At 37.5% G+C, this 72,089-nt stretch overlaps 4 protein-coding genes and 2 pseudogenes across 26 annotated transcripts; 2 read left to right on the top strand and 4 right to left on the bottom strand.

Annotated features, from left to right (window-relative positions):
- Positions 1 to 10,611: 10,611 nt before the first annotated feature.
- On the bottom strand, positions 10,612 to 11,304 carry LOC147516044 (uncharacterized). Its single transcript, XM_086593149.1, has one exon. The coding sequence runs from the start codon at positions 11,302 to 11,304 to the stop codon at positions 10,612 to 10,614; it is 693 nt and encodes a 230-aa protein (XP_086449275.1).
- Positions 11,305 to 12,850: 1,546 nt separating this feature from the next.
- Positions 12,851 to 22,187, bottom strand: LOC147516043 (uncharacterized; annotated as a pseudogene). The gene is made up of 12 exons (XR_015213002.1): positions 22,089 to 22,187; positions 21,908 to 21,979; positions 19,760 to 19,872; positions 18,933 to 19,065; positions 17,913 to 17,981; positions 17,359 to 17,446; positions 17,209 to 17,279; positions 16,970 to 17,070; positions 14,933 to 15,050; positions 14,511 to 14,570; positions 14,292 to 14,402; positions 12,851 to 13,368 (listed from the first exon to the last, which is right to left on the bottom strand). The product of XR_015213002.1 is annotated as an uncharacterized LOC147516043 (transcript).
- Positions 22,188 to 28,238: 6,051 nt separating this feature from the next.
- LOC147516042 (LRR receptor-like serine/threonine-protein kinase ERL1) lies at positions 28,239 to 29,786 on the bottom strand. Its single transcript, XM_086588745.1, has 5 exons — positions 29,301 to 29,786; positions 29,119 to 29,190; positions 28,967 to 29,038; positions 28,762 to 28,833; positions 28,239 to 28,593 (listed from the first exon to the last, which is right to left on the bottom strand). Exons 1-5 carry the CDS (start codon positions 29,426 to 29,428, stop codon positions 28,590 to 28,592), a joined length of 348 nt encoding a protein of 115 aa, XP_086444871.1. The 5' UTR covers positions 29,429 to 29,786; the 3' UTR covers positions 28,239 to 28,589.
- An 11,326-nt stretch (positions 29,787 to 41,112) lies between these two features.
- On the top strand, positions 41,113 to 49,201 carry LOC147516041 (kinesin-like protein KIN-14S). Of its 22 annotated transcripts, none has more exons than XR_015210905.1 (9): positions 41,119 to 41,480; positions 43,772 to 43,942; positions 44,827 to 44,976; positions 45,310 to 46,110; positions 46,406 to 46,470; positions 47,579 to 47,719; positions 47,838 to 47,951; positions 48,043 to 48,845; positions 48,985 to 49,201. XR_015210905.1 is itself a non-coding variant. In XM_086588729.1 (6 exons), exons 3-6 carry the CDS (start codon positions 44,920 to 44,922, stop codon positions 48,052 to 48,054), a joined length of 324 nt encoding a protein of 107 aa, XP_086444855.1. In that variant the 5' UTR covers positions 41,133 to 41,480; positions 43,772 to 43,942; positions 44,827 to 44,919; the 3' UTR covers positions 48,055 to 48,957. The 22 variants fall into 22 exon arrangements, 1 of the variants encoding a protein (XP_086444855.1); XR_015210904.1 differs by having other exon boundaries at positions 41,120 to 41,480; positions 46,406 to 46,459; XR_015210906.1 differs by having other exon boundaries at positions 41,130 to 41,480; positions 45,310 to 45,409; positions 46,406 to 46,459.
- Positions 49,202 to 57,209: 8,008 nt separating this feature from the next.
- Positions 57,210 to 57,902, top strand: LOC147516040 (Gag-Pol polyprotein/retrotransposon). The gene has a single exon (XM_086593148.1). It carries the CDS (start codon positions 57,210 to 57,212, stop codon positions 57,900 to 57,902), a length of 693 nt encoding a protein of 230 aa, XP_086449274.1.
- A 6,660-nt stretch (positions 57,903 to 64,562) lies between these two features.
- Positions 64,563 to 65,021, bottom strand: LOC147516039 (protein NRT1/ PTR FAMILY 6.1 pseudogene; annotated as a pseudogene).
- Positions 65,022 to 72,089: the final 7,068 nt, after the last annotated feature.

Here is a 72,089-nt window from a genome sequence, read left to right as displayed (position 1 = left end):
ACCGATATAGTGATGAGAATCAACAGCTGAAGAAGGACAAAGACCTTCTTTAACAATCTCTTGAGAAAGTTAAGAAGGACTATGCTGCCGAGATGCAGAAATATTTTACTGAACATACGACACTGCATCAGAAACTGAACAACTCTTTTCAGGCTATGGAGAAAGAACTTGCTCAAACCAAAATCTCCCTCGCTACTGAAAAAATTGAACGGACAGCTGAAAAAATTAACTTCGAAGCTGAATTGGAGAAAGCCCATGCCCAAGTGGTTTCCTATGCTGCAAACATGGAGTACTGTGTAGACACCATGAAAAGCTTCAAGCGATTTCTGCCTGCTGATGTCATTAAAGAAAAAGGGCTTGATTCTGATAATGAGAGTGAAATGCCCTCCGACATTGGTGTGCAAGATGCTGATAATGATGCTGTGGATTCTACCCCACTTGCAAATGAGGTTATCGATATGGAAATGTCTACCCCACCTTTCAATCCTAACTCCCTCCTTAGTACTCCTAACATTTTGGATGATCCAGAGATTCGAGCTGGTCTCAATACCCTTCTCGAGACAAAAAAGCTTGATACAAACCCTAACTAGATCTTCATCCAACTCTAGTTTCCTTACTTCAAAGTTTTGTGATTGTAATATTGATACAATGATCTGGCTCTTTTTGAAATGATCTTGATGTTTAACATTGAATATTGATGCTGGTTAAACTGCTCTTGTAACTGTTTAACACTCCTTTTGTATTATAAAAAATATATTATTTTGCTTTTTATAATCTCAAATTAGATGCACCACATATAATATTTATCATACTTAACCAAAAATCAATATCAATTTCGACACCATTTCAAATAACAATCAATATTGAGACTAGAGATATATCTGAATTTTTTAAAAACGAGTTTCGATACCACTCAAACTAAAAGCAATATCGATACTCAACATATATTTTGATTTTAAAAACGAGTTTCGATACCACTCCAACTAAAAGCAGTATCGATACTCATTATATATTTTGATTTTTAAAAACGAGTTTCGATACCACTCCAACTAAAAACAGTATCGATACTCATCATATATTTTGATTTTAAAAACGAGTTTCGGTACCACTCCAACTAAAAGCAGTATCGATACTCAACATATATTTTGATTTTAAAAATGAGTTTCGATACCACTCCAACTAAAAGCAGTATCGATACTCAACATATATTTTGATTTTAAAAACGAGTTTCGATACCACTCCAACTAAAAGTAGTATCGATACTCAACATATATTTTGATTTTAAAACCGAGTTTCGATACCCCTCCAACTAAAAGCAGTATCGATACTCAACATATATTTTGATTTTAAAAACGAGTTTTGATACCACTCCAACTAAAAGCAGTATCGATACTCAACATATATTTTGATTTTAAAAACGAGTTTTGATACCACTCCAACTAAAAGCAGTATCGATACTCATCATATATTACTTTATTATCCTCTACCACGCATTTAATATAGCAAATAAATATTCTTTTGACCAACAAAGTACTATCTAACAGGTTCAAAAACCAATACTGATTGAACTAAACCATGTTATTAAAGCTTATCTAATTATCATTCAAACTTCTGACTGTCCCGCGCACAAACAACGAAGAAAACAACTTTTTCGTACCACCTCCTTGTTTTCATGCTCGCCTACCATTAATACCCCTCTTTTTCATACTAATCAACATTAAATACTCTTCTTCGTACAAACTCTTTCTCCTATAAAAACCCTTTAAAACCTTGATTTTTAATATACCTCTTTCAACTTTCTTACTGATCATCTTCTAGAAAAAACATGACTTCTACCTCTCTCTTCCTTATTATTCTGGCCATTTTTATAGTTTTACCCGATCATTCTCCTCCAGATCACTGGTCTGATTGTCATACCACCGACCTTTCTGATGATAAAGAACATACAGAAAAAGAAACTGAAGAAGAAGAAGAAAATAAATAAGAAGAAACTGAAAATGAAGAAAATGAAGAAGAATATAACGATGAATGGTTGAGAGATCCACATTGCCAAGACTATGCTAAAGATAGCGATGATGATGATGAAGAAATCAATAGTATTGATGGTGATGATGATGATGATGATGGTGAAGATGGTGATGATGAAAATGAAGATGAAGAAAAAGATGATGATTAGTCTTATTTCCTATATTTTAAGCTTTTACTTTGACCTGTAATAGGCTGCTTAGCCTACCCTTTTCCCCTTTCTAATGAAATCTTATTGAACTATCTCTGATACTCTCTTCTTTAATTATTAATACCTAGCTCTGCTTTCGACATAAAAAAAAATGATGCCGACATTCGACATTCGACATCAACATTTCATTAAAATATTATTTATAAAAACATACCTTACTTCCTTCGTATTCTGGCGTCGATCACTCAATCACCACATATTCCATATTTTTTGTACTCGCGTTTCTGCCTCAAACTTGATTTTATTGACATGAACTCGCATTTCTGCCAAGAACAGGATTTTATTGACTTGAACTTGCATTTCTGCCAAGAACAGGATTTTGTTGACCTGGTATCAAGATGGGGATCTACAGATCACCAGGATTTTTTGACCCGAACTTGACATTTCTGCCAAGAACTGGATTTTATTGACCTGAACTTGCATTTCTGCCAAGAGCAAGATTTTGTTGACCTGGTATCGAGATGAGGATCTACAGATCACCAGGATTTTTTTACCCGAACTTGACATTTCTGCCAAGAACTGGATTTTATTGACCTAAACTTGCATTTCTGCCAAGAACAGGATTTTGTTGACCTGGTATCGAGATGAGGATCTATAGATCACCAGATTTTTTCTTGACCTGGTACCGAGATGAAGATCTACAGATCACCAGGCTTTGGCTTGACCTATTATCAATCATATAATTCTAGAGATACGAATATTTGTTATACATGTATAACTATTGATTTCGAGAATGACAATATCTTTATTGAATGTATAACCTTGATAACAAAAATTACATCATGATACTTGAAATATTCTTTATTGATAAAATGCTTTCAAATTGCTTACAATTTGAGGCTTTGGTAATACTACACCTTCAACCGTTTTTAAGTAATAAGCTCCATTGATTCCAACCTTGTGAATGATATAAGGCCCATCCCAGCTTGCTGCTAGTTTGTCAACCCCTTTTTCTTTAGTAGCTTGAGTGACCACTTTCAATACCAAGTCACCTTCCTAAAAATTTCTTTCTCTTACTTTCTTATTGAAAGCTTTTCTAAGCTGCCTATGATAGGTGTCGATCTTTAGCCTTGCTTGATCCCTTGTCTCCTCGAGATTGAGAACTTCTGAAGCCATTCTTTCATTATTTTGACCATTCTTTATCATCTTTGTTCTGGATGTCGATACCACCATTTCGGATGGAGTTACTGCCTCCATACCATAGGCCAAACACTACACCAAAACAGTATATTACTAACGCCCAGATATTTTAGTTCCTAACGTTTTCCCAGCGTAACTAGGTTCCTAACGGTTTTTGGGCGTTTAAATGGTTCAGAAAGTGTTGCTTTAATTTTATCTTATTTGAGAATTAATTGGTAACGTATTTTGAAAGTTTTGCTTCGACTACAAACCGTAAAGGTTAAAATAATATTAGAAAATAAATAAATAAATTAAAAGTTTCAGTGAGGGGGAATTAAAAACAATTGAAACATTGCGCTCGTCTCTCTTCTCCCTCTTAAACTAATTCTCTTCTTTTATAGTTTTCATCGCCTCTATCTTTGTTCTTCTCTCTCTCTCTCTCTAGCCACGACCGCCTTTTTACAACACTGCTACCGCTGCCACCCTTCATCAACACTGCTGACGCCACCCTTCATCAACACTGCTGACGCTGCCCTTTGCCTTCTTTTTCTTGGGTTTGTGTTTAGTTCACAACTAAACTTTGGTGTTAGTTGCTTCAATTGTAACCAAAGGTGCGATTTTTATTTTGATATCTTGTGTTCCTTTAATGAAAAATTCAATTTGATTGCAGTATATGTATGCTTGTTTGCTTAGTAGGTTGAAGAAAGTACTAACCCATTTTTAACTCCGCCTGTGCAAATCAATATAATTGGTTTGCACTGCCGGTCCCAGAAGGTGGAGCCTTGAATTGTTTTTCCATCTTTAACTCGTTGTGGTGTTGCCAGACTGTCCTGCTGACCATATTGGTTCACTTGTTTCTAGTATTGAAAAAGTCTTAAATGTAAGTATCACCTTTTGTTCTGTTTTTAAGTGATTGGCTCGTTTACTGAGTTTTTTTACTCATCCGTGCATTCACCTTTCTTTTCTAGGACAAATCTTCTACCTCAAATCTAAAGATTGAGGCTCTTATTTTTACGAGATTGGTTATGGCTTCATACTCACCTTCGGTTTTCCACCCTTACATAAAGGTGCCAATAGAAATTATGTCATACTGCCATCAAACGTTTTTCATTATTTTTGATTGTTTGGAAATGAGCAGCAGTTTCAAATCTTTTAGCTTCTAAGAGTTTCCTTTGAATAGTCTCATCCTAGACTCTAAGTGTTATTTGTTGCGGGTAGATCTCTCATTTGTAACATGTATGTAATGTACGGCCTCAATTTAGTATTCCAATTCAAAGCGATGGAATGCTTCATAGGTGTATGATGATGTGATACATTATTTGAGTATTTTTCATCGATGTTCTTTTCTTTCAGGTCCTATCTAGTCCTATATTGTATCTTTGTTAGTGAGCGGTATTACAAAGTTACTGCTGAGGCCTTAAGAGTATGTGGGGAGCTTGTTCGAGTTGTACGCCCAAATTTTCAGGTGATTGTAGTTGCAGTTGATGGTGACAGAAATTTTCAAATGATATATTTCTTGCAATAATAATAATAATAATAATAATAATAACGATTGTTATTATAATATATATTTGACAAGTAAAGATATATATGTTTTGCAGGCTTGTGATTTTGACTCTAAACCTTATGTCCATCCAATTTATAATGCCATCTTGAAATGTCTAGCAAACTAAGATCAAGATTAGGTTTGATAAATATCAATAGATGTTCTTTTGTCTATTTTGTTTTTTTAGATTCTTTTCTGGGGGAATGGAAGAAGCATGCATTATTTCTGAATTTTTGTGACATAACTTTTGGGAGCTCTAATTTCAGGAAGTTAAATAGTGCGCTATTTCTTACGTGGGCCTTGTCATCTCAACCTTTGGTGATAATCTTCAAACAGAATTGCCTACATGCCTCCCTGTACTCGTTGACCGGATGGGTAATGAGATAACTCGTCTTACTGCTGTAAAGGTTAGTTTGAGCATATCTTACCTACCTATTGACGAAAGACATTCACATCTAATTTGTATGTTTAGTTCAACTTTTTTTATGGCAAAAACGCATTGGGCCGGGACATAGGACGTAACACTGGAACATCAACTCCTATGTGGTACACCCTCGGGAGAGTCTATTCAGGTCTTTTATGGGTAGAAATTTATGACAAGGTGAAGTAGAAACTATGATATCACTACTTTCTTATTTTTTTTCCGTTATATTCGTAAGTATCTTGTGCACTTAAAGATCTCCACAGACTACACATTAGTTGAAGTGGGAAATGAATGAGATGAAGTCTTCCTTAGCTAATGTCATGGGTGTGTTAAAGGTGAGTTTGCACTTGTGTTTTCTTGCATATGATATCAATATAATATCATTTTGGTGTGAATGTATGATCTAGAACTTATATTCTCTTATCATTTTGGTCTTCCGTACTTGGGAGTTGATTCTTTATTGTTACCGTGGTTACTAGGTGTTACCGGCATTCTTTGCAGCAAATTCTGTCACGAGGTTTTGTTAACTGGCCATAATGAAGTACTGAAGGCGGGTCAATCAATAAATTTTTGGATAAGTCTACGGATAAGCTGTAAATTTCAAAATCCGCATACTCATTCATTATGTATGACTTTTTTGTAGTAATAAAAATTAGTATTTGATCAGATGTACTTGTGAGGTTTTATGTTTATTGATAGCTTTTGTGGAATTCATTAAAAATAAAAGGGAGGCATGTTATGTAGGTAAATGTGGTAAATGGGTGGCAGGGCGAAAATAATTTTTTTTAAATACAAAATTGTTTAGTAATGGCAAGAAACCGTTACTAATCTCTTCATTGAGTAACACTTGCGTGGAAGTAAAAGCGTTAGCAATGGGTGAAAAAACCGTTAGTAAATGCTTCAATTAGTAACACATATTCTACGTTTAACAAACGTTACCAACTTATACAAACCGTTACTAATAGCTAAAGGAACTTACATTTTATAACTGTTAGAATCTAAAGGAAACCGTTAGTATTGTTAGAAATAAGTAACACACGTGCTGGTGAAAAACCGTTAGTAATTAATTTCAGTTACGCTAAATAACCGTTACTATAAATAATTTGTAACGGTGAAAAACCGTAACTAAGTAAATTAACACATTAATAACGCCCAAACAGTTTCGCATAAAAAGCGTTACAAAATTATTTAGTAACAGCCAGAAACCATTAAGGATATCTTGTTTTGGTATAGTGAAAGTAAAAGGTGATTCACTCGTAGCCGTTCGAGGTGTTATTCTATAAGCCCATAAAATGCTATTTAACTCATCCACCCAAAGACCTTTCTTGTCTTCTAATTTTTTCTTGATATTATCCATAATGGTCTTATTTGTTGCCTCTGTTGCCCGTTACCTTGAGCATAGTATGGCGCAAATGTGAAGTGCTTAACCTTGTAAGATTCCAAGAAAGCTTTCATTTTTCCTCGTTCGAACTGCGGACCATTATCTGATATAATAGCATAAGGCAATCCATATCGACATATGACTCGTTCAAAAAGGAAATTTATGACATCCTTTTCTTTGATATGCTGTAGAGCTATGGCTTCTACCCATTTGGTAAAAATAATCTATGACTGCTAATATGAACCTTCTTTTGCCTCTCCCTGGTGTAAGCAGACCTACAATATCCATACCCCATAGAGCAAAAGGCCATGGGTTTGAAACACAATGTAACTCTTTAGCAGGAACATGTATGGCTTTCCCATGAACTTGGCACTTTACACACTTTTTCGCATATCGAAGACAGTCCCTTCGCATTTGAGGCCAAAAATATCCCTGTCTCGTGATTTTATTGGCCAACGATCTACCAGCCGAGTAGTTTCCACATTCGGCTTCGTGAAGCTCGGCAATGATTAGCTGCGCTTCCTCATACGATATGCATTTCAAATGTGGACCTCCAAAATTCTTTCGATACAATTCATTATCAACCAATATATATCTTTGGGCGCCAAATTTGATTTTTCTGGCCTCATTTTTGTCTTCCACTACTTTCCTATCAGCTAAATATGAGATGTATGGTTCCACCCATGATGCCCCCAGTGTATCAATTTCCATGACTGTCGAGTCACCAATGTCGATACTTGGCTTCCCTTGAACTCTGATATGCAGAGTACGACCCTCTATGTTTTCCAACATTGCTGCCACATATGCTAAGGCATCCGCATGCCTATTCTCATTTCTATTGAGATGCTGAAGTCTTATTTTACTGAAATTCTTCAACTTGGCTTTTATAAAATTCAAATAATCGACCATATTTTCACATTTTGCTGAGTATCCCCCATTGATCTGGCTGACCACGAGCATCGAGTCACTAAAAATCGATAACTCTTTTATATTTAGGGATTTAGCCATCTCGAGACCAACTATTAAAGCTTCATATTCAGCCTCATTGTTCGACGCATGGAAGCCCAATGTTATTGCAGTCTCGAGTCTTTGATTTTCAAGAGTAACCAACACCACTCCGATGCCACACCCCTTTCCTCCAGAGGATCCATCGACAAATAGTCTCCAACCATTTGTTCCAGCCTATGGATTGTCTGCATCGATAACATCTTCAGGCTCTTGCAGCATTGCGAACTCCTCTTCTTCTATGCCCCAACTGGCATCCTCAAATGGAAAATCAGCCAGGAAGTCGGCTAGTACCTGACTCTTTTCCGATATGCAATTTCAATACTCGACTCCGAATTCATTTATTAGTACCGACCACTTAGACATCCTTCCTGACTTAGCAGTTTTTGCTAGAGTTTGCTTTAATGGGAGATTCGTCATCACAATCACTGATTGTGCTTGAAAATATGACTTTAATCTTTGAGATGAGAATAAAAGTGCCAAGGCATACTTTTCTATCATCGAATATCGAGTCTCGGTCTCAAGCATCGTTTTACTTTGAAAATACACTAGTCTTTCCAATCCATTTTCTACCTTCACGAGGACAGAGCTTATAGCAAAATCTGATACAGCCAAATAAAGAAGCAAACTTTCTCCCTCATCTGGCTTTGTTAGAGTTGGCATCTCTTGCAAAGATTTCTTTAATTCAGAAAATGCATCTTCACATTCCTCATTCCAACATAACTTGACATTCTTTTTAAGCAATTTAAAAAGTGGCTTACAGCGATCAGAAGTTCTGGAAATGAATCTATTGAGCGCCGCTATTCTTCCCGTCAGCCTTTGTATTTGCTTTCGAGTTGTAAGTGATGACATTTGTTGAAGCGCTCATATTTGTTCAGGATTAGCATCGATACCTCGCTTCGTGACTATGTATCCCAAAAACTTGCCAGAACTGACCCACCCCGAAAGTACATTTTTCAGGATTAAGCTTCATATTAAACTCTCTCAAAATTCTAAAAACAGTGTCGAGGTCCCTTACATGATCTCCAGCTTTCATAGATTTGATGACCATATCATCGATATAGACCTCGACAATACGTTTGATGAGTTTCTTGAACATCTTCTCCACTAGCCTTTAGTAAGTAGCTCCTACATTTTTCAATCCAAATAGCATTCTGATGAAAGAGTATATTCCACCATTAACCACGAACGCCGTTTTTAATTGATCTAACACAGCCACTAAAATCTAAAAACATCCTGAATACCCATTGCAAAAACTAATCAACTCGAAACCAGCTGTTCGGTTGACCAATTCATCAATTCTAGGCATGGGATAGTGATCCTTTGGACAATTTTTATTCACATCGGTAAAGTCAACACAAATTCGAACTCTACCATCTTTCTTGGGCACAACCACTATGTTTGCTACCCATTCAGAATGCTCAACTTCTCTAATGATGCCATTATCCAACATCTTTTGTATCTCCCCTTGCACAGCTTCTTCATACTACATTGGCCTCACTTTTCTATGCTTTTGATGTACTGGATTTGCATTTTCCTCCATATTCAATTTATGCGAACATATCTCTGGATCGATACCGGTGAGATCCGACATCGACCATGCAAAAACATCTTGATTCTCTTCCAAAAATACTATCAACTCTTTTCTTATACCTGACCATTTTCGTACCGATGAACGATGATGACTTCACTTTCTCCCTTACCGATATTAATCTTGTCCACTGCCTCTATGGTTTTTCTTTCCCATGGTAGTTCTTCGTGCTTGTTCATCTCTTGAGTGAACTTTACCTACTCCTGTATCTGTGTTCTGGTATCGGTAGGCAAAGTTTGTTGTAGTTGCTAAGTAGAATTTTCCAAGACGCCCCCAGTGTCTTGGCTTTTCCCCTTCATTATTCCCTTTACTGTAACAAAATTACACTTTTCTGACTCGGACTGATCACCCATAATCTCATGCAATCCATATACGGTTGGGAATCTGAGAACTTGATAAAATGTACTGGGCACAGCACGCATCTTATGTATCCATTTCCTTCCCAATATGGCGTTGTGATCTGATTGGTGTTTGATGACCACGAACTTTGTCATTACCGTTTGAGGCCCAGCTCGAACTGGCAATTTTATCTCTCCTGCAGGTTTGGTAGACATTCCATTAAAACCATATAAATTGAACTTTGGTGGTTTTAAATGCGACTCATCGAAACCAACTCCTTTGAATGTTTTCCAAAATAAAATATTAACTGAACTACCACAGTCCACTCATATATTTTGTACATCATAGCCCGAAATACGCAGAGTGATTAGCAAAGCATTATCATGTGGAAACATTACCTTAAACAAATCCTCTGGTACGAACATGATTGCTCCAGGAATGCTAGACGATATCAACTGCTGACTTACTGGCATTGGCTCGATATTGACCTCGAGAACTTCTTTGACCGTCGGGATCTTCCTTATCTTGTCTCGAACAATCTTTTTTGAGGAATTTCCCCCTTGTAAATCATGTTTATTACGCCCAATGGCTTTTCTCTTATGGTCGCAGTTTCTGCAGGTCTAACATCAGCACGAAACTCTCTTAGTTTCCCATCTTTCATAAGCCTGTCTATCTCCTTTAATAATTGGAGACACCTATTTGTCTCGTGGTTCTCAATTTTGTGAAATTGACAACAAGACTTTCCCTTCATTTCTCTAAGAGTGTATTTTGGCCACACCACAAAATCTTCCTTTGCTATTCTTCACAAAATATCTTCTGCCGTGGAATTTAGAGCTATGAAATTATTAGGATCAAGCTTTTCTTTCAATGTTCTGTCATACTTTCTTTGCTGTTGAGGCTGATTGTCTCGATTTGTATAATGCTCCTGAGGTCTTTTGTTATATGACCTCGAGGAGTCTCGATTCTCATATCAATCATTATTATCTTTCTCTTTTTTCCCTGCGTCAGTGACTTGCAATACCACTTGCACCGTGGCGGTTCTCAACCCCTCTTCTACTATGATATCTCTATCCACCTTATCATACAATTCTTGCAAAGTTTTCACTTCTTTCCTCAACAGACACTTATGCATATAAGATCCTGGTATTACTCTAGCTTGAAAAGCTATGACAGCTGTCATTTCTGATTCATCCAATCTTTCCACTGACTGCGTTTCAACCTTGAACCTTGTTAAGAAATCTTTTAATGACTCCTTCGATTGCTTCAATTGGAACAAGGTTGAAACCTGCTTTGGCTTCACTAGTAAGGAACCTTTCTTCAATCTCTCGAAAGCATGAAATGGATCCCTCTGGAATTGTACAAAACCATTTTTTGTCTTCCCTTTCAAGCTTGACGAAAAAGATCGACATAATACAGTATCCCAATATTTGGTGCCCTGATATATCGAGAACTGATGTCGATAACTAAACAAAGGATCCATGGGGTCAGTAGCTCCTTCATATTGGCTCAATTTTGGATTTTTGAACTTGGGCGGTAACGAGGCCCTCTCTATCTCCTTTCTTAATGGATTTCTACCAACATCATCTACCAGCTTTCTTATCGATGCCGATACCTTTTCCAATAACTGATTCCTTAATTGCTTTTGCATCATTTCCTGCACCATCGCCTTCGTGACTAATGCTTTGCCTTCTTCTTCATTCACCTCTTTCGGAGTCGTTCTCGCTACAGATTGTACTTCCTCGATATGGCTCCTTCTCCTCTCCTCGAGATGACTCTTTCACACTACTGGAGTTCCTGAACTCGATTCCTCATCATCCTTCTCATACAAAGCGTCTTCAGCACGCTTCTCCTTCTCTTCCCTTATTGATTTATTCTCAACCATTAACATCTGATTTTTCTTTTCTAATTCATTCATCCTTCTCAGCAAGTCCTTCAAAGACACTTTTTTCTCTTGCATTTCCTCTACTTCTTCCATCATCCTGCTTGTTGATCTTCGAGTTCTTCGCTCTTCATTCTTAGACACAGCCTGAGAAGTGCTTCCCTCATTCACCATCATTGCTTTACTTGCTGTAGCACGCTTTGGAGGCATCTTGATTACTTTCTTTAACCCAAGAAACCAAGAAAAGAATGTTCTTTCTTGATCTTTAATTTCTCACTGATCTTACCACCCGTTTCTTTTCCTCACCAAGATTTCAATCAATGGATTCGATCAAAGAAAAAGAAAACGAAAGACAAAACAATCGATCTTTATCTTTGAACCCAGACGGCGCCAATGTAGTGATCAGAGAAACTAGCTTCGATTGAAAAGAAATGAAGAACTAAAGATGAAGATAAAGATTGAATCAAAATGGAAATGAATCTGGTTATTACTGAACAATGTTGGTTACAATTTTCTTTTCCTCTCTCTCTCTCGTTATTCCTTTACAGATTTGTGTAATGAATTTGGAATGAATCAATCTTTTCTTTTCCAGTCTTTTTATACTACTTTGAGAATAGCTTTGACCAATCAATACTTGCCGCATGTCCATTCTCTTCTTCTTCCTTCCTTTTCCCGCCTTAAACCTGCAATGTACAAACTTACTTACCAATTATCGATTTATCGCCATACTCGGGCTAGAATATCGGGGTGACGATATTTGCCTACCACAGGTGGTTTTGCCAAAGCATTGTTACTTCTTCACATTGAGAAGCATAGTTATGATGCAGTCTCCTCTTCATGTTTAGAGCAGTACACAGTTGAAAAACAAACTGTTACCAGATGAAATCCAGAGCAATGTCGCGAGAAAGAAGGTAGTTAATAATGCATCTGAACGAGAAATGTAGCACCCATTTGGTTGCATATGTATCATATTAATCATGTGTTTAATTGGAATTATATGTATACTTCAGTTGTACTTTCTGCTTTTTCAGTGGCACCAAATAAGAAAGCATTGCGTGATACTATTTTCAGTACTGAATTCAATACTTTTGAGTTACATCCAACAGGTCAGAAACTAGAAATAACCAATACAGGTTAACTAACAAATTTATCAGAGGTACATCCAACAGAATAGGGAAAGGACTGCCATCTGCTACTAGATATGGAATTACACACCATATGCTCATTTTCACATTCATTTCAACACATAATCTTTCTTGTACTTGCATTTCATTCATCAATAGGCCAGCAAAACCACAATTCTTGTTTGGCACAAAATAAGGAAGAAGCATAGCTTAATACTAATCAATACTCATTAAACATAAACCTTTGAATTACATCCAACAAGTCGGAAAATAGAACAATTGCAAATACAGGTTATCTAGAAAAATGTATTCTCCTGTTAATCAGAGATACAAAGAACAAATACACCCAACAAATTAGGGAAAAGAATACCATCATCATCACCTAAAAAATGCCTAGTATTATCATCTCCTAGTACTGCCACTGCCATTGTGACACTACTGCCACTGCCAAACAATACTACCGGCTGCTAAATGCGAAAGAAGAAAAGAACACCGACTACAATCCAAACGCTGTACACTACGTACAGGCTGCAGACAATCCAAATGTTACCAATGCTGCTAACTTCCAAATACTACCAACGATACCAACTTAACACTTCCCTCACTCAAGTTGAGTATCCAGAATACTCAACTTGCTACTACCATGTCATTACCGTTGCCACTACCATGCCATTGTCACTGCCACCCAGTGCCACTGCCAACTTCTGTTTTCCATTCTCCCAGCCTAACCAAACAAGAAAACAAACGACCATCGACAATCCCGATAAACTGAAAAACAACAAAAATTTCGATGCAACACCATGCACCATAACCAATTCCATTCAAAGGCACCAATTCACCATCAATTTAAGAATTGCTACTAAAGTACAATTTCCATTACCAATTACTACTAGCTAGTAGAAATTCCAGTGGAAGTCAAAAACAGATCATTAAATGTCTTTACCATCATTTGTTGTTTCCATCTATAGAGCATTTCGTCAAACAAATAAGGTTCACAAGGTGAACACCTACCCAAAGTGTACTAGCACTCACCTTATCCATATTTTGAACCCCATGAACTAACTGTCACTGCACCCATCAAATTACATTTCAAATGGTGAACTTCAAGTACCCAAACTACAATAAATCAACACCTTTGATGCCTAATTCCAACGACCCAACAGTAGATCACTCAATCGAACCTCCACATATCAAAATTGTTGCTGGAAAGGAAAAAGAAAAACCTTCAAACCTTGGTTGCGGAAACGAACAATTTTTGTCACTAAACAATCACTTTTATCTCTCTCTGCTACTCAAACAGTCAAACTATCTACTTAACGTTATGTTTAATGTTGAAAGACGAACCACATGAGAGAGAAAGAGAAAACCAGGGGAGAACGTTATCTTTGGAGATATGATATAAAGTTTTTTTTTTGTTTTTTTTTCCTGTTAATTGATATAAAGAGATAAATATGTTGAAACCCTTCGTGAGTATATTTCGTGAAATTTTACTTTTTTTGTTAAGTCCATTTTACGGATGTCCGTCTGTGAGTAGGGCTATATATATATATATATATATATATATATATATATATATATATATATATATATATATATGCCCAACAACCCATTAACTTAATCAATATGAGATGCCAAAGTAACACGTACCCAAGCAACAATGCCTAGTTTCTCCAACTTTTGTACTGCATCATCGACATCAAAATCACATTTCTCACCAAACTTGTCCATTATTAAGTCTTCACAATGCTGGTCAAGATCCTACGCGTCACATTAACACAACTCACAAGTTAGCATACTTCCAGACAACCCATAACACATATTCTAAACTGACAATGGAAACAAAGAGGGTGAACAAACGTTTCATACTTCTCTCGTAGCTTTACCCTGTTCCATCAAGATATAGAATGAAAGAATCACCTCTTTCACCTGCAAGTTCAAGTTATTTCGACCATTCAGAAAAATATATTGTCGTTCAACAGAGGTTTAAAAGTCGAGTTCACGACTACCTATCCTCAAAGTTCAATCAGTAGTTGTCAAACCATAAGGGAAGACTTTCCTTAGCTTTTAAAAAGTTGAATTAATCCATATTTGAGGAAGGGCACTCACTTTTTTTTATCTTTATATAATAATAATAATAAATAAATAAAAGGTTAAAGTAAGATTGACAAAACCGCTAAACTATTACATCACTACCCAACCTAGGGTTAGAGCATGCACTCCTAAAAGCCATTTTCGATTATTGTGAATCTAGTACTAATTAGCCAAAAAGAAAACAACTAGCTACTTACTTCTTGTTGAATGACATCATCACACAAGTGAAGGAGGGTGCCCCTCCCACTATCCAATTGTTTATCATACATAGATTGTGTGATTAGATTTTGATACGTTGCCATGTTTTGCTGAAACCTACAATAACATCAAACGTTAATCATGAGCACTCAGAGGGAACACATGCTACTACTAGAAAATTATGGCACCTCACTAAAACCATTAGGATAACAGTACACAGAACATCGCGTGCAGTGCGAGGACCTTCTCACACTTTTACACAGGCCCATTCAATCTTAGAACCGCCTCTGGACCTTCTGAGCGATGGGCAAGTCCACTGAGATATCTGACATTAATCAATTGCTACACTAAAATAATGATGCATATCGTGGGTAGTGCACAAGAGGTATTATGTTGTTCACAACAAGCAATACCTAAAAATATGAAAATTGTGTGGCTACTATACAATAGATTACTACGGAAAGCTAAATCACATTGACAAGGATACGTTGTCGGTGTCCGACACAAATATGGAGTGTCCGACACCGCGACCTATATGAAACCTATACGGAAGAGAACACAACTACTAAAAATATTAACAAAACTAATTCTTGGGCCCAAGACCTTCCAAAGCGCCTCCTTACAAATATATAACTATAAAAGTGGCAAATCATGGAGTTGTGACTATGTTAATAGAATTATTTTTTTTTACTGTTTTCAAAAGAAACCCTCGTTTAAAATAGTTATGCACGTATTTGTGTGTATGTGTGTCCGACATGGATTTTATTAAGAATAAGAAGTGTCCATGCTACTTTAGACAAAAAGTAGGGATGATTATTTTTTTTGAACGGCTTTCAACAAGTTTAGGCTTTTAGTTAGCCACTAGACAATAAGCCCAAGCCCAACCTGGCTCGGTGCGGGCGTGTATGGCTTTGGGTGAGTCCTCCCTCCTAACACAAAAGTAGGGATGATTATAACCATTGAGATGTTTGTTATAGTCCACATGAGATGTGTGAAACCTTGCATTATTGAATAAATGTTGCTAAGCCTCTCCACTTATCACCAATTGGTTTTAAGTTGGATGCTCATAATGTTTAACATGATATGAGAGCAGGATATTGTGTTTCGCTCAAAGGGCTCGTCTACTTCACGTCACCCAAGTGAGTTGCCCATGTGTTAGGACTCAAGTAATTCCACACATCAAGGGGTGTGTTGAGATGTTTATTATAGTCCCACATTAGATGTGTGAAGCCATGTATTATAGCATAAATGTTCATGGGCCTCTCCACTTATCACCAATTGGTTTTAACTTGGATGCTCATAATGCTCACAAGAACACTGTGACAATATTTGGGCTTTAGGTGATGGTCGCGTAAGACCAAGATATGACTTTAGAACCTAATTCCATTACTTATGTCGATTCTAGGATTTGATAACCTTGTTCCTCCTGAAGAACAAAAACTCACACAAGAATTCACATAGAGAAAACCTTTCTCTAAACTTAAACTTTATCATTCATCAACTCTAACTATGGCCAAAGCCATACAACTCAATATATAATTTTATACTACTTTGACAATAGAAACCTACTCTAAAAACCAACTCAAATCAAAATAGATACATTAAAATCATAATTAAAATAACCCAAAAAATAAAAATTGCCTAAAACACTCTAAAACACTAATTAGACTCAATTCCTAAAAATCCTCGAAATTACTAATATTAATAGTAACAAAATTGAGGATGATTAACTCTAGGATGTGTTATTAAGTTTCTAGCAAACAAGAAACGAAATTGAAACTTTAATGCTATTAGTAACTATGTTTCGACAACAGTTGTTGTTAATTAGATTGAGATTAACTTGGAAAACCGAACTGTTCACAATAATTATGTTCCATTCCTTAATTATAAAAATAATGTTAATGCTCCCTGGCCACAACTGAAACATTGATTCAAATGTTGTATCAAAAGAACAGAAAGATAATAAGTTATACAAAATAAAATTATACTACGTTTATTACAAAGAATTTGTAGTAGCATCATGATGTAACACTTACGTGAAATAAATCCTAGCACAATAGTCCATAAGCCCAGAGAAAATGGCAATAATGACCTATACATCAGCTTCAGGACTTTCAAGGGAGCTGATAAATGTAAACTGGAAACAAAGGAATGAAAGATGCACAACAATCATTAAATACTGTGTGTGAGTGTGCAGAGTAGGATTTTTTTTTGGGGGGGGGGGGGGAGATGTGGAGGTGTAGCTTTGTATTCAAGATTATTGTGAAATGCTTACCAGCTCAATGGCAGCAGAAGCAAGGAATTGAACCCAGTCCATTGGGTTAAGCTTGGATTTTTCTTCTCTGGCTATTAGAAAAGACATAAATTTTAAAAAGTAACAAAATATAGATGCACAAGTAAGTAGTATTTATACAACTACACTCACCGAAACTATTTCCATATCAGCCATTGGAATGTTCCTAAAATGCTTCACATATATTCCCCGTTCTCTTTTAGCATCATTGCTTGCTCGTCTGCAAAACGAACACATGCTTAATCAGAATGACATTCACGTTATGTTAAATAGTGTACAAAATGGGACCAGAAACCACCATTGAATTATTACAGTCACTAAATTAATAAGAGAACAACCATAGTGAAAATTGATGTTCAAAATCAAGTTCACAACATAAATGAATACTTTGATCATAATCACCTAACTTCTATAAATATTAAAAATTATGATATTGAGTAATAGAATATTTTAGATTGTTTGGCACTTATTTTAGATTGGGACTCCTTTTATGTCTACATATCCCTAAAAAAATGTAGAGCCTTAGAACTAAAAAAGAAGACCTTCCCTTCTTCTAGAAAGACACTAAATTCTTACAAGATATCACCAAAATTTTCTTCTCGAAATACATATTCTAATTTTTCTAACCATGTCTCTTGGAAAATAGTCAAACAAAATAATCAGATAAAAGTACAAAGTACTAATACCTGTATACAACGATAACTCTGTCAAAAGTTGGTTCTTGTATTGTGACCTTGTTAAGCATATTTTGCATGCTGGATGTACACAAATGTTGTAAATAAGTAATCAAAACATGAAAATAGAAAAAGACGCTAATAAATTAAAAAGGATAAGAAATTTGAACAGTAGTTAGCACAACACTTAAGTCCGTCCCCCAAACTGAAAAATTTCCATCCCCAAAACTGAAAAGCTGTTAAGGTTCTAAGTATCTATAATTTGAATAATATATGTGAAAAAGGAACGCATACATTGTAACAACGAAAATTTCTCAGAACATCCAAATGATATCTCAGAAAAGATCTATTTATCAAAACAAATCAACCTAACACTCTATATAACAAAAACTTTTATAGAAGTCAAGGTATGATATTCACATACATACTCTCACTATATTACTTGTAAACATCTCCATTTTACTTGTGAAAAGAGGCCAGGAACTGACAAGATAGACTTTTTTTTTATCAAAAACACCATGTCAGATGCTGTTAAAGGTTCAAAAGAGGTAAAAAGTTATTTTCTTTTTCAGTCCACATGGTGGGCTCAAGTTACACCGCATGTGAGGATGCATGTTAAGATATATAGTCCCAAATTGGCATAAAAAACCTTGCATCATAGTATATAAGTCCCGCGATCCCTCCACTCATTTGCAATTGATTTTGAAATGGACGCTCCAAACTTAAGAATGATAAAATTACTGCCTTCATCAAATTTTGATAGTAGACAAGCCCAACTTTAAGTCAAACTTTCTGCAAGAAGGGTCCTAGAGTGGAATATTTCTTGTGAGTAATCTTTAAGTATGAAGAAGTTCCAATGGTTGTCAAACACAGTAGTTTAATTGAATCTATAAACATAAGAATGGTGTGTATACAATTACTTTTATGTATAGCACGTGTCTTTACGATGACAATAAGCATAAAGTTTTAGGGATATCCAACTAATACTGTAATCTTTCAGAATCGGCAGAATATTAATAAACAGAATGCAACCTGAGTTCCATATTTTCAATGCGGATACGTTCAACACAAATCTTCTTGGTCTCCTTCAATGTTAATTTCATCAATTTTCTTTGGATCCTTCTGGCGTGCCGCTCTTCTTTTCCTAGATATAATATGTTCTATTCTGCAAGTGGAAAAATGGAACAAGAAAAGGGATCCAAAGATAACATAAATACAAAGTTTCCCATGTATATAAAGAGTACAACAAAGAATCAAATTTCACATAAATTACTAAATCAAGCGAATTGTCTGGATATTTCAATAAAGTGCCAAACCAGCATTTGCAAAATATACAGTTAAAGTATGGAAACTAATATAACTTGACTTCCCCGTTCTGTTTCAAACCTTACTCAAGCACCAATCTTTGTATCACAGTCATGAAAAAGATAGTTCAAACATACAAACAAAGAAGAGTAGAAGGAAGACGAAAGTCCTGATAGATAGTTTCATTTTCAAATAATGATGTTTTCAAACTTTCTGCCAAGATGACATTTGAAGAGTCTAACAAGTAGCAAAATCAATTACTATTTCAACATAATTAACTCCCACCACTGACATTCTGTGAGAAATCACCATTTCAACATATTTTAGACGGGTGAACTTCAAATATTTTGCTTGTAATTGGGATGTATTGTATTAGAAATTTGATGTTTTGTAACTTTTTTACTTCTTTAGTTTTGCTTTGTTAGTGCCTTGCTAGGGTAGCATGAGGTGGAGTCCATATGCTATCCTCTTTAGAGGATGCTATTTTTCATATTAGTATAATTATATAATATCTATTAGATAAAAAAATTACATTGTGATCCAAATCTACTCACCTAGTAACTCTTAGAAGCCACGCCCATAACCTTCTAATAATTATATTCACTTTCTCCAAGAAAAAGAAATCGGTTGTGTGATCAATTCCAGTGCCCCGGCAGAATATTATATACTTTGCATCCACATACAAATCCAGATAATTAGTGTAAGGTCAGACAAAAAGAAGTGAATTATAAAGTTGTAAATAGAGAAAAGGCATACTGGGCAGACAATTAATGTAATAAAACTGTCAAATGGCACTATGAACAATGCCTAATATGAATTATAGTATGATACAATAATGCTCAACACTATAACTTTTTGAATGCTTCAGATGTTCAGCTGGGATGATTACCAATTTCTATACAATAAATGGCCTAAGTTACATTGACACGATAGGTGTGTTTGTATCCGACACGGATACAAAGTGTCTGACACGGCAAAATATATAAAATTAGGGTATATCGCATAGAATACGTGTTCGACACGGACACGTATCCAACACGGATTATTCTCAAATTATGGTGTCCATGTAATGTAAATGGCTATGGAGAATCCAAAACATGCAGGAGAGGCTTGGGAGACAAGTTCTTTTGTCATGATACTGGTATTTCACTAGAAGTCCTGCATGGCCGTTTCGTGGAACAGAAAGCATCTCTGCTTCTTAGGGTTGAATTCTTCACGTAGCAATAAACTGTTTGAATATAAAAACCCAAAGAATTCAACCCTAAGAATCATAATCGGCCAGTTCCTGATTAAACCAACACAAATGTTCTGCTTCCTCCCAAAAAAAAAACCCCCCACCACCACCTTCCCTAACGAACTCTTTCTATTTGTTCCTTTCCTTTACTTCCCTAAAATCTAGATCTATCTCTTCCCATAGTCGTGCCTCACCAAAACAAGTGATTTTCTTACATTCATTACATCACTCCGCCAGACCCGGTGTGGACCAGGAGGGTAGTGACACTTGTCTTTCAGAATAAAGGGAACAACCCACTTTGCAAACAACCAGTGTGATAAGTCTACTTAACGAAAGACAAAAGGTCATCGAGGGGTCGAGCACAAGCTTCGTCTAGAGCATGACCAGGGGAACCCAAACCCCTATATATACTATCTTTGGTAGACTGTTTACCATTTATGTGTATCCCTCCTACCATTCCATCTCAACCATTGTTTTGCGTCCAAAACACACAAAATTTGTAGACAGAACTGTTTCTGCCACAACACAACTGCAATCTTTTAAAAGTTTAACATAATATAGTGGAGAGATGTACAAAAGTAATATTTCTTTCTTTCTCTTCTTTTGTCCTCTCTTGTTGAATTTTGAAAAGACATCAAACGCTAGAAGACCACTATTTTGAAAATTAAACAAGACCAAAATCCTTAGAGCATTACCAATGGGTTGCGTAAATTTACACAGCCATATAGGAGCCACATGTGTTTTTAAAAGGGATTTACACAATAAGTCTAATGGATAAAAATACACATTCAAGAGTGAACCAATGTAATCTTTTTGCAAAATGTGCAAAAACAAGTGGTGTTGGCTTTCTATTGGTTTAAATAAAGATAATGCAAAACTTGCGGAGTCCCATTTTTTGAAGTAGTAGGTAGTTAGAACTAATTGAGTTAAAAAATGTGTAAAACTATTCTCAGTTTTAAACAACCATTTAAACACTTATAAGTTAAAAATCATTTTACACAATACCATTGATAGAAGTTTTTTAGTGAGAAGTGTGTAAATTTACACTAAAAGTGTTGTCCACAATACTATTGGTAGAGGTTTTTTAGTGAGAATTGTGTAAATTTACACTAAAAGTGTTTTACACAATCCCATTGGTCATGCTCTTAGACGACGTGTTACATATGAAAACTAAGGAATTAGCACATAGAACATCAATAACCATTATATTCATTCTTCACAGTAAGTTGAGAATCCCAAGTATGTGACACAACCTAACTAAAATCCTGGTGCAACCTTCACACATTGGGAAAGGTGTTTTTCCATCATTTATCCCAAAGGTATATCCACATGTAACTTTTTAAAGGGGGTCAGAGGAGCACCCTGGTAACTTAATTCAAAAAACTAATACACAAATAAAAGGATAGCAGGTACAAAATGAACAATAAGAGGGTAAGTGTGATACGAACTTCTTGAGTTCAATGACTACCTTATTAGAAAATGCAGGGAGATTTTCATTATGATGCTCCTCAAAATACCTTTTCAAAAGCCTAATGTCAAGCTATGTACACCAAACAAAACATTGGGATTAATACGTCTAGATATGAAAGCATGTGAAAATAATGACAATATCTCCAGACCCTATGATGAAACATTGCATATGTTTAGACCTTAGATTCATCAATGCTTATAGGAAGATTCAAAAGATACTGCCCGGAAAGTGCAACTTCAATCCCCTCATCAGTTGCGAGTTTGAAATTGCTCGTCCATCACTTGCAATCAAGGGGAAACACAAAGGAAAAATAAGAAGGCAAGGAAAGTGCTCTTGTCCATCACTTGCAATCAAGGGGAAACAAAAAGGAAAAATAAGAAGGCAAGGAAACACAAGGTAAAGAAACTTCCAGAAAGTACAATGCAAAACTAAGGAAAGTCATTACACAAATAGGATAGTTATTGATTGGCCACAAAATTTGGAGCACATCATGTTACTGTTATAGTAGAAACCAAAAGCGAATAGAAATGGAAATGAATACTCATAAAAAACAAAGGATAACAATCTCTCGAGGCTGATGTTGATGCAAGAAGAGGATGATGACTGATGAGTTATGGAAATGTTGATGAGTCATGAAATTGATAATGAGGGCGAACGGCATTAATGATCTCATATGACGATGATAAATCATGAAGATCATGTTCATAGTGAACGATGGTGCTTATGATGAATGTGAGTGGTAAAAGTACTTACGAGTTTATGACATTGATGATGATTTGATGAGTGATGATCAATGCTAATGGTGTATAATAACAACGATGATGAAACCACTAATACTAGTTCTTTCGTTTATGGAATTACCATACTACAAACCTCACAAAGTCACAAACACAAATATATCTGATATGGCTTATTCAGCTTGAGTTTTACCATATGAATTATCCACCTTTTTAAACTAAAAAGACAACTTACCAGCCAATTCATCCAATTTACCAAAGAAACATGTGCTTATATATGACCAGGTAGTAAGATTACCCAAATTAATTGTTTCCCTTAGTTCTCAAAAAATGTAAAAAAACAAAGTCCTAGCCAGCATAAAAGACTTCAGAAAAGTGGAAGATACATGGCCGAAAAATCATTTGCATCTTGGGACATAGAATGAAAGATAGATTATCCAAGTAACCTACAACTTCGTTAAGAAAGCAATCAGATTTTGGAAGGAAGAAAACTTTTAAGCACCTAACGTTTTATGCTAATATGTGTGTGCTTGTTTTCGTATTTTGTTTATACAAGTGTACAATGATCACAAAATCACCACATCAATAACTATATTCTGTATTGGGCACTCCCAAAAAAAGTTCAAGTTAGCGATCTCTTCTTCTCTAGTGGATCTGCGGACTCATGCAAAGTGACTGGTAAAGTTCCAAAAACGTTTTGAACAGAAAGTCAGAGCAACAATCTGAAAAAAGTCGAAATACAGAACACAGAAAGAGCAAATGAGTTGACTGCAACAAGATGTCATGTCCTTATAGGACTGACAGGGTAGGGTAGTCTTTTAATACCCGTAGTATGAGGGTACTGTAGAATTTAACTAAGAGAGTAGGTGAGTTGTGACAGAAACTGGTGAAAGGTACCCAGCTTCAGGTAACTGAAATCCAAGGACTAGTTAATCAATTAAATGAGAGATTTGAGCTTTCAGAGAAGAAGTTAGATAGCCGATTCGACCAACTTTTTAAGTTGTTGAATGAAAAGGGGAGAAATAACACAGTAGAGGTGGGGTTACCTTCCAGCTCAAAGACGCCAGTAGAGACAACCACTGAAGCTGAGATTTCAACAAGCAAGGTTCAAGCACCAGTTCCCTTATATCTAGATTCACAAGGTAAATTAGACTTTAACCCACGAGCTTGGGCTAGAAAATGCAATAAATTCTTTTATCTACGCCCCATGGAAGAGAGTCAAAAGGTGAATGTGCTTCCCTTTATTTCGAAGGCAAAGCTGATTCATATTTTCTAGACTATCAAGAAGGAAAGGAATTTATTAAGTGGAAGGAATTGATTGAAGAATTTTGTATAAGATTTGAGGAGGTTGGACAAGATAATTATGTGGGCAGTTTCAATAAGCTGGTGCAAACAAATACAATAGAAGAGTATTATGAGCAATTTGAAGGGTTGAAGGCTCTCATGGTGATTAAAAACAAACAATTAACAGAGGAGTACTTTGTCCTAAGCTTTTTAATTGGTCTGAAAGAGGAATTAAGGGCCTCGGTCCAAATGTTTCAATCCACTAAACTAGCTCAAGCTTTATACCTGGCGTGAAGGCAAGAATCAGCCCTTGATGCCCAATTTAAAAGAACAAAGCCAGTTGCCAAAACCTCTCCTAGCACCACTTCATACTTCCCAAACACTAATAACCCAAACAATCCAAATTTGAACTCAACACTCACCACCAGACCACCACTTACTCTTAAACCTATAGTGTCATCCAATATTCTTCCGAAACAAAATTCCACCACACCACCCATTAAGAAACTAACCCCAGTCCAAATGAGAGTGAGAAGAGAGAAAGGTCCATGTTACAATTGCGACGAGCAATATAGGCCAGGCCATGTACGTGCAACACAACACCTTTACATGTTAGTGGGGACTGAATAAGACATCAATGAAGCTGAGCAAAGAGATGAAAGTGAAGAGGAGAATTTACTACAGCAAGTGGAAACTGATATGGAGATATCACTCCACGCTCTGACTGGCAATGTAGGGCAAAACACCATTCGGGTCCAAGGTTTGATAAAAAAGAAACAGATTACTATCTTGATTGACACGGGCAGTACACATAGCTTCCCCGACACTGAGATAGCGAAGCAAGTGGGTTGCAAAGTGCACCCAACAGCTCAAATGTTAGTAACTGTAGCAAATGGAGAGAAGACAGTGAGCAAGGCTATATGCAACAGTTTGAAATGGGAAATGCAGGGACATATTTTTGAGGATAATATTAGGCTTTACCATTAGGAGGGTGTGATATGGTACTTGAGGGTGATAGTGTGGCGATGTACTGATTAATCTTCAGAAATTGCAACTTTCATTCAAGAAGGGTGGTAAGAAAATAACCTTAAAGGGCGGAGAACCTTGCCTTCTATCAAGATGATATCTGCCAAGGATTTAACAAAATTCTTGAGAAAGAACACCCATGCATTGGTTGGGCAACTTTTCTCAATCACTTGTACAGAACTTAAGCAAGACATTCCAGAAGCGGTGACTCCCCTACTACAAGAATTCACAGATGTTTTTTAAGCACCGCAAAGTCTCCCACCTTTCAGATCCTTAGATCATCATATTCCTCTCAAGCCTAATGCCGAACCTACCAACCAAAGACCTTATAAACACCCTTATATCCAGAAAAATGTGATGGAGACACTCATGAAAGAAATGTTACAAACTGGAATCATCCAACCCAGCCATAGTCCATTTGCATCCCCAGTTCTGCTGGTCAAGAAGAAAGACAGATCATGGAGGTTTTGTGTGGACTATCGAAAACTCAATGAGATGGCCATTAAAGACAAATTTCCTATGCCAGTCATTGACGAGCTTTTAGATGAATTACATGGTGCTAAAGTGTTCTCTAAAATTGATCTTCGGTTGGGGTATCATCAAATACTGGTGCACAAGGCAGACATCTATAAGACTGCTTTTAGAACACACCAAGGCCACTACGAGTTCAAGGTAATGCCATTCGGGCTCACTAATACTCCCGCAACTTTTCAAGCTTTAATGAATGACATTTTCAATCCTTACCTCAGAAAACACGTCCTCGTATTTTTTGACGATATATTAGTGTACAACACTACCTTAGAAGAGCACATAGTGCATCTGAGATAAGTGTTGGATACTCTCAGAGCACACACTTTATATGCTAAGTACTCTAAATGCACATTTGCTCAACCCCAACAGGAGTACTTGGGTCATCTGATTACACCTACAGGAGTGGCAGCTGATCCTTCTAAAATCGAAGCTATGGTCGATTGGCCTAAACCCAAAACTATTAAGAGTTTAAGGGGATTTCTAGGTCTTACTTGATATTATTGAAGATATGTTAAGGGCTACGGCACTATTAGTGACTGACATGTTAAAGAAAAATAGTTTCCAGTGGACAGTGGCAGCTGAACATGCATTTGAACAGCTCAAAAAGGCTTGACCACTACACCAGTTCTTGCTTTGCCTGATTTCCAGCAACCCTTCATTGTAGAAACCGATGCATGTGCACGAGGAGTGGGTGCAGTTCTTATGCAAGGCGGCAGACCCATTGCATTTTTCAGCAAGGCACTAGGACCCAAGGCTTTGGGTTTCTCAACTTATGAAAAAGAACTACTAGCTATAGTAATGGCAGTGACCAAATGGAAATCTTACCATTTTTTCATACACACTGACCAACAAAGTATAAAGTTTTTTATGGAGCAAAGACTCACTACCCTCATACAGCAGCGATGGCTTACCAAACTCTTGGGATTTGATTATGAAATCAAATACAAAAAAGGCAAGGAAAATAAAGCTGCTGATGTTCTTTCAAGAGTAGTAGAAGAACATGGATCATGCCAGCTCATCTCTACGGTCCAACCCCAGTGGATGCAAGAAGTCACTCTCAGTTATGATCAGGACTCGGTGATACAACAACTCATTGCCCAATTGTTAGTGGTACCAGACGGCATCAAGAATTATTCTTATACTGCTGGCCTAGTAAGATACAAAGGCCGACTCTACATTGGCAGCAACAATGATCTGCGCAGAAAGTTGTTGGCAACCGTACACTCTTCTTCTTTGGGAGGACATTCCGGCATTCAAGGTAGTTACCTCAGGGCAAAGGCGTACTTCTACTGGCCTGGAATGAAGAAGGATGTCGTACAGTTGGTCACTACATGTGATGTCTGTCAACAGTGCAAAGGGGAACATACTTTCCCAGGTGGCTTGCTTCAACCACTCTCGATACCAGAACACGCATGGCAACACATAAGTATGGACTTTATCGAAGGATTACCAAAGTCTGAAGGGAAAGAGGTAATACTAGTAGTTGTCGATAGACTAAGTATAGTCACTTATTATGCCTTACTCACCCATTTACAGCTTCCACAGTAGCTAAACTATTCATGGATAACATCTACAAGTTACACGGCCTTCCACAGTCCATTACTTCAGACCGCAACAAAGTGTTCATCAGCTCTTTTTGGAAAACCCTCTTCAAATCATTAGGGACTGAACTCCACCTTAGCACAGATTACCACCCTCAAACCGATGGTCAGACAGAGAGAAGTAATGCTTGTTTGGAATCCTACTTGAGGTGCATGATAGGACACACACCAAAAAGCTGGGTCAAGTGGCTTCCTGTTGCTGAGTGGTGGTTTAATACCAACCATCATACCAATCTTAAAATGACCCCCTTCACTGCCTTGTATGGGTACTCTCCCCCACACTTAGCTCTTCCCACTACCATCACCCATACCAATGCAGCAGTGGAAGACTACCTTAAACAATGACAGACCATGGTGGAACTTATAAGAGAGATTACACAAAGCTCAAGAAAGGATGAAGTTATATGCCGATAAGAAACGCACTGAGAGATCCTTTTGCATTGGAGACTGGGTATATTTGAAACTCCACCCGTACAGGCAAACTTCAGTAGCCATTTGAAAGAACTTGAAATTATCCGCCAGATTTTATGGTCCTTTTCAGGTTTTGGCCAGAGTCGGCGAAGTGGCTTACAAACTACAGCTCCCAACAGCTTCTAAAATACACCCAGTGTTCCCTGTCTCTCAGCTGAAGCAGAAATTAGGTGATACGGCTATACCAATGCCACAATTACCTATGGTTGACCACGAGGGACAAATTCTAGTGGAACCACTAGCCATCTTAGCCAGGCAAATTGTTCCTCGAAACAATCAGGTTATTTCTGACAGAACTTGTTCTGATCAGGTTCTAGTCTCTATATTCTCTGACAGAACTCCATTTGATCAGTTTTAGCTTATTGAGCTGAGCTGAGCTGGGCTTGGACCTATATCTGCACCAAAAATAATTATGTATGCAGAGATACAAAACTTGCACCAAAACTTGCAAAGATACAAACACATCATACAAAACTCTGACAGCCCACTTTGAACTGGGCCTTTAACAATTTCTGTAGAGTTTCGAACTGGGCATAAGGATTTAAGCTAGCCTTTAAAGAGCAGGACAATTCCTTTTGGCGCCTAGCCAAGAAGACTGCCAAGTCCATCAAAGTTGAAGCAACCAAAAACTAAGCTAGGGCCTAACATATAAGAAAATTGAAAAATGAGAAAATTGAAGATATCAAAAGACCATCCATCTTTAGTACAGCCAATCACAATTTTGTACAGACCATCCATCTATGAAGCAACCACAGTTTTGTACAGACCATCCATCTTTCTAACATATAAGAAAATTGAAAAATCTAAACTTCAGTCACAGCCAATCACAGCAGTAATAACTAATTGAACTAAACAAACAGCTTCTTAGTACAACATCTCTAAAGGAGTAGTCTTGAGCAGCCATTTAGTACAGCCAATCACTAACTTTGCTTTTAGCCTTTCCATGCCAAGCACCTTTATCCAACCACTAAAAACAATACAGTTACCCCAACAAAACTAAGCACCTTTATCCCCAATTCATCATCATTCCTACCTGCCAACAACACAGAAAATAGCAATAAGAATAATAACAATACCAATAATAACAAAAATAATAATAACGATAACGAAAACGATAACGATAACAAAATCCATGTATAACATCATCATAAACACACTAAAAAGCTACATTAAATATGGACAGGGTGGACTGGTAACTTACACTTCCTCAAGCTGTTTAAGCTTGGATATCGAAAAGGGAATATCTCCATAGAGCAAATTCCCAGATAAATCCCTGATTAACCCCCACATATAGGGATCCCAAGTAATAGAAGACGTTAGGCAAATGTAATGAATACAAAATTCTAATTTTCCTTTTTTATTGTGAATTTAAAATTTTCAAACCACCCAGGGTGTTAAAGGATTACAGAGTTCTTAGATCACCACAGTTGCCTATTTCATCAGGAATTTGCCCAGTCAAGTGATTCCCCTTCAAATCACTGCACACCAAAAAACAACAATAATCAAACTTCACACTTTGCTACAACTTTAAAATGATACAAGGTTAGGGGTTACATACATGGAATGTAAGTTCCTCAGATCACCAATGGAAGGAGAAATTTCGCCACCCAAATTCAAATTTGACAGATTCCTACACCAGAGAAAAAATAACCAACATTCTTCTTACACCAAGGGACAAAAAAAGACCTAGAGCCAGAAACAAGTACAGAAGTTAATAAGAATGGATAAAACAAATCTTACAGTGAAACAACAGAGAAGATGTGGTTATCACAAGAAACACCACGCCATGAACAGTGATATCCATTGTGCACATCATCCCAGTCACGTAGGACGTTTACTACATTACTAAATGAAGCTTTTATAGACATCAGAGACTTCCCTGCACCAACAACAAAACTTGATCAAACACCAACATAGAAAGTGAACTACCACAAAAAAACCATTCATGGGTAGAAAAAAACAAAAAATTGCCATATTTAGAAAAGGGTTGTAGTCTTCAACACAGTGTGTTTATGATGATGAATTGGATCGCCCATGAAATTTGGATTTTTGGGTTTTTGGGTTTTGAATTTTGGGTTTGATTTTGGTGGTTTTGATTTTGTTGATGATTTGTTGTTTTTATGAATTTTCAAAACCCTCGCGATCGTAGTTTGTTGTTTGATGGGAGGAAATTTGGAAACCCAAACCCTTCGTATTTTGTGAGGTAAAATATCGTATTTTGTGAAACAAATTCCGAAATATCACATTTTCATCTTGATCTGATCAGTTATGATCCAATGGCTTGAATTCTGCTGTTTGGATGCTGTTTTGAATTCTGCTGTCTACCTAGCCTGCCCTATATATATATAGGGGAGAGATACAGCCACAGGCACTGTAGCCACATTCTAGCAACAGTCTATCCCAGCTCTCCATCTGTTTTAATCTAATGGTCATGATGAAAAGTGTAATCGCCAGTTTTCACTTAGAAATAAAAGGAGGGTATTTTCGGAAAGCAAAATTTACCAAAGCCCAAAACCCATTTTCTCTCCAAATCAGTTCGACCTTCTTCTCTCCAAAATTTGGTTCGATCAATTTCTCTAAACCCTTCTTCACTGAAACGTCGATCAATTTCTCTAAATGCATCTTGTTTTCCAGAAATGTGTTAATGTTCAAGCACTCAATCTCCAAGTAAGCGCGACTTTTGAAGAAAGCTCCAATACCGATGGAATTCATGTCACGGAAACACGAAACATCCAAATTGCTAACAGTGTAATTGGTACAGGTATACTAAATTACTAATAATGATTGAAAATGTACCCAATACTATGTAATTCATATATGCAGTATTCAAGAGAACTGTTTGCATGGCCCTTTGAAACATTGAGTTTTGACCTTGCCTCTATGGAAAACAGTATTATGGTGCAATGTCACAAATTCCCAAACGTTGAATTGAAATATCTAGATGGCTTCTCCAAATATTTAGTGGATACTTCTCTTTGTTCTTGGAAAAATTCTTAGTATTCGATGTGTGGTAAAAAATTTGAGGCTCAGAGAGTTTTAGGTCGCGGCACATTCATGGAGTGACAAATATTTGCATAGTACCAACTACCAACCCGGTGCCTTAAGTTTTTGTTTACCACATCATGCATGATTTTGATTCAGTGAATGTTTTATGATGTTAAGGTGACGATTGTATCTCTATAGTAAGCGGATCTCAAAAAGTTCAAGCTACTTAACATTAATTGTGGACGGGACATGGAATCGTATCCGATTCTCGCCATTACTAACAGTTTGGATATGTTGTATCCGATTCTCGATTACTAACAGTTTGGATATGTTTTCTTCCCAAAGATTGGAAGCTTAGGAGCCGGCAATTCGAAGAATAAGTTTCGAGACGTAATCATAGATACTGCAACCTTGTCAAGAACAACAAACGGAGTCAGAATTAAGACTTGGCAGGTAGATAGAAGTTCAATTCTATTGAAGATTTTGCAAGAACAATTGTATGCGCTTATTTGCCTAGATGCATACCTAAATAGGTAGATACATATATGAATAATGTTGTTTTTTTTATATCTAAACAACGGGGGAGGAGGTTCGAAAGCGCAAAAACATTGTTTTCCAAAATATTGTTATGAATGATGTCAAGAATCCTATCATCATTGATCAAAACTATTGTGATCAGGATAATCCATGTAAAGAGCAGGTACCTATAATGACCCAAGCTAAGAAACTTCATGCCATAATTCAACCCTGCAAATAGTTCTAATTTGATTGGTATTTTTTCCCCCGTAAATCAGTCATGCAGAGATAAGTAACGTTTTGTTCAAGAATATCAAAGGAACAAGTGCTTCGGTGGCCATAAAACTTGACTTCAGCAAAACACGTCCATGACAAGGGATCAAGATGCAAGCTATTAATTTAGTGGGAGAAAATGGTGCATCAGCTAAAGCTTTATGCAGCAATATTAAGTTGACAAAACTTGGAGAGATTTCACCGACTTGTTCATGAATATACAGGGGATTCTTTGTTATAACGATACAACATATATAGTATAATCATTGATTGCAAAAGTTACAGAGATACAATAAGCAGATGCAAATAACATCTCATGTATTCATTTGTAATATAGAATTGAATAAAATTTGACAGAGTTTAAGTTTATTTTGAAATGGCTGAACTACTCCCATTGCAACATTGCAAATCTAGAGCCGCATAACGATGAGGCGTATAAAAATTGAGACGCATAACGATGAGACGTAGCACATTCTAGCTGGCTACTAATAACACAAGGATGGACTTGATAAAAAAAAAGTACACCATATCCAATGCCTAACATACATATCTCAAATTGAACTTGAACATATCCTACGCCTAGCTAGCAACAACTTTTCACCAACATAACAAGTTAGACCATACATAAATAACTTTCAGAAATCTGGTCTTTGGTGATGATCGTGAGTTTTACTTCCAGCAAGAATATATTTTAAACCCACTCTTCAAAAATTAAGACGTAGTATTTGAATGAATGAATAGCATTTTCCTTCAAGAGTATGAAAGATTGAAGATGGTAATGGAAGTTTGAAGAACTTTCCTATTTTATTAAAATACCGTAATATTGGTATATGATACCAATTGAGTTGAGTAACATACTGTAGGAAAGAATTGATTGGAATAATATAAGATTTGATTTGATTAGAGGCGCTAAATCGTTTTCTGTGATACTATATACGGGTCATTTGTTACGAAAAGTGATTGTTCTTAGTCAAGGGGTTTTGAGTCTTTGGTTCTACTATTGGTAGTGACTAGTGATGATATTTCCACCAGGGCACCAGGCATTCATGATTGCCTGGAAGAAAGCTATGCGAATAAGTAATGTCTTCTACAAGAACATCAAAGGAACAAGTGCTTCAGAAGTGGCTGTAAATTTTGACTGCAGCAGGACACATCCATGTAAAGGGATCATAATGCAAGATATAAAATTTGTGGGAGAAGAGGGCAATTCAGTTGAAGCTTCATGCAAGAATGTGGAATTGACTAAAATTGGGAAGATTTTGCCGAGTTGTTCAAGAGTGAACTAGCAGATTATGGTTCTTGTACTGATACAACATATGAAGACAGAAGACCTAATATGATGGCATAGTACTAAATTACCATTTCCTCTGTGCCAGGGATAGCTCAACTATGAGTCATTCTTGAGATCGTATACACTCTCCAGGGAGGAGGAACTTGAACTTATCTGCATTGTAGATCAAGTAAGACGGAAGATGAACATGAACAGCTGATGTTGATTTTGAGATTGATCCCATCTTTTCTATCAGCTTTTGTGAATTATATTCTTCAGGAAGCATATCAAAGAGATTATCTATACGACATAATTTTTTTTTGAATTCTTACCAAATAGGGTGCAAACTTATATAGAATAATTCTCAAACAGTAATTACTTTAACAGAACACTCAGACTCAACCAGAGGTTCTCGGGCATCAGAGAGAAAAACTCCACACTAGCAACACCATAAAATCTAAAACAAAATATGTTATATAGAACTAGAATCAAGCCTTTTACCTTAGCCAAAAGTTTCCAGAATGATCTTAGAGATGTCACTGCAGAAGACCGAAGAACAGAGCATCTTAAGAAAACAATTTCCATTTTGCAACTGTTCATTTTAACATTCTATAACTTTGATATTTTAAAAGGAAGATAGACCATACAGATATCAACTCATTGATCTATAAAAATAAATAAATTAATTAAAGAGGATACATATTAATTCATTGATAGTTTACTCACTATCTAAAAGTAATAATTGCTCAATATCTCCTAATATCCTCTTTTCCACATACAAATGGAAATGTCCAGATGAAATATTACCAGCTAAATTACTTAATTATTCCTATATGCAAAGTGTAATTGAAAACAAAACTGTAATGTTGTCTCCGACCGGATCTTGAAGAAACATGATGGCAGAGGTCAACTGCAAACAACATCGAGTAGAAAGCCGATTATGGTTATCCTTTTCACAGTTTTGAATGTTGAGTAGTTCGACATCGAACACCTCAAATTGCTTTTGAGCTGAAATAAGTCGATGGTCCAACCTATAAAATACAAAACCATCGACCATCGGTGTTCCGGAGACAAATATCAAAGTTTTCAAGAAAATACACCAGCTAAGAACTTTTAATTCTCGAAGTAGTGTGTTTCCGGTGGAGTTTAGGTCCTTTGAACAAGCGTCTTCTGGATTTCTTTTTAATACCACATTTAACATTTTGTGCAAGGATAACTAGATGGTATAAAAAAACATAAAGCTAATTAAAATAATACATCAAAAGATAGTGACACTTACTGGGGGCCCTAATTCTGGAGGAATGATTACTTGTCTCTTTCCGCCAGGCTTCATGTCTCTTATTCCTTCTTCAAATCCTGCTTCAGGTTAGTGTGTCGTTTAGAGCCGATAATACAATTATGCAGAAAGAACATGATACACATTAAAAGAAAGGTTTACCTGGAACCAATGAATTGGTGCCCATCCGAATCTTGGCTGGAGCGCCTTGCAAGTATGTGCTATCAATGCGACGACCAGATTCATTGTATCCAACATAGTGAAATGTCACCTGCAATTGAAGGAAATTGAACTCCGGAGGTCATTATGGAGAGAGAGAGTTACCTACATGAGGCGTCTGACTTTGGAGAGAGAGGAGTCGACGTTTCAGTGAAGAAGGGTTTTAGAGAAATTGATCGAACCAAATTTTGGAGAGAAGAAGGTCGAACTGATTTGGAGAGAAAATGGGTTTTGGGCTATGGTAAATTTTGCTTTCCGAAAATACCCTCCTTTTATTTCTAAGTGAAAACTGGCGATTACACTTTTCATCATGACCATTAGATTAAAACAGATGGAGAGCTGGGATAGACTATTGCTAGAATGTGGCTACAGTGCCTGTGGCTGTATCCCTCTCCACATATATATATAATAGTTATATATACCATTAAATCCTCAAACTATAAATGATACCGAGCTCGAATCGTGTACTCCACTCTCTTACATAGCTTTAAGAACTCAACTCGGTCCGAAGCATGTTCTGTTACATTTTCAAAAACACTTAAAACATTCAATTCCAAACGTATTAAATTAATGTATTAAGGGGTGGTGTAGGATATACGTACCAATGAGGTTGGCGAGAGACATAATAAGCCTAGGCTTCAATATAGGAATAACATATTCTCGCTCCAACCGAATCACATCTTTCTCCTTCTTCTTCTTGTTTTGTTCCATTTTTTTCATACACACAACACACACTTACGATGAGATTAACAGTCTGTTTCTTTGTCTGTTTTAAGAGGGGAAAGATTTCATGATTGGTATTCAAGAAATGGTTTACTTACACATTCTTGATTCTTCCTTTCCTTCGCTTCACTCAAAACACGCAAACAGACAAAATCTAAGACCATTAATACTGAGTAGTGGGAAATGCTCCCAATGACCCACGTCAGCCCCTTTTTTTTCTCTGAGACTGACCCATCAGATTTTTCTTAAAAAAAGTAAATATACGCCCTTTTTTTTTTTGCATATTTCAATTGTTCGTAACCCAAAATAGATAAAAACTCCATTCTTAAATCTTATCTCTATTCTTAAACAAAAGTAATCCTCAAAAAGTGAGAGCTAAGTAGTAAAACTTCTCTCATCCTCTTATCTCCATTCTTAAACAAAAAGAAACCTTAAACACGACATCTGATAGTCCAGAGTTCTCTCATCCTCTTATCTTCATTCTTAAACAAAAAGAAACCTTAAACACGACATCTGATAGTCCAGAGTTATCAAAAGATACTGCTCTAACAGGTTTTTGGAGTGCTTCCTGGAAAAATAATCCAAACCCCCAATATGGTGCTGAGAGTCCGACCTTAAGAATGAAAGCCTAGCAGTAATCAAGAGGATAAAGCTCATGAGAAGCCACCCACTCTCGGTGTGATGACTCTCGAAGATTTCCTGGTCAGGGGTCTTCCGGCGATAAAGCTGCAAGCACCTGTTAGCAAATCACAAATGCTTTTTCAGCAAAACTGGGAAAAACAGAGAAATAGATAATGATGGAGAAGGAAAGAATATGCGTGACAGGAGATGGAGGGTATCAAGCATCGTGGCTCATCAAGTTGCTCCTATCTAAAGGTTACATGGTTCATGCCACCGTTAGAGACCCAAGTACATACTCTCTTTCCCTATACATGCAATTTCTCTTCCTTGAAGATTAAAAAGTCACTTTCTATTTTGAAGGTAAAATTGTAAATGATATTGTTGCATCTGAACGAAATACGTAAGTGCGTAAGTGCTGGAGATTGAATTGTCTATGTTTTGATTATTGAGATTCAGTCTAAAATTCAAAAAGATGTTGAAAAGTTTTCTATGACTGGGAGCTATACTAATGGTCAAAACGTTGTGCTACTTATTCCAAAGAAAGGGAAGGCGGTAGTTGTATTATCTTTGGTTTTAAAGAGCGTATATGCAAAGTAACTATTTTGAAATCTTTCCAACCATATTGCGTGCAGATGATGAAAAGAATGCTCACCTGCTAACGTTAGAAAACGCCTCAGAAAACTTGCGACTCTTCAAAAGTATAAATGCATAAACAATTCGTCCCATAAAATAACCCTTTCTTCCCGTCCAAAACGGAGAGGTAAATCACTGAACTTTATCATGAATAGCAATTTGTTCAAAGAAAATATTATTGGGTGTTTTGTGCCGTAAATGCCCAACAGTTCCGGCATTGTTAATTTTATGGTTGTGATTCTTTGAGTACTATAGTGGCACTTACGCATTTGCATGCGTGTTTCCTTTTGATACCCTGCAGGGCATTTGTTCTCAGAATATGAGCGGATTAAGTATCCCAGATGCTCGAACATCTTGACAATTAATGCAGCTACAAAGAAAAAAGAGATGAACTAACAGATAAGGAAAAACAAGCACTTCGATCGGCATCAGTAGTGCCAATGACATTCTCCTGCTTCTTAATGTGAGCACTTAATCCCATATTCTTTTTTTGTTTTTCAAATATATTTTTTAATTATGTTTTAGTAAAGTAATTTGACTGATAACCAAAAGTCCTTGATAGATGTGAGCATCTCATCTATGATCTAAATTGACTCCTTTAATGAGTTAGGTGGTAAATTAAGTGTATCGTTCGCAACCTTCAGTCCTGCCTGCTCACTTCCATTCTTTGAGCAACGTTTTAATATTACAGATTTAAGCCTTTGCCTTAAGAACCTAAGAAAATCAGTTGGGTTCTTGCAACTTCCTCACTTTATTATCTTTCTTGAGACACCTATTTGTTTATAGTTATGCTAATAGAGTGACAATGATTCCGTTGTGTGCTTACTATTGGCACAGATGGTAAGTTAGAAATATATCCAAAGATGTTCCACCCCGACCTACAGTAAAGATTTTCTCATCATAATTTTGTGGAAGCATGTATGTGGCCATACTCTCCCTCCATGTTGCAGGACATGAATGAATACTTAAATAATATATATAAGTGATGTGCGAACCAACTGGAATAGCATAGACCTACTGAAAGTAATGCGTACTTTTTAGTCACTCTTTTGTTGGCTTCCAAAACTAAAATGACATGTTGATGTCTGAAGTCTGGATAATGATAGGTTGCTTCATCTCATTTTGATTATTACCAGGGGAGGAGATTTTTGTCATGCTTTCTAACAATGAGCTCCTTTTATTTTGCAGTGTCCTTTGTGAAGATGAAAAACAAGCAGTTGCTAAAAAACAAGCGATTCTTTGTGAAGAGTCAATTGCAGCAACTTGCCCGGACCTATGTACAAAGAACCCCTTGTCTATGGTGCTCTTATTGTGTCAACCATCCTTAGTAGTCCGGACTTAAAGAGCATGTGGCTGAAGGAAGTCAAGGTAACCCCTAAGTTCTAAGCGGTCCATCCTCCTTTTTTTTAAACAGGTAAGTTTCTTTATTGTACTACAATCTCTTTCTTTCCTGTTTTTTGAAAGTTATTATACGGATTGTTTTTTGGTTTGATTTTGAAAAAGGTTAGATTTTGGGGTTTTATGTGTAGATCGGTTTGGAATTATGATTCGGTTGAGAATTTTACGGATTTACTGATTATTCGAATCTGATTGTTTGATTGTTGTATTTTGTGCATTTGCTGATCAAGAGTTTTTGTATTTAGTATTCAAATGAGGATTATATAGTTTTCCGGCATCATTTGGAAGGAAGATTTTTTTTCATTTTCCTCTATGGTACTTTTGGGCATAATTGTTTGGTCTAATTTACGGTTATAACAATGTGTTCAAGAAATGACATTTGCATGGTATGTTTTTTTGCCCCTCGTTATATTGCAATCGACACATCCAATGTTGATCGTCCTTGGAATAGTCACTCGGGTTGTGTCATTTTTATGATCAACGTTGCCACATAGTTCAGTAGGTTTTGTGGTTTCATGAATAATGTACTATTTCTTGCATTTTAACCACTTTTTTGGTGTTCATGTCTAATGCCATATAGATAGAAGCTTTTGGAAAGACAAAATTCAGCTGTTCATGATTATTTTGATTTATGGTTTGTTATTTTCGTATATATATATATATATATATATTCTTTTGGCATTTGGCAATACTTCTAGGTTTGAGTTCCTAGGTGTTCTAATAGTCACAGTCATTGCCTGTTTAGTTTGTGCCTTAAACGAAATTGGTTCATTTATCATATGAAATATTATAGGACTTAACCAAGATGAGCTTGCAAAACTAAAACTGATACGCAAGTTTGTAGCTGAAACTTAAGTTGCATACCCCCCCCCGGGGGGTTTACCAATAATTTTCTACATATTGTTTTTAAATAACTGAATTTACCTTTCTTATTCCCTCAAATTCCATTGTTTTAATTTTGATCGCTCTTAATTGGATCATGAGGAAGTCACTTCCTTCAAATGTTTCCCAAGATCTTGTCAACACTTTAGTCATTTAATACTTATAAATTATGCAAAGTGTTATTGAGGTCAAGACAATGTCTCAAAGATCCAAATCTAAGGCCAAGGACAAGTCGTGCGCAAAGACAAACAAGGAACAGCCCAAGGCTTCTTCCAAGCCTTCTTCAAATGGAACAACAGGGAGTGGCATAACAGCAAGTGCATACAATCCACTTTCGGGAACATTTCATACCCTTGAAACAGAAAACCCTCGTGATCTTCCCCACCTCCCCACAAAGAATGGCGATTCGAATATAGATGAGACGGATGATCATTCGGGTAGCTCACTTGGCATCGGGTTGAGTATGATTCTGTCTCCAACAATGGTAGTTGTTGCGGGAGAGTCGAAGATCCGAAGATAAGACAGCTCCCGCCATAGCTAAGCAGGAGGCTAAACACGGTTCTCGACAATGACAAGCGTGAGAAAACCCGCTAGAAGAATGAGAGGAAACACCAACGCCAGAGGGAGAGGCGCCAAGACAAGAGTTGCATGAACGATGCAGTGGTTACCTTATGTCAAGAAGACTTAAATCTAAATCTCCAAAAAAAAATCAATCAAGCCCCCGGAAAGATAACGGATATACCTTAACTCTTGGATTATTTGAGTTGAGATTTAAATCTAAATCTCCAGTTATGAAGGATGTGAATGAAGGTTTTGGTTTTGTTAAGTTTGAGAAGCGGCATAACGGATAGTCATAATGATAAGGTCCGTGCGTTGGGGGCTAAGAGCAAGACCGAAAAGAAAGGCTGAGTTGAAGTCCAAATTTGAACAAGAAAGCAATGGTAAAGTCGATAAACTACTGTGGTGCTAATTTATATTTGAAAAATCTTGATGATGACTTTAGTGATGAGAAACTGAAGGAGCTGTTTTCTCAATTTGGGACGATAACATCCCACACGGTATGACCTAGCATTATGGAAAATTTATTTCATGTTATTTCATTCGTTTTTCTTATGATGTATGTAACCACATCCTTCTTTGGTTTTCTGCAGATCAAGCGTGATATGCAAGGGCGAGTAGCATGGGCTATGGTTTTGTTGCATTTTCTACTCTCGAGGATCTTTGCTAAAAGCATATGTTGTCTTTGATCCCACCATATTTACACACACATACATACATAATACATTAGGAGCTCTTAAAAGTATGCATTTTCTTATTAGGTGAACGAAATGAATGGAAAGATGATTGGACGAAAACCTTTGTATGTTGTTTGTGGCCCGTGCAAAGAAGAGAGGAAGGCTAGGTCTTGGGTATGTAGGCCATAATCCAATCACAAGGATCCGATTGTATTCGGCCTAGATGTTCGCAACAAGTTACGTCCGGTATAAGTGCCTCAAAATTCAAAGCAACATGATTTAGTACATGAAGTGTGAAAAAGAGAGAATAAAGAGACAAAGGTGTCATGTTGGCTGCTCAAAGCCCAAGCAAAAAAAAACGGAATCTGCATTTAATTATGGGAATTAAGCTAGACTCTCAAGTCTCAACCAATATCACATAACTATTACATTAATGGGCATATGCCACAAGCCATCGCCCCACCCAGGTTACCGCTTACTTACAAAACACTTCTAAATCAAGTAATGGCTCAACTTCTACAATACAAATATGAAGTTGCGCAGCATGGTCTTTGTCGAACCATAAGATTACAAGTTAAACCCCAGACAAACTTTAGATTTTATAATGTCTGGTACAAGGAACTTCTTCAATTATCTTTAATGTAATCATTCATACAAATCTCTTCTTGCTCTTGCTCTGACAACTGTGACATTTTGTCACTATCTACAACAAAGAACTTGCCAGACATAAAGAACTTCAGTGGCTCTAACTTTACTTACTCTGTATGTGTAAATGATGTTAGTCTTTTCATAGGCGTTCTTTTGTGCCTTCTGTCTCTGCACTCTGTCTCAATAGCTTTGTACACGAATTTTTTTTTTAGCTTTACTATTTAATCTATAATGAACACAGACGAACCTGTAATATACATCAACTATTCACTAAGATTTCCACATGCTTTCACGTGCAAAGGAGTTAACAACACTCACCCCACTCTATATTTGGCTCTCACGGTTTATATATTTGTATTTCGTTGCATTGAATTAAAATCTTAAAATGCATTTATCTATGACCCGAATGATTTCAAATGCTATTTTTCATTACTTGAAACTAACTAAAATCATGTGAAATGATCGTTTTTGACTGTTGGTCAGTGGTCATGGTTTATACTAGCATTTGTAAACCCTTTGTTGTCTCCATTAAAACCTTAATCGCTCTCACTCTCCGATATTCAATTTATCAGCTAATCTATTGAAAAGCTAAGGATTCATTTACATTGGCTTACAAGGAGGAAGGTCAGTCAATACTCTGCCAATAGTAGGTAATGCAACTAATGGTAGATAATGGTAGGTAATGTTGTATTGTAGTTGTTAATAGTTTGATAAAAGTAAAAATAGTTAATCGTGAACTATCAATGTAGCAGGTCCGGCCGCAGGCGGACTAATTGGCTAGTGTTTAGTTAATACTGAGTAGTTGGGAATGCTCCCAATGACCCACGTCAGTCCCCTTTTTTCTATGAGACTGACACATCAGATTTTCCAATAATTCGGGAGAAAAAAAGTAAATCTACTCCCACTTTTCCCAATTTCAATTGTTCGTTATTCTCACCGTATTAAAACCAATGAAACAACAAAAACATAAAACAAAACAAAAGTCCCGAATTTTGCCCCAAAAACTTCCTCTCTTCTTTGTTCAGTGTTACTTCTTGACACATTTTTCAAATCTCTCTCTCTCAAAATCTCTCTGAAGAAGAAGAATAGAATGATCTGAAAAATGCCAGAAAAAGAAGAAAGGTATGATTTATGAACTGATGAGGAGAAGATTTATAAATACTCAGAGATAAGGTTGTAACCTCAATTTCTTGAGATGAGAAACGATTTGAACGTTTGAAGACTACAGTTAGTCAAACAAGGTATGTAAAAACCCTAACTCAATTCTAACAATTTTCTATTTAAATTACTGATTTACATTTGAAAACACGATGCACTGCACAACTCTTTTTCTCTCTTTGCCAACTATATAAGCTCACACCTGTATAATAGTTTGATGTGCATTGACACAAAATGTTTGTGGAATACAATTCTGTGCCATACACATAGCCTTAAGCCCTTAACATGACTGATTCAATTGTATTGGTGCTTTCCAGACTTGGTGACCGATGTAATAAGGATACTCCATTTTCTGGATTCAGTTTTGACATGCCCACATGCTTTAGTAGTATATTTCTATCTGCTTTGTGACACTTTATATTTCTATAGGAGATAGAGATATACACATGTATCCATCTCACATTTTAACAACAATAGGTCAACATAAAACCTGTTAGCTAATTGGGTACATTTTTTTTTTGTTACATATATATTTTCTAAGACAATTCAGTGAAGAATTTGGTGTTTTTCATCTCCCTGAGGGTGTAGGATTTTGTTGTACGTGCTTCAGATACTGCACTTGCTCTTTAAATGTTTACTCTAAAAACAAGCTCATAGCTTGATGGAACTATATTTGATATATATGGTAAATATCCCATGTCGTATGCGAATTTTTGGTGTGATAGTCCACCAAACTGCACAACGGAAGTTCATGCTGTAGTGGTCAAATATTTTTTTAATTAGATATTAGACAGTACTGAAGGACTGTAGTTTCCTTTGATAAGAAAGGACCTTTCTGGAAATTGTGAAATAGAGTTATGATCAGTCACTTGGATGATTACTCTTTGTTTCAATATAATCTACCAGGGATTTATTGTCGTCCTCCGCTAAAGGGATTTTTCTGATCAGATTGATCTGAAGTAATACTGCCAACAAATCTGCGAAGAAATAAGTCCAGTTTTATTTTATTATTAATACACTCATTAGACGATTCTTGATTGGATGATTCTTAAAAGAGAGGTTAGTATGTAAACTGATATGTGAAAGCCTTTTCCCTTTATAGTTGTATGCAGATATTTCATCCAATTTTTTCTTAGAATTTCTCAAGACCAAAAGGCAGTGTTAGGATATTATAATGGTGATTGTTGTCGTGTGATAGTGTTGGTGTTGCGAGTCTGTTAAATTCAACCTTGATTACGCCCAAGTTCGAAGTCACATCATATTACAATGCTTTAAGGTACTCTCAAATGTTTTTATCTTTCTGTTGGTTAAAAAATTAATACTTTAATCGGTTGTTGCTGATTGTTTTCTGAGCTAGGCGGCACCGCTTTATAGCCATTTTTACTTCCACAGACATACTTTGCAATGGACAAATTGGTTTTGGCAGCCCTGGTCATAGAACACTTAGGAATTTTTGTAGAGATAGATTCCTGGTGATTAAAAGTGTTTGAAATAAGTGAAAAATCAAAAGGGACTTTTTTGATATCTTAATAGTTCTCTCCCCACGAGATGAAATTCCCAAATTGTTTTTTTTTTTTTTTATTTGCTAACTACTCACTAACTTTGTGGATAATGATAGCTTGGTAAAGCTGATGAATTAATTAATTTCAATTGTCAACATCGCTATTGTAGTATTGGTAGTTTACACCTTAAGTTAGTCGTATCTTTCTACATGTGGAGTAAAAGATGTTTCTTGCCCTTAGTGTTTGTACACCGGTATTTTCGTTGCACAATGTAATCAACTAATCATGTTCAGTTGAAGCCACTTAAAGAACTTAAATATTAAAACTTACTTAAGTCATAGCCACTTTGTTTTTGTCTTGGAAGATAATTGACAAACATGCATATTGTCCATGACTCAATTGCTTTGTTATGGGTGCATAGGTTATTTAAGGTTCTGTAGGACTTACCCAGTATGTCAGAAGATTTTACATTTGGTACATTGTAATAGATGGCATGAAGCTGCTTTTATGTAGAACAAATAATAGTAATGAGGTAGAGATAAATGTCGAGAGGATAGAGGTACAATGCTCAATAGTGTTTTTAAAAAAGCAAAAGAAATACTGTTGAAATCCCAGTTACTGGGGTAGGTAATTTCCTTAGCCTTTTTTCTTTTTTCTTAGTCCCCTGGCCTTAAATAAATTAGTATTGTGTGTTTGTTTGTTCGTAGGATACTAAAAGTGTAATTCCGCAGCACATTCTTCCATATTTATTTCAATGAAAGTGCTTTGAATCAAATCTTGCAGATTTTATTTGTTCACTATCCCAAGTAGTAGATACATGGGGCATTTTCTTTTCATTATTTCTTATCAATATTCTTCTTAACCTCTAACAGCTTCTAGGCATGAAAGGGAGAGGTCACACACAGAAAAAGTTCAATAGTTATGTGTAAAAAATCTATGCTTAAATAAATAATGGAGCTATAGAAGCCATCATGAGCGATACATGATTTAATTGGGGAGTCCATTCTGATGTTCCAGCACCACATATGGGAACAAATCCACAGGTTAGTTTTATGTCTATCCACCTTTGTGTTGCATCTAAGTTTGATTTGTCCATCAACCGTGCAACTTTCTTTATGTGCTAATATATGCAATATACTTTGTCCTTCTGCATGTGAATCTTTAGGATTAATAGTTGGCCGGTCTTCTCATTTCTGTGTGACCCTGACTTTTATGATCTACCTATCTGGTCCAACTTATCCTTTATTTGTTTACAATAATTACTGACGTTTGTGTGCTCACTTTTGCATGTTTACTGACTTTAAGAACTGGAGTACGTATGGCCAAATGATATACTTGATTCCTCAGAAGATTAGAAGCCATGTCATTCCCCCTGTTTTCTCAAAAGTGGACACGTATTCCCCCTTTTTTTCTCAAAAGTGCAAGTTCAGCAACTAATGCTGCCTCCTGCCATGTCTCCATGCCGATAATTGCGTTAACTTTCGTCTTTTTGATAAGGTCTTCAGCTGCAACCAAAACTGAGTAATCAGATTATGATATTATGATATGACACATATCACTCCAGCACAAATACTTAGTAAATTCTCTTTCCTTTTTGTAAGGTCGCCAAGGAATGAAGGAGGTGCAAATTCGGCAAAACAAAAGGAAACACACGCCCTTTTCAATTGTTAGGTTGTAACCCTATTACACTTTGAGAGAAACAAAAAAACATAAACTCTCAATAATAGGAACAGAAAACCAAAAACTCTCCCCATATGCTAGGATTGACACCTTGAGAAAAACAAAAAAAAACAGAAACTCTTAATTGAGAGGATAGTGTTCGCATTGTTCTTGCTGAATTAATTTGTATCAACATGGTCTTATTATTATTGTTGTTATTTAAAATGAGTTGAATGCATTCTATTGACCACCGTGTGATTCAAATCAGTCGAACATGGACAACTCTTCACATACAAATGATCGTGTCAACACTCAGGTATGACAATAGCAGTGGTAGCGACAAAGAATTCACCCCCAGCACATGACTGATCGAAGAACAGCTCTCTTTGCGCAGAGAACAATCCCATCGAGATTTAAGGTATGGCCCCTATCTTCTTCTTCTTAATCCTTAACAATATCTCTCTTTATGCTTTTATCAAAATACTCATATGGAAAAAAAGCATGCGTCAGTTCAATCTTCTTCTATTGTCCGTGCGCCAGTAATTCGAAATGTTTATGGTAAAAGGTAAGTGTATCGTGTGGGCCTTTCATATCTATGTTCCAATTCTTGATTTCGGTTCTGATTGGGATCACATGATGTTAGTATACTCAATGGTTTACATATTATGCAAAAGACTTCTACCGTATCTTAGTCATTATTTGGGAGGTTTCAATATCTTTTATTGTTGCTATAAAGTTGTTGTCATTGCAGCTATAAGAGAACAATTTTTGTTGTTAAGATGGTTTTGCAAGATGATCACCAACTATATTTCTTTATTCCGTTGCTCTATATTCCATTCATAAATGACATGGTAATACCTCTCTCACTGATTCTTTTCTATGTCGTTACACCACTATATTATTACATATGAGATATTTTGAAAGGATTTTTTTGTCCCATTTATTCATGGGATGTTTTTTTTTTTGTTGAGGTGTAATTGAAAAGAGTAAGGTTAAGACCGACGTGGTTGTTTGAGTATGAATGTGATTCCTCAGCACCCAAGAGTGTGTGTGCATAGCTTCTTAAAAAAAATACAAGTAGAGAGAAGTTGACACTAAAAACACACCATTGGGTGGTGACTAATGAGTGAAATTGAACTCATGTGGATAGTGCATTTTCCTATAGTCTATACCATAAGTAGTTTCACTTCCATTTTCTTAAACAAACTTCACTCCAAGTTTGTGAGGCTTTACATATGAGCAAAGAAGGGTATCCAAGGTATGCAAAAATAAGTCGTAGCTGACGTCTTCGAGAACTAAAATGAATGTTGATTTCCATGCCACTTGAACCTCTTTTGTCTATTTTCTCAATACTGTTGAATTTTTTTTTTTCTGAGCTTTACAAAGTTTAATTGATGAGAGAAATTGAGTTTTTTTTCTTCTTTTTAGGATATACTCCATAAGTGGGATAGTTATGCATCATATTGATACAAACCGTGAGAACTATGACATTGGTTTACAAAAGTTGATCATCACATTGATTTCAAAGGTGTATATATATAATTTTTTGGAGGTAAAAATTCTTATGTCTAAGCATATAGTGTTGTAATTGTGAAAAATATGGTCGATAACCCACTCTCCATGATATGATGAGTAGAGAAACAAAATAATGCGGTGAATGTTCTTATTAAAAGAATATTTTTTTCACAAAAGAATGACATTTTAAATTATTTATTCACAATATTGTTGCTATCAATGAGACTCTCTTAAGACTTGAGAGTTATCGGCGGTCAATTTTTTTATATAACCATGTTGATCCTGTTAACAATGTTAAAAGAGGTTCTTATGTGCTTTAATGTGAAAAACAGGTTATGTGCTTCCCTTGGTGGCCTAAGCTTAGCGTCCATGTCTAAATCATTAAGGTGAAAAACAAGTTAATGTTCTTCCCTTTCTTTGCTCTTAAAGTTTAGTTTACGGTTTTCTAGCTTTCCTTTCTTTGCTATTAAGCTTATCATCAACTTCTCCACTTACGAAAAAAGATCTATTAGCTAAAAAAGATCTATTTGCCTTCTCTAAATATGTTTAGGAGCAATCTCATTAGGGACATGGAAGTTAGGGGTTTTGAAAATGGTTGACTTTGATTCTAGGTTTTTACGCTTATGGGTATTCACTTAATCGTCAATTGGTTTATAACTTGAAGGTTGCAGGTTGCGTATGCCTTGAATTTGCCGATGAAACTCACTAAAAAATGTTTTAATTGATATCAAGTATAATGCGTAAGACATAGTATCAAGTAAATATCATAGTAAACGATGTCGGAGTTGAACTCGACTGTGATATATTTGTATCGACTGAAGTAGTTCAGTGAGCCAATAATTTGCCATCATTGATTTGGACATGTTTCATTTTTCCTTAGATGTCGAAATTAATCAAAACTCTCTATTCTTCTCATCTATCTCCACTAACCTACATTACTAGACCATAGGACCTACCTGCAAAATAGGAAGGTCTCAAACCACGGCCAGTGGACAATCGGTTTAAGTAGGGATAACCTCTATCATAGCAGCATAGCATAGTGGGCGGCTCCTGGGTGCTCTTCTTTGACAACTAAATTATACGGAGGCATACGGAGCTATATAGGTATATCTGGCATCTGCACCTTCTCCAAATGCAGAGAAGAATTTAATTTTAGCTAGAAATCTCTGAATAAGAAAGAAGTTAATCATATTTTTACAATCATATTGCAATCATATTTTTTACAATCTGTGTATAATTCTTACAATCATATTTTTTTCATTTACTTTGATGGGTGTTGACCTTGATAAAAAAATTGAAAGTGGTAGGGATGGTGTTTTTTCATATCGTGCATGGGGTTCTATTTATCATAGAATAGGGAGCCTCTTACCAACACTTGGTAACAAACCTAGATTTTTGTAGCTGTATATCTTTGACACTGATCATGAGATTGAAAATCATCATGCTGAAAATGAAAATTGCACTAAAAGCCGGGACTTTCTAATTATATAGTTCCATAATCACAGTTTGTTCAAGTCAACCCAAGTTTTGCAGACTCAGTAGAGACCCTCTGTTCGCTGAACTTTGCAAATCCACTTCGAGGGGTTGAGCATGGACCTGAACATAAACAAGTAGATCCTCAGGAGTTGTTCAAGTACAAGCAAATGGTATGCTTCTTATATCTCTACACTAATAATATCAAAAGGTATCAAAAGGGATGTTCGTATCAAAGGTACCTATTCTTGATGGTTGTATGAATTCGTCCCTTTCTTACGTTCTGAACAGGCTGAAAAGCAAAGGCAGGAAGAGAGGGAAATAATGAAATTACAGAACAATTTCCAATCATTACAGTTGAGGTTTGCTGCCCTTGAACAACTCTTCAGAAGTCTTCAAGAGAAGGTAAAGATAACGACTTGAGAATATTGATGATATTATTTTTTATTTGTGATCTAACTCAAAGTTTGAACTTCTGTTTTTGCACTTTTGACAGACAAGATCTTGAGAGTCAATTGGCAGAGGAGAGGAAAGCCAGACTCCAACAGGAAAATAGGGTTGTTGTTGCTCCAGCTAAATCATCTTTTTCATTGGAATTTTCATACCAAAATCAAAAAGTCTGGACATAGAAAAAGTCGCCACTTGGACGCTCCAAGTTGAGGCCTCCATTGATAGGCATCACTAGCCTTCCTTCAATGCCCAAGATCCCCTGTAAAACAGGCACTACCCATCATACCTCATCATCATCAATAGCTGAAAAAGATAATATTTCTGGGACGGTGAGAACAAAGCAACACCAAAATTCTGATGCAACCAAGGCAAGTCTCAATTGCAGTGCGGCCTCCTTAAGCTTTAACTAAGTTTCATCAGCACAGAAAGCAGGTCTCAATTGCTACCCTTCACACAGACTCACACATGTTATCTACAGTGAAACCAGTTAATTATTCAAATGTCCAAACCTTGATTTCACAGCACAAAAAGCATGTTTCTCTTGCTACTGACACTATGGAACACCTTAAAATTTCAGACTGATACTGGTAGTGTAAGGGGTCGACTATGATTTGTGAGGGAGTTAAGAAGGATATCAAAGCTATTCTCACCAATGCCGGAGTTGAACTCGACACCAGAGGGAGAGGTTATTACTTCTGTCACCGGCAGAAGCAAGTACTTGGGCAGTCCATCATAGCAACATGGCTCATGGTCAAAAGAATGATAGGAGTCATTGTTGCCTTACAGAAGTCCAGAACCTCAGATTACTAAAAGTGGTTTGAATTTTAAAACTGGTTTTCACATTCGCAGGTAATTTATTGTCTTAAACATGTAAAGCTCCTTCCTCCTTTGCTACATTCAGTATGTACGTGAACATAATGTTAAACAACTTTATCAATAATATTAATGCATAGTTTCTTGATGGCTGTTGAATTTTGATGCTTCACAGGTCCAATGTCTTGGGAGCTAATTAATCTCCATTCAGGCATGTGTCTTTTGATAATCTAGGAGAAACTGAAAGAATTGAATGTTCTCAGTTCAGGTTTTAGAAATAGAGGAACAGGACTGTAACTATAGTATGCATACTCAAGTTGTACTTTGCCTACGAAACAATTACAGTTGACCATGTTGAATACAACAAGAGAAAAAAAAAGGTTATTCTACCATTGCATACTGTTTTACATCTGATAGGTCTGCATTCATCTGAGTCCAACAATGTTCCTCCATCACATCTAGATGCTCTAGAAGAGGATTACACCAACATTAGCACAAAGGTTAACATCAACAATACATGTGTCTTTCTTCATTAGTTGTTTGCCTATGTACTAATGGACTATACACTAACTAACATACATGCAGTTAAATACTCTTCAAATATATTTATTCGCCAACGTGGAAAAGTAGCTATGATCAAATTAATCGAAGATGAAGCCAATACTGGAAAATACACTTAGCGTATCGAAGTTGGTTTATGAATAAATTATGTTTTTTTTTCAGTAAGGAATTTGATATTACTTATATCAATGTATTTTCATTTCTTTTTTCAATCCCAATTGTTTCATAGAAATAATGTTTTTTTAGATTTCATTTACATAATTCATTCAATACATACTAGAGTACCAGACAGACATTGTCACTATTCTAATGTACTTGCGTTCATTCCTTTTTTTTTATCCACAACATTTTTTTTGTAGAATTGTCTATAGCTTACTTCAATTTATCATTTCGTGCAAATATCATAGTATCATCGACTGTTTGATGAACCTATGTCATACGCATTTGGGTATTAACTATCAATGTAGCAGAATGTTTTTATAGTATCCACAACACCTTTGTTTACTTTCAATTTTCATTTACTCTATAACAATTCAATTGGGTATGTAGAAGGGAGTATGCAGTAAGGGACAACATAGTAGAAAACTATGACTCTCACTATATGGGAGTCAAGGGTTTATTGTCGATTGTTATCTACTATTACTATTTTAATCCTCTATGGCATTTCCATGCACTTCTTGGAGTTCAATGAAGAATAGAGTTAGCTTTTCAGGTTATTGGAGTACGTTATAATGAGACTTCCTGAAACCCCCTAAACTAGATATTCTTTGATTTGGAAGAGGAGTATTGGCAATAGAAAAATATCCTTTCCTTTCTTTGCCACTCGAGTGACTAGCTTTACAGACTATGGGAATGACCGGTTCAAAAGCAATCTACACTGCCCATCTATCTCTTCACTCAGTTATTTCTTTGAGATGCAATTATTTTATCATTTAGTGATTGCATATTATTGTCAATCGATTGATAGATCTTCTGCGGTGCCTTAATTCTTAATCAATTTCGTAGTCATTCATTGCCTAGTAAGTGAGTGTATAAGTTACTACACTATATTTCCACATTCCTGTCTATAACATCTAAGTATGCCTATGAAGGGGTGAAACAAACTATGCTTGCTTCAAGTAAGTATTGCTTCTTCTTTTTTGTTGGTAACTAAAATATGATGGAGACATTGCACGAGAGACCCCGTAGTGATAGGAGGGGCATAAAGAAAAAGAAGAGTGAAAGACAATGGTCCAATCTTCCTCTTGATGTAATGGAAAACATATGCACACGTCTATATTACACGGATAATGCTCATCTACATGCAATTTGTAAATTGTGGCGTGCGGAGTATCGTGTTATGACCGTGGAAGTTCTAAATTGATTTTTTTATCTTCTTCACCTTTCTAAGGTATGTTTCCCTCCAATCACAAATTAGATGTTATATTATAGTGAATCAATGACATAATCCAAGGCAGTGTGTATGCTGCCATGTTAGTAAATTTATTCTCCAGACAAACAAAAGAAAGAAGGTTTGCAGCATAGAAATTGTGAAATGATTGTTGCATTTTTAGATGACCGAGTTACTCTTGATCCGAGATTAATTAGTATTAACATGAAATTCATATGTCAAAACCCGCTTCACGCGTAGAATGGGTATTCTAAGTATATATATATATATATATATATATATATATATATATATATATATATATATATAACTCTCAATGTTTGTCTTATTATGTTTAATGTTTTGTAAGTAGTTAATAGATCAAGCATACAAAGAGAAGAGAGTTCTCTTGACGAGAGATGCCAAGTTAATGAGGCATGAGTATTTGATATTTATTCTGTTTTTTTTTTTTTTTTTTTTTTTTGTAGATTTTGGCAGTGGATACAAACCGCCAAAACTGTGAAATTGGTTTACTCATTGTTCATAAGAATGATTTCAAAGGCATATATAGATTTTTGGAGATGAAAATTCCTATGACTAAGCTTATAATGTCGTGATTGCTTATAATTCTTATGTGCTATAATATGAGTTGGTAGTTGCTATGAGCATAGTGGTGTTTTAACCTACTGCACGACTTACCAATTGTCAAGCTATCTTCGGTTTGGGTTTAGGATTTTTAGCTTGATCGAGGTGAGTGGTAATTGTCGTTGTAGCGGTACTAAGCTCTGATGGATGAGAAGAAGAAAAAGAGAAGAAAGGTGCATTTTTTTGGGCTTTTGATTTGTGTGCAGAAAATCCTTTTCTAGGTCGATTGTTCTGAATTTCGATCTCGGCAATATATGTTCAATAACGATGGTGACCAATTATATTGAAGATGCTAAATATGAATTCTAACAACTTCCCTATGAGTTCCTTTAGGTTGTTTCCGTGTAATGAGTTACATGTAGTTCTCTCGACAGTAAGATCCTTCAAATTGCACTCCTGTAAGTATAACTCCCCTAAGTTGAGAATGTTAACTCCATAAACTTAAGCACATTCATCAACCCCTGGGAGATTGTTGTTTTCAGATGATAAAAGTGTGTTTTGCAGTGCCCAACTTTTATCTTTCATCCTTGGGTTAATAATCCCCTGCAATAGCTAAAAAAAATCTAGAATGCATGAGTTCGTGCTAAGTTACTTCTAAACAGTTAAATTAGGTATATAACTAACTAATATTGATACGGAAATGGACATCAAACAAAGGAATCACCAAGTAAAGGAGGTGTCAGAGGAAACACGGGCATAGACGTTTCAGTTCAAACGTAGTGCTTCATCAGCTACTCAACTTTTTTTTTTTTTTTTTTTTTTTTTTTCATGTGTGTGTGTGTCTGTGTCCAAAACACATCCTTCAACTCTCTTTTGCCAAAAAAAAGAAAAAGACATTACGCCTGATTAAGGAATTGTAACATGACAAAACATTTGACATTTTAATCATGTTCTTTCGTCCCTTCAAATACCGTGAAATTCCTTAAAGAACTTGAGAAAGCGACTACAGAAGCAGAAGTGTTGATTCAAAAAAAGAAGTTGAGAAAGCCAATGCTGCTGAAACAAACACGACTGAAGCAGAAGCTATGATAATCCAACTAAAACAAGAACTGGCGGACGCAAAAGCTGCCGAAACAAAGATTGGTGAAGCAGAAACTTTGATTGAAAAACTAAAAGAAGAACTCGAGATTCGAGAAAACTAAAGTGACAGAAAGAAAGATAGCTGAGGCAGAAACTTCAATCGAACAACTAAAACAAGAACTTTAAAACTACCAAAATAAAGCTGACTGAAGCAGAAACTGGGAAGGAACAACTTAAAGTTGAGGTAATTAGTGCTAAGAAAGCCAAGCCCAAAACTATTAATGTAGTAAGCCGGCCACAGGCCGGCATATTGGCTAGTAGTAATACGACGTGAGAGAGAAAGGCCGTTACGTGTCATTTATGAGAGAGAATAAATAGACTTAAAACAGTTACGTGGCACACACCTTTGGTGTTATTAATTCAAGAAATGGGCCTCAGCCCCCTCGTTCTATTATGGTTGTATAAAAACACCCTCCCATCGGCACATACCTCTTAACCTCCCTGTTTTATAATATCTCATCAAATAACCTCCCCGTTTTTTCAGTTGAGAAAAAATCACGGTTGTTTTTTATTTTCCCAAATTTTTTTGCTTCCTTTTTTACCCTTTTAGATAAACATCACATATTCATCGCTATTTCAAAGGAAAAACATTTATTCAACTTCAATAACATGATTCAAACATTGATTCAACTTCCATAACACGATTCAACTTGGAAATTAAGGGAATAAGGTTCGATAATGAGGAAATCAGGTTCGACGATGAAGAAATCAGGTTCGACAATGAAGAAATCAGGTTCAAACAATGAAGAAACAAAGTTTCATGATGAATAAATGAAATAATCACTTATTCCCTTGTTAGTCGTGGTCTCCGGTATTTGTTTTTTTATTTATTCTTCTTCTTCTCCTTCTTCGATCTATTTTGAACATTTTCCATCACTATGTAAATTGTTTTTTGTATACAAATTTTAGTATGCATTTTTTTTTTTTTACATAATGATGTTTCTTTGCAAATCCCATCAATATGTAAATATGTTTTGCATAGAAATTTCACTATGCAATTTTATTTTTACGTAGTGATTTTCTATGAAAATTTATTTTTACATATTGATTTTTCTATTTTTCTTCTTCATCTATTCTCGAACAAATTGGCTCCCGCCACTATGTAAAATTGTTTTAAAGACAAATTTGAGTATGCAAATTTATTTTTACATAGTGATTTTTCCATGCAAACCAATCCCTATGTAATTTTGTTTTTGCATATAAATTTCACTATGCAAATTTATTTTTACATACCGCTTTTTCTATTAAATTTTGTTTTACAAAGTGTTTTTGAAAGTCTATTTTATCTTTTTGATATATGAATTTTTGCATTTCGAAATCACGACTTGAACAAGTTTTTTCAAATGATATCATCTTCAAATGGTTTTCGATCCCAAAATCGTCTCGTAAAAACCGGATCTACAACTTTCATGAGACAGCTACCACTTTTGTAATTTATTTTTGTCATGAAATGAATGATGTTAATACTTTTGCATTTTGTGTTATTTTGAAGTGATTTCTCTGCCAAACACAAAAACTGGAATTCTCATGTTGAAAATTGAAAAGAGAGGAAAGAAGAAGACATTATAGGGGTATTTTTGTCTTTATCATGTTTTTTCTGAAAACAGGGTGGTTTCATGGGTTGGTTCGTTTTGAAGGGTGTTTTATTGAACCATTTACATGGCAGGGAGATTTTTCTTAAAACCTGGTTACTAATTCTAGCCCAAAAAAAAAAAGGTTATGTTTGAATGGTCTCGATTCTCTTTAGTCGGCAGTGGGACCTAACTTGCTTGCTGGCCTTTGAATCTTGATCCCCAAGTTTTCCGCCGCCTTTGGGTAACTCTTCTACTCTGCCCTTTTTGTTGGGAACTTAAGCCACTCCCGTCGTATCGGTAGTGAAAAATTAGTGAAATAATTAGTATTGGCTGTCGCCATTAGGGCACTTAACCGGCCTGCTCTTCTGGTGTAGTCCTTATTTTTGGAAAAGATCAGGGAAAAGAACAAGTTCAGCTGGGATAGACCATGCAGAAATGGATTGCTGACAATATCGAAAATCAGATGAAGAAAATTGTGAAGGAAATATGGCAGCAGATTGGCTACGATCAGAAGTGGCAAAAGGAAATAAATTAACTTGACAGTTTTGCTTTTTTGATACCAATTAAATTGGATCGTAGTAGAAACTATATGTAATGACTATATTCCTATCGGACAAAAAAACTTATTTAATGACTATAGGACTTTCTAGTATAACAGCTGACAAGCTTCACACTTTCATGCCTACTCCTTTATGTGGCTCCATGCAGACACGGAGCCAGGAATCTGACCTAGGGGGGCGAGTCAGCGAGTGTATATATACAATCAAAATACAAAACGGCCGGACGGAGCCAGAAATCTGACCTAGGAGGGAGTGCTTATACTATTTCAGAAAATGAAATAGCATAAAGCATGTTTACCACTTTGACCATGTAATTAACAAGGGATAACAAAATGTATTAGTAGATGAAGTAAAACATTCAAATTATGAACATACCCATGGATCTCGAAAAGGAACAATCAAGATAGACTAGGAGAAAGCAAAGGCTTGGCCACTTTAAGCTCCCCACAGTCACTTCTATAGACTGTTTTAAGAGGTCTATTCCATATATTACGTGCACTCTCAGCTCTTTCGTCTCCAAAAAACTAAGCCAAATCGTTGAATTGGCATATTCGATCGGATGGTTTGTAAGTAAGTATAACAACTATGGTCATCACCACATCAAGGCCTGAAAACAAAAATTACTACATTCCCCGGATGAGCCAATTAGGATCTCCCCGGATGGGGAAATTAGGGTTTTCTCCATCCGAGATCCTAATTGGCTCATCTGGGGGAATGTAGTAATTTTTGTTTCCCCCCAGGTACACAAAAAAAAAAAAAAAAAATCCTAATTGGCTCATCTAGGGGGAGGGGGATATGGTAATACTAGTTAACCCAAATTCACCACTTATATTTTTTCATTCTTCTACTACAAATTCACTCACGCTACACTATAGTCCAACATATAAATTATACATTGTACATATAAATTAACCATAAAATGACTTATACACTGTCTATAGTAATGGACAGTAAGTAAATAACACCACAATTGGAATGACAGTTTCTACATACATATATTTGTCATCAAAAAGTATGATTGCAAAATCAAAGAGGATATACAATTAATCATGATCGATCACTTGTATCCACATACCACATTAACAAACAAAAAGAAGCTATTGGTTTGTTAGCCTATATCCTCCTATACAAAAAAGATCGAACAAGGAGCTCAAGTAGCCAAGTCAGGCATTTGAAGCCGCTCTCGCCGAGTTTTCTTCAAGACATCAAAAGCATCTATGATAGAATCTTTATCAAATTGTCTAACAATATCTTTCTCAATAAACACAATCAAATAATTTGCTAGATAATCATCTTTCATCCTATTACGTAGCCTGGTCTTTACAATCCTCATCGCTGAAAATGCACGTTCCGATGTAGCAGTTAAAACAGGTAAAGTCAACACAAGACGAATCAGAATTAGTCTATCTATAAGATGATAAATTGTTGACTTTCCTGTTTCTATCAAAACTTAACACAACTTGGAAATGGGTGACAAATTTTGAAACTCAGAGTGTATGAGAATGTCATTCTCATAGTTTTGCAACTGGTATCTCAAATGAAAATTTTCTTGCTCGGTGAAATCCATCGGATAATAATTATTTGCAAGCTCGCAAATATCATTAATTTTGAATGATCTATAATTGTTCCTGGGATCTAAAGCCGAGCTAAGAACAAACAATCTCATTATATCCTCCTTAAACTTGTGATTTAATTCTTGCAGCTGTGAATCAATTGTACCCATGAAAATTTCAACTCAAAAATGATGCCCATTGGTAAGGGAATCTTGAGTAGATTAATGATAAAACACTTGGGTTTGATATGGCGCTCCTACACCTATTATAAGAAGATTATGTTGTGGCTTCACGTTTAAAAAACATAGTCAAAATTTTTGAGGGGGCGGTAGTAAAATATTTAAACTTATTTTTAGGGGGGCGAACCTCTACGTATTCAAAAAAATTCATACTGATAATACATAGAACATAATGGTTCTTCAAAACCTTTGGGGGGGCGACTGCCCCCCTCCCCCCCTTGTCTCCATCTATGGCTCCATGTGGACTGACCTGTTAGTACCCTCTGTTCTATGACCCACGTGTCCAATCCACGAAATCCCTTCACAGCTCGCATGTCACAAGGTCGTGGATACTACCCAGATCCAGAACGTCTTTGATACAGGCACATATGGAAACAAAGGATCTGCAACAGTCCTGGAGATCAGTCAAAGTAGCACATAAGGAGGCATTTACTTTGTAACGATGGAAGTAAATGTGAATCATGAAAAGAACGCACAATATGGATATACACTCCACAATGGTCTGGGACAAATAAGGAAACTCAGCTCACCACCTATAAATAGAGAGGGATGAACTGCGTAAGACTTCATTCAGGTTGACCCAAGAAAACCTGATACGTAGGCAACTCTTCTCCAAAGGAAGAGCACAACCATTTCCACTTAACTCTCAATCTCAGTTCGTTGATACAGTGAGTCAAAGACCTAAACATTGGCGCCATCAGCCGGTTCGTTTCGTTGAGAAAACGCCCACACTATTTTCTCAAGCCCACAACGTCACCATTCACCACCGAAGTCAGAGATAAACAACCTCCCATTGATTTCATCTAGCCAAAGTTCCTGATGTACGATGGCAGCTCGTGTCCAGGCCAGCACGTAGCTCGTTTAAGCCAAATCCTGGTGCTCTACAACGCTCCAGACTTTGACTATTTGAAATGCAAACCAGCCAGCTTGAAGGATGGAGCATTGGACTGGTTCTACACGCTAGCACTTGACTCAATCCACAACTTTGATAAGCTGGCCGGGACATTCGCAGCAGAGTTCATCCACAACAGGAAGAAACAAGCCGACCTAGACTCGTTGTTCCAACTGAAGCAAGCACACGGCGAGACTATCCGTGCTTTCTTAGGACGTTTCAAAAAGAAATTGCTATCAATGGAGCCAGGCCTCAAGGATAGCTTTGCGACCTCAACATTCACCAATGCCCTCTTAGACGATTCTAAACTAGCAGGGTCTCTCATGCGTAATAAGCCAAAACGCCTAGATGACATGTACCATAGAGTTGACAAGTACATGAAGTATGAGGAATGGATGGCCCAGCGCAAAGACAAAGAAGTCCTCGCAGTAAGTGACAAGAGGGAGCCCAAAGAGAGCAAGCAGTACTTAGGCAACAATAAGACCACTCACTCCCAAATGACATCTTATACCAAGAGAGAATTCTCCAACTTCTCTAGGATGCCAAGTCATATCCTGAAGAAAATAAAGACATCACCTTACTACAAGCCCAACAGAAACAAGGTCATAGAAGTCCCATGACGCCCCTACTGCCATTTTCACAAACAACATCACCATAAGACAGACGAGTGCTAGAGTCCCAAACACTACCTCCAAGATCTGGTTGTGGAGGGCAAGCTGAAGGATTATTTACTAGACAACGATCTAAGGCACAAATTGGATGCCAAGTGAACTCGTTATAGAAGTCGCAATAGAGAGCGACCTGACAGAAGAAGAAGCAGAAGCAAAATAGTAAGACGATCTAGGTCTATAGAACGTTCAAGGCACCACAGACGCCAGCATTCCTCAGACCGTGAAGAGGAAAAAGTGATCCACATGATCACCGACATCTCCAATGATGACACCACAAGTCGCGAAAAGAGGAGATGCGTGGGAGCATTGCAAGAAATATATCACCTTTCCCACAAAGCTGAGATGATAGCTCCCGCGAACTCTCATTCAGACACAATAATATCATTCACTGAGGACGACCTCAAGAAAGTATGCCTCCCTCACAACGACGCACTTGTGGTCTATGTGAAAATCAATGGCTGGACAGTCAAGCGTGTTTTAATTGACCCAGGCAGCTCGTGCGACGTCCTCTTCTACCAAACATACAAGGAAATGCACCTACCAAACTCAGTTATGATAGATTCAAATACACCACTCTATGGATTAAGTGGAGAACGAACAGACACACTTGGAGATGTCATTCTCCATCGGCGAAAAAGAAGATATGGTCAGGACGTCCACCCGTTTTAGTGTCATTGATGTCAAGTCATCTTACACAACCATCTTGGGGCGTAGATGGATTCACAAGATCCAAGAAGTCCTATCAACCCTGCACCAAGTTCTACGATTTCCCGGACCTCGAGGAATCATGGAACTCAGAAGCAACTAACTAGAAGCTCACTGGTGCAATCAAATTGGCACAACAACCAAAGTCTTTTTTTTTTTGGAAAAAGCTAGGGGTTAAGGATGCCCCAACCTTTATTTGATCATGATCTCAAGTACAACTTACCCTCTTCATCCTCTTTGACCAAAACATGTAGACTTTGGTCTAAAGGGGGAATGAAATACAAAACACTATCGTCTATAGAATCACTAAGCTTAGATAAATAATCTGCAGTCTGATTCCCTTCTCTGTAAACATGTACAAAGTCCACCAATTCAAACTCGTCCATAATGCGCTTTATCTCGGCTACGCTTATTCCTCTCCGTCCAAGGTGGCTCCTCCTTCAAGTTCAGAATAACGATAGCCCCCTCATGGAGTCGAGAATGTACATGCAGTCGCTTTACTCCAAATTGGCAACTCCTTTGTAGTCCTCTCATAACTCCTAGCAGGTTCTGTCAAAGCATCAAGGAGATGTGGACGATCCAAGAAACCCAAAGAGGACCCCGCCATCTGCGTTTTCGCGATTAGCCCCCATACCCCGCCTTTGCCGAAGTTTCAGCGACCCATCGGTATTCAAAGATCGGTATCCGATCATTCGGCTTTGACCACCGCAGACCCATCGTTCCTCAACCGGGTGGTAGTTTCCTTCTATGCCTAGTCTTTCCAGCAGCACCCGCAGCGCATAGCTCTCCTTTATAGATTGCAGTGTTTTGCCAAGATAAACCTTCATATCATTTAGAATCTGCATACTCAAGAAACTCGGTAATCTTTTCCTGCCTTTCTTTAGACGCCAGTTCCTCTCATTCCAAATCGTGGATGGTTGTTGCTGCGTGAAGGCCCGCAGAATTTCATTTTGCATTGAGTTCGCTCTGCATAGTCTCATTAAGAAGTACCACTCTTCATGCGATCTCTTCACCTGCCCAGACAAGCCTAAAGCTAGCTTTATCCTCGCCCAAACTTGCGATGAGAACGCGCAGTCAAAAAAAAGATGCGAAGAACATTCCCGTGGACTGACCAGGTGCATAAGCAACAAATTTGGATACATTTATGACTTTCTTGAACATAAGTCGATTTTGGGTGGGCAGGGATCCAGAGAAGAGCTGCCATACAGTAAAAGAGTGTTTGGGCACCGATAACTTACCCCAAACAAGCTTGAACCATTTCACTTTTCCTCGAATATTCTTGAGCGAGAGATAAGCCGATGCAAGGGAGAAGCGACTAGTGCTTGTTGGAGTCCAGATGACTCGATCCTCTGCCAAGAAGCTGTTTGCCTCTGTTTCCATGATACACTTTTTCAGTTCGCAGCTTGGTAATTGACAAATGGTATTTGACCAACTCCCATTTTCAATAATCGATCCAACACAAGCATCATCAGGAATAGAAGTCGCTAGCAGTTCCTTAGCTTCATGCGTTGAAGATCAAAGGGCGTAACACCACCGGATCATGCCGTAAGCTCGCTTTTAAACCATCAAGAATATCAGATCTCACACTCTTCCAGGCAGCCTCCCTGTGCCTAAGGATGCCTCTCCACACCCAGGAATAGTCCTTGGGTTCTTTCATAGTCCAGAAATGTCCCCCCTTTATACGATGCTCCCATGTCCATTTCACCCACAAGCAATCATATTTCTGAGCAATCTTGACAACGAGCCCACAGTATGCCGCTTTGTTCCAAGTTCTAGGATCTAGCAGCCCAAGCCCACCTTGGTCTTTGGCCACTCTCATGGTTTCATGACTCGCATGATGCATCTTCCTCTCCATGGAAGGTCCAGCCCAGATAAACCTGTTACATAGCTTTGCTACCTTATCCAGCACCGTTTTCGGCAAAACAAAGGTTTTCGCCCAATACGTTTGGAAAGAGGAGAGGACCGACTGAACAAGCTGCACCCTTCCCGCACGCTAAGAGCTGCATTTTTCCAATTTGAAATTCTCCCGTTATTTTCTCAATGAGTGGGAGGCATTCCTTAATACCCAATCTGGTGGCCGTGAGAGGTAAGCCGAGGTAGGAGACTGGAGGAGTAACCAAGGAGATTCCTAGAACTTCTGCAAGTTGTAGCCCTTCTTCCTCAGACATACTACCCGTGAGGAGGGTAGTTTTGCATTACTCAGCGGTAGCCCTATTGCATTAGAAAATGCGGCCAAAATTTCTTTTATCGCCAGAAGTGACTCCATATCACCTTTACAGAAGAGCATAACATCATCGGCAAAACAAAGGTGCGAGATACCAATCTTTCTACACTTGGAGTGAGCATGGATAGACTTTGACCTAAGCCCTTTTTGCAGCATAGCACTTAACACCTCCATCACAAGAACAAAAGATCACGGAGAGACCGGGTCACCTTGCCTTAGCCCTCGCTTTCCTTCAAAATATCCTCGTGGGTGTCCCATTAACTAGAACGGAGTAAAACGGAGATGAGAAGCACATCTTTAGCCATTCGACAAACAATGGGGGGAACTTAAATCTCTGTAGGATCACTAAGAGGGAATTCCAATTTTATAGAGTCGTAGGCCTTCTTGATGTCCAGCTTTTTATTGCACACCTCTTTGGTCCCTCTTCCGCCATAACCTCGCGAAAAGTTCATGAGCAAGCAACAAGTTATCCCAGATAGTCCTCCCAGGCACAAAAGCCGATTGTGCACAAGAAATCAAAGAAGAAATACATAATTTCATTCTGTTAGTGAGAACTTTAGATACACATTTGTAAATAATGTTGCAACATGCTATAGGTCTAAAAGACTCAACACTAGAAGACATTCTCTTCTTCGGAAGAAGACTGAGGATTGTGGACTTTATACCTCTAGGCATCTGCTTATGTTGGAAAATGTGCTGGATGGCTCTTATTACATCATTGCCAACAACATCCCAACACTTCTTGAAAAAGAAAGCGTTAAACCCATCAAGCCCCGGAGCTTTATTATCGTTCATATCAAAAAGAGCTTCTTTTATCTCTGCATCAGTGATAGGGGAAGCCAGCTATAGACTAGTGCAATTATCCACTTCAGCGATACTAAGCTCATTCAAGACTGCACGGTCACAAAAAAAGCAGGTGAGGTGACGCCCAGAAGGTCCTTGTAGTACTCAATAAACGCATCTTTCACCTCCATCTGACCTTCTCTGAGATATCCCTCCTTGTCTTTTATACACCATACAACACTCCTAGACTTCTTCTCCTTTATAGCGTTAAAGAAAAAAGCATTACATTTTTCCCCGAAACACAGCCACTCAATATTTGTCTTCTGATAAAGGTCCGCCTCCTCCATCTTGATCAAAAGACAAAGTTTGCGCCTTGTGGCACTCTCTTGGCAGCATAACGAAGAATCTAGAGGGTTCACCTGTAGTCTCACTTGAAGATGTCTCAGCTCTTCTCTAGTTTCCTCAGGTTGCCAGCCCAAAAGACGTCCTGAAGCCAAAAGACCCTCAAGCCTCCATCACTCCAACATCAGAAGCAGACAAGTCCAAGACCAAGCCAGCAAAGGTCGAACCAGGCGAAAAAGTCAATTTGGGCACAGCTGATGACCCAAAATTTATATATGTAGAGGCTGATTTAGACCCTAAGCTCAAGAAGTAACTTGTCAAATTTTTATCTCTCAATAAAGATGCCTTTGTTTAGTCGTACATCGATATGCCAGAAATCGACCCTCAGGTCACTTGTCACAAACTAAAAGTAGATCCAGCAGTCAAACCAATCAAACAACGACCTAGAAAACTAGCACTCAAATTTCAAAAGGCAATTAATGAAGAAATTGAAAATCTCAAAAAAGTTGGCTTCATCGGAGAAGTCGAATACCCGACTTGGTTGGCCAACATTGTGGCCATCCCCAAGAAAAATGGGCAGGTACGACTTTGCATTGACTTCACCAACGTCAACAAGCACTGCCCAAAGGATAGTTTCCCACTACCACGAATCGATCGACTGGTAGACTAGACATGCAGTCACGAGCTACTATCCTTCATGGATGTCTACAGTGGATACATCCAGATACCCCTAGCAGAAGAAGACTAAGAAAAGACAGCTTTCATCACCGAGCATGGAACCTACTGCTACAATGTCCTACCATTCGGACTGAAGAACGCAGGCGCGACCTATCAAAGGCTTGTCACAAAAATGTTCAAAGACATGCTAGGAGACACTATGGAAGTCTATATCGATGACATTGTAGTCAAAAGTGCCAAGGCTAGCGACCACATTGCTCACCTATAAGACGCCTTTGGAAGATTGCGACAGAACAAGATGAAGCTCAACCCAGCAAAATGCGTATTTAGAGTAGCCTCAGGGGAATTCTTAAGCTACCTCGTTTCACAGCGACGCATTGAAGCAAATCCAGAGCAAATACGAGCTCTACTGGAAATGCCAGAGCCAGCCTCCAAGCAACAAATATATAAGTTATCTGGCATGGTCTCCGCCCTCAACAGATTCTTCTCACGAGCATCTGACAAATGCAGAACATTCTTTCAGATTCTAAAAAAGGGCACAACATTCATATGGACAGAAGAATGCCAAAGCTTTTAACGACCTAAAAACCTACCTCTCAACACCACCCATGTTATCTAAACCCAATGAAGGAGAAACACTGGGGCATTACCTAGGCACCTCCGACTTTTCCATAAGTTCAGTTCATTTTTGAGAGAACAAAGGAGTCGAAAAGCCAGTTTACTTAACAAGCAGAAAGTTGTCAGAGTCAGAGAAGCACTACTCCCCAATTGAGAAAACAATGCTAGCATTGTTGTACTATGCCTGAAAATTTCATCCATACTTTCAAGCTCACGCAATTAGAGTTCTCACTGATGTTCCCATCAAGCAAATGCTCAATTCCAGCAATAAAATAGCTCGCACAGCCAAATGGGCTGAGGAGCTCTATGAACATCATATCGAATTTGTTCCCAGAAAGTCTAGGAAGGGTCAGGTCGTAGCTGATTTTCTAGTAGATTTCCCTGCTGAAGATGCCAACTGGGAACTCGAACCAGCTACCACACTCCATAAACCTACCACGACAGATACTTGGAAGTTACATGTCAATGGAGCTTGCAATAACAAGGGCAGCGGACTGGGGACTGTGTTAACCTCACCCGAAGGAGCCCAATTACAAAAATCAATAAAAATTGACTTCGCAACATCCAACAACAAAGTGGAATACGAGGCATTGATCACGGGGCTCTGTATGGCAAAACAATTACAAATAAGAAATCTCAAGTAGGCTCATAATGACTCACAATTGATCGTCAAGCAAGCGGCCAAGGAGTATGTGACAAATGGTGCCAACCTCTCCAAATACGTACACGTCGTAGACGACCTAGTTAGATCGTTCGAAGCCTTCTCACTAGAACATATCCCAAGGGACAACAACAGACATGCATACAGTTTAGCCTTCTTGGCCTCCAAAGCTAAAGACGTATGCCCCAAAACAATCTACATCGATGTAATAGAGCAACCCACCTACCAATAGGAGAATGTTAATAATCTCTCATATCTCCAGCCAACCTCCGACGAAGAGATCACACAATCATAGATAGGTCCATTTCTTAAATTCCTTTTGCATGGCGACATCCTAGAAGACACAAAAACAGCTCATGTTGTGCAATTTCGAGCTCGCAGATATACAGTTATCAATGGAAGATTATTCCAAAAATTAGCAGGAGGCCCACACTTAAGGTGCATCACTCCAAAAGAAGGTCTGCTAATCTTCGATGAAATTCACAAAGGCGAATGTGGAAACCATGCTGGTGCCAGGTCGCTGGCCCACAAAGCCATCGCCCAAGGATAACAAGACCTAAACATGACCACCATATTAATTCCTTTTTGTTCCCCCTTCTCAACCACTTCTTCGATCAGTCATGTTTCTGTATTTGTACCTCCGTGCCGCATACAGAAGCACACAGAAGTTAATAACACTCAATACTATAAGAAGCCAGTAAAGATAATCAAATCTAATGGTATTTATGTTCTGTGACAGCCATGATGGCTGTCCTTTGCTAGAATTCCCCGTGACAAATTTGACAATGTTATTCAATATAGTCACAGCAAAGCATCCTAAACCGCTAGCAAGAGCAGCATAAGCAGAACCTATACTTCTCATAGCATCAAGCGATTCATGATATAGGAATTCTAGAAGTCCAACAATGCAAAATACTTCACCTATGCCAATCAGACAATATTGGATCAATAACCAATATGCACTCAGGTTGGGCATGGGAGTTAGGAAAACAAACTCATAACCTTGTTTGATAGGATAATTTCTTCTGTAGCTCTCGAAAATTGTAGCCCATGCCATGGATAGGATTGATACTGCCAAACTATTTCCAACTCTCTGAAGATGAGAGGCACCATGAGGGTGACCAGTGATGTGACGAGACAATGGAACAAAGATGGAGTAATATAAGGAGAGTATAAGAAAGATGCTTATTCCTCGGAAGATAGGCATACATGTGACTGGAAGTTTTAGACTTCCCATGTGGGTGTTCAAGGTATATGCCTGCTAAACTGACAGTGTGAGATACTCTATCAAGACTACATTCAGCATTATCGTGCAAGCTGGTATGGGAAGAAGTTTCAAGAGTATCTTGACTTCTTTTACTTGTGTTATGGTGCAATGCTTCCAAGGATTTGGATCCACGCCATCCTCTTTCAATTGCAACGCTGCTTTGTCCAAACACCTATAGAACAAAATACATTCTTAAAGAAATAATTGAGTGCAAATGTAGATCGAGGAACAAATTCATAAAATATAAACATACTAGGTACAAGTAAACCAACAAAAGTATCATAGTGGATAAGGAGTAAAGTTGATACCCCTTGTAGCCTTGTACTGAAAAGTTAGGAGTAGCAAAGCAACTCAAGTGGTCACCCTCTTTGAACAATCAATTGTATGCATGCTCGACCTGTCATGTCATGAGTACACTGAAATAATTAACGGAGGAATCATCCTTACAAACTGTAGAGGTTTAGTATTTTAGGGTTATGACCTTGATGCTATGAGCCTGAAAGTAAGGTCGGAACTTCCGAGCAGAGTACAACAAAGACAACATTGTCTTCTCTATTGCAGAGTAATGTTTTTCTGCATCTGCCAATGTCTTATTGGTGAAGTAGACTAGATTTTTGATTCCGTCACTTTCACAAAAGAGGACTGAGCTGATTGCAAAGTCGGTAGTTGCAAGGTAAAGCCCCAGTGTCTCTCCTTCATTTGGTTTGGACAGGACGGGCGGAGTTGATAGGTAAGCTTTTAGGTCGTTGAAAGCTATGTGGCATTCATCTGTCCATGTGAATGTTGCGCCTTTCTTAAGTATTTGCAGGAATGGTCTGCACTTGTCAGATGCCCGTGAGATGAATCTGTTAAGGGCTGAAACCATGCCAGATAATTTATAGATTTGTTGCTTAGAAGTTGGTTCTGGCATTTCAAGGAGAGCTCGTATTTGCTTCAATGCGCCTTTGTTAAATGAGGTATCCTAAGAATTTCCCTAAGGCTACTCCGAATATGCATTTTGCTGGGTTGAGCTTCATCTTCTTTTGGCGTAGTCGTTCAAAAGCTTCTTGCAGGTGAGAGATATGATCGCCAGCTTTTTCGCTTTTGACTACCATGTCGTCGATGTAGACCTCCATAGTGTCGCCTAGTAAGTCTTTGAACATTTTTGTGACAAGTCTTTGGTAGGACGTTATAGTAGGACGTTATAGTAGAACGTTCCTTGTTCGGTTATGAAGGACGTCTTTTCTTGGTCTTCTTCTGCAAGTGGTATCTGATTGTACCCACTGTATGCGTTCATAAACGATAGAAGTTCATGCCCGCAAGTTTGATCTACCAGTATGTCGATCCTTGGTAGGGGAATCTGTCTTTTGGGCAGTGCTTGTTGACGTTGGTGAAGTCTATGCAGAGTCGTACCTAGCCATTCTTCTTAGGAATGGCTACAATGTTAGCTAGCCAGGTCGGGTACTTGAATTCTTTGATGAATCCAACATTTTTGAGCTTTTCTATCTATTTATTGATGACTTTTTGAAATTTGAGTGCTAGTGTAAGGGGGATTTCCCATCAATGAATAGATGACACATGTATGGGAAATAACCTAAGACTATAGATGTCCAGAATGAGATGAGGACCATCGGATCAGTTCTGTGAGTAAGTAATCTCGTGCGTAGCACGAGTGTTTGGTGGATATATGCCAGGCACATGAGTGATCGCCTTCCAACATAACAGTTACCTAGTCGTTAGGAACTGATGTAGACAGTTCCTGAACAGAAGGGAACTGAAGATGGCGATCTTTGATGATAAGAAAGGAATCGTGAAGACATATCTTAGGAGTTACCTTTTAGATATAATCTTCCCATACACGATGTGACATTATGATCATCAAGGAAAATTACCTCTCCTAAAGATATGGTCGGATTCAGACTTCCGTAAAGAGGGAATTCCTAATAGGAAGATAGAGTCCAAAGATGGAAGGGAACTCACAAGCGGTGAGGATAGTCCTAACCTTAGGACTCTCGAAGCTTTTCCTATATAAACCATAGGGATTTCGCTCTTAGGAACGACGCAAGATAGGGTTTGATTCTCCATAATAAAGAAGGAAATACGTAGGCAGCCGTCAGACGATTCAACCCTAAACTCACAATCATCTCATCCCATCTCTATTCATTCAAAGGTTCCAAGATCACAAGGCACAGAGGAAGATCAGGGAAAACTTGAAAAATCCACTACATCTAGCGGCGCCGTTTGTGGGGACGAAAATATGTAAATATTCGTTCCAGATGATTGATTTAGCCTAAAAACTCTTATTGTTGTGATGGAAGGAGCAAAGAAAACAAAGGGTGGCGTTACCACACGCAGCGTCGCTATGAGAGAAGAAGAGAATGAGATACCTGAAGGATGGGACAACACTGGTCACCACGACGTGAACAACCCCCTCCAGAGACCCATGACCAGCACCGACGCACCAGCGATTCTCGGTGCAGGCCCCAGGAATAACGCTCAAGAAGAGCATCAAGATGGTGAGAATGTTGTCCTCACCAACCCAGAGTCTGTTTAGGCAAGCCAGGTAGTATATGTTCTAGAACATCAAAGGAGCAATCTTGAATGAGAAGTATAGCTGCTGAGGCATTTATATCAATCTGACACAGGGGAGGAGCCACTCATCGATCTCGATGATGACGACCTTCCAAAAGGTGGTCGTGTAAAGAACCCAAGGTGTGGGGGTCCAGCTCGACGCGAGACATCTGAGTCGGAATACAACAACTCAGATGAGAACTCGGATACAGCATCCGAACCAGAGTCAATAGACCAGGATCACGATGTCGACCCTCAACACAGAAAAAGAGCTCAGACCAAGAAGCATTCTACCAAAGAAGCTGCTTGGGAAACTGAGAAGAATGACTTGATCCGTCAGATGTATCGGATGACAGGCAAGGGGAGAAAAATGCAAGACTCCCTTGTTCAATCCGCCATAATGGGGGCAGGAATATCTCCTTTCGCATCACGGGTGATGAGGAAACCATATCCCCGTGGTTACGCATAAACCGGGTTGATTGTCTTTAGTGGCAAGTCAGATCCGGTGGATCACGTATTCAGGTATCGTGCCACTATGGGACAATACGAGAGATATGACCATGTCATGTGTCAAGAATTCAAAGCCTATTTATCTGGATCTACGCTCCAGTGGTACCTCAGAAGAACTATTTGGGACCTTTATAGACAGGTACTCTTGCAACAAGCATCAACCTAAACGGATCGATGCACTGTTCAACATCAAGAAAAAGGATGGAGAGGTATTGCGATCCTACATGCAACGGTTTATGGAAATTTCCATCCAAAGACTGCTATAATAGCTTTTAAACAAGGGTTGGATGAAAACAACGCCTTATTCAGATCTCTCTTCAGAAAACCACCCCGTGATTTAGAGGAACTCCTTGATAGGGTTGAAACTCATGCGGGGTGGGAGGAAGATGTCCTGAACAGACGCCAAGAAGCGAAGAAAACTATTCGAACAGTTCCTGGAGTTCCTTAAGAAGGGAATGGAAATTCTTCCCCTCTAAAATCAAAGAAAGAGCGTAATCGTGGTCACCAAAGGGCCGAATCCCCATTAAAGGGACGAATGCCCAGAGGGCAATACCAGAATGTAGCTAGTAGTGGAGATGGAAAGCAACAGAAGAAGGCATGTGTGGAAGGAACTGAAGAAGCTCTTCCCTCAATGGACAAAAACTTCGCCCCTCTGAACAAAATGCCAGATGAGGTTTTGGACTCGATAAAAAATCAGTGTTACCTTAAATGGCCAGCTCCGCTTAAGCCAGGTTCCCTAGGTACCAGAGACCAAAGAACCTACTACAAGTTCCATAAGAGTAAGGGTCACAGCACCAGAGCCTGCAGGATCCTGAAAAATGAACTACAAGATCTGATCGAAAGGGAATATTTGAAGCAATTTGTGGCAAATGAATAGGCAAATGTAGTACAACCTGAGGAGATCAGCACGTCAGTTCAGGACCCCCAAGGTACTGAACCGTTCAATGGCCGACTCTAGATAAATATGATTTCTGGTAAAGCAAGTAAACGAAATGGACAGGTCACTAACAAGGGTGAGCGATATCAAATACGCATCGCCAAGCAGATGAGGATCATGAACAGCGAGCTAACTACAGGGGCTCAAGTTAACACAGTACCCCAAAAATATCTGCTCATTCTTTTCACTGAAGCTGACTGCCTTAACATCCAAAGCTCACATGAGGATGTGTTGGTTCTCACACTCCCTTTTGGAGATTATGATTTGCATCACATATTGGTGGACCTAGGCAGTTCAGCAGATATGCTATACTATGATGCATTCAAAAAGTTACAGATCCCAGATGCGGAGATGGTTGCCACCAGCTCCAATCTGTATGGATTCAGTGGGGACAAAGTTCTCATAGTTGGGGAGATCCACTTACCTGTAGCCACTGGTCTGGTAACTTTTATCATAAATTTTGTTGTGGTAAAAGCTAACACACCATATCACATAATTTTAGGCAGGACCTGGCTACACAGACTCAGAGCCGTTCCCAGCACCTATCACCAATGTTTAAAATTCCCACATCATGAGAAAATTGAGACAATCAGAGGAGATCAGGTGGCTGCCAAGACGTGCTATACTTTGGCAGCAAAGCAGTCCTTACTCCCTTTTGAACCAATAGAGGTGGGGCCACCTGCCAAATAGCAATTACAGTTGGATCCCCCTCTCCCGGACCTGGTCCTAAGAGAGAGGGAGGATCCCCCCTCACTAGAGCCGTTGGAGGAAGTGGATATTGGGGGAGGCAGTGATAAAACATAAAATGATAAAAGTTTACCTACGAAATGAACGATGAAACTCAAAACGTAAGTAAACTAAAACTTATTTACGAGTTTATATTTATCAAGTTTTCTACTCTCAATTCTATCGAAATAGAGTGGAGTAACAAATTCGTTCCACTCCTAGTTCTCTAGCATGGAATGATTTCATAGTTAATTAATAGGTCTTAAGTCTAATGAGAGATTTACGAGGGGAATTCTATACTACGAGGTGAATTAAATTAACAAGTTACGAATAACGAAAAGAGAGAATGCTAAGAGTTTGAATCTAGATAAAGAATTAAAGGGAATTGAATCAACCTTAACTCGACTTAATCCTACTAACAAAGACTCGTCGTGATCCAAATTGAATGCTTAACATATCAAAATAGTAATTCTAATCCCTAATTATACATGGCATTTCTACCAATTTATAACTAGCATGTGAGCGATTAAACCCATTCTCATGGTGAATTAATCGTTTCTATAGTGGAATAATTATCACGACGATTTCTAAGTTAACAAAGATCAAGCGTCATCAAGGCTTCTTCAACCCCTCTAATGGAGGTTTAGCCTTGATTCATACCACTATCATTTCCCATTGATTTAAAACTAAACATCATACCAAAATTCTACTTGGCTAATTTAACTAACAATACTTCAATCTAATTTAACAACTCGGAAATGATACTCAACAAGAATTAAAATTAGATCTATAAATTGAAATGACAAAAATTGAAATTGACAAACTAACTATTTTATTTATCAAACTAATTAAGAACAATGATTCTAAGAGTTTAATCTAAAAAAAGAATTGAATTTAAACTAAACTTAATTTAATTAATGAAAACTAGATCTAGAATTATCTATTATTTTAGGTCTAACTAGCTACAATTAACAAAGAGCTAAGCTTTTGTTTTTATATGTTCAGATCCAAAAATCGTGCATGGGCTTGGAGCCATGTTTTGGGCCAGTGAATCAGGCCCAAAACCCAATTCTTTCAGTCCAAAAAGGCCTCTTCAGCTGCAGTTGGCTTCAACAGAATTTTCGTCCACTTTTGCTCCTCTGATTGGGTCAAGGCTTAGACCATTGGAAAGCTCTTTCTGAGCCGGTCGTTTTGACATAAGGTAGGCCCAATTACGAGGTCTGAGTCCAAAAATACGGCCTTCGGAAGTTCTGCTGACTTTGAGTGCTGTTTCTGCCCACGTCGACTTTTCAGCTTTTGACTGGGCTTTAGAAAGGCTTTGTCTTCTTGAATCTTGGCCTTTAATCACAGAACTTCTTAGCAACTGACCTTTGCTATTTTATCTCGCTAAAGTGGCACATTTCTGCACATAATGGACTTTGAAGCCTGAAATGCATAAAAACACGTAATCAGTATTAACTCTTTATTATTACTCACATAATTGGTCTAAAAGTATGACTGTTACAGGGTTAAAACTATAGTTTTGGGCTCTTATCAAACCACCCCCAAACAGCATTTTGCTTGTCCTCAAGCAAAGATGAGAAATTAGAATAAGTGACCAAAAATGGAGTTCTATCTACTCTCGTTTCGCTGAGTGCGATTGCATTGACCATATGCAACAAGGCCTTAAACCACTAGGAATTCCTTAGTGGATGAGTTATAACCTCGTGAGAGTTTTCCAGTGAAGGTACTCACAAACTTCATCTATACTACAACGACTAAGAAATAAAACTATTGTTTCCTCATTCATGTCTCAACTATCTATACATCTCACTAGCAAATGAATAAGAATAACCAAGTCAAAAACCTAAACTAATATATCCATAATAATCAATCATCTAGGATACAAATATATATACTATGAGTAATACTATAAAATGCCTAGTAGGTTCGTTTCTGAAAACTCGGAATAGCATCCTTAAGTAGGTCCTCACATAAATGTCAAGACGAAAACCACTCTGATTTTTCCTCAAGTTTAAGCTACTCCGATTAATGCGAGTGGGCACACTTTACCTTACAATCCCAATGACAAACAAGGAAGCCGAGTCGATCAAACACATCTACCACTTACTATCACACTAACCTATTCCTAATTG

Source organism: Coptis chinensis, chromosome 2 (assembly GCF_015680905.1).
Source record: "Coptis chinensis isolate HL-2020 chromosome 2, ASM1568090v1, whole genome shotgun sequence".
NCBI classification, from domain to species: Eukaryota; Viridiplantae; Streptophyta; class Magnoliopsida; order Ranunculales; family Ranunculaceae; genus Coptis; species Coptis chinensis.
The sequence above is the reverse complement of the archived record's forward strand: the minus strand, read 5'-3'. Positions and strand labels throughout refer to the sequence as shown.

Bases quoted from the DNA above. Each gene is read 5' to 3' on its own strand.
- LOC147516044 (XM_086593149.1), bottom strand. From the start codon at position 11,304: ATGGTGCAGGAAATGATGCAAAAGCAATTAAGGAATCAGTTATTGGAA.
- LOC147516042 (XM_086588745.1), bottom strand. From the start codon at position 29,428: ATGTCTATAAAAGCTTCATTTAGTAATGTAGTAAACGTCCTACGTGAC. The intron at 29,039-29,118 runs GTATGTAACCCC...TTTGGTGTGCAG, and splicing joins CTGAGGAACTTACATTCCAT to TGATTTGAAGGGGAATCACT. The intron at 28,834-28,966 runs GTAATCCTTTAA...GGGGTTAATCAG, and splicing joins TGTGGTGATCTAAGAACTCT to GGATTTATCTGGGAATTTGC.
- LOC147516041 (XM_086588729.1), top strand. From the start codon at position 44,920: ATGACTGATCGAAGAACAGCTCTCTTTGCGCAGAGAACAATCCCATCG. The intron at 44,977-47,578 runs GTATGGCCCCTA...CCATAATCACAG, and splicing joins CAATCCCATCGAGATTTAAG to TTTGTTCAAGTCAACCCAAG. The intron at 47,720-47,837 runs GTATGCTTCTTA...CGTTCTGAACAG, and splicing joins TGTTCAAGTACAAGCAAATG to GCTGAAAAGCAAAGGCAGGA.
- LOC147516040 (XM_086593148.1), top strand. From the start codon at position 57,210: ATGTACGATGGCAGCTCGTGTCCAGGCCAGCACGTAGCTCGTTTAAGC.